The 72089-nt window shown below is 36.8% G+C and overlaps 1 protein-coding gene across 3 annotated transcripts; it reads left to right on the top strand.

Annotated features, from left to right (window-relative positions):
* The first annotated feature begins 11536 nt into the window (after nt 1–11536).
* LOC113110287 (myocyte-specific enhancer factor 2C-like) lies at nt 11537–48243 on the top strand. 3 transcript variants are annotated; one of them, XM_026274387.1, is made up of 12 exons: nt 11537–11752; nt 16005–16121; nt 29278–29475; nt 33473–33676; nt 41306–41446; nt 41619–41805; nt 43022–43069; nt 45055–45227; nt 45379–45402; nt 45707–45836; nt 46313–46436; nt 47024–48243. In XM_026274387.1, the coding sequence occupies exons 3-12, from the start codon at nt 29422–29424 to the stop codon at nt 47373–47375; spliced, it is 1437 nt and encodes a 478-aa protein (XP_026130172.1). In that variant the 5' UTR covers nt 11537–11752; nt 16005–16121; nt 29278–29421; the 3' UTR covers nt 47376–48243. The 3 variants fall into 3 exon arrangements, with proteins under 3 accessions (XP_026130172.1, XP_026130174.1, XP_026130173.1); XM_026274389.1 differs by lacking the exon at nt 45379–45402; XM_026274388.1 differs by lacking the exons at nt 11537–11752; nt 16005–16121 and adding an exon at nt 16707–17090.
* Nucleotides 48244–72089: the final 23846 nt, after the last annotated feature.

Below are 72089 nucleotides of genomic sequence, written 5' to 3'. Positions count from 1 at the left end.
ACAACTAAATGATAAATATATACAATATTGAAATTCTAATATATAATGTTTTATATATATATATATATATATATATATATATAATATATAGGAATATATCATGTTATATTTAATAAACAATTGATGTATTCTATATTTATACATACCCTCTGTTCTTTATTCATCCGTATCAATTGTATACAACAACAAATCCAGAAAGGAAAAATACAATAATAAATATTAAATATATAAATAAGCGTGGCTTCTGTCAGCTGGATGCTGCTATCCCTCATTAAATTGTGCTCTGGGAGGGAACAGGACCTCTTCCCAAATTAACCAGCGCAGTCTGGAGCTGATGGGAAAAGCCATTAAGCGACACAAACGGCAAGTTTCAATGTTCTTTGCCGCTCAGTAAAACATTACATTCCAAGAAATAATTACGCGAAATGGCTCAATTTAGAGGGATAATTACTTATTCTTTGACTTCCAATTTTAGAGTGGAACATGCAAAACAAAAGAAAATACTGTACGTCAGGCCGCGACGCCTCAAAATTAAAATGTTCCATCGCATATAAAAACCTGTCTGTGTCTGCCTCCCTTCACCCAACACATACTGTACAAACGTATTTGAATGATTCAAATCTTGCCCTTACCATGACAGAGGTTTAAATAGTTAACAGTTAAATAGAAAACAAATATTGCACGCTGATGACAAAAAACGAATTCAGGCCAAGCTTGATGACACGAGCTGATTTTGATATGGTCACGCTTGGGTCTCAAAGCAAACAAAGCCCTCACTATAGCACATTCAAATAGTCTAATATGTGACTGCATCTCTGTTGAGCTTATCTGTCTGAAGCAGTCTATTTGTTAACAATCTCAAGATGTGTCCAGGCTTTCTATCTGAATGCTCTGGCCGTCTGATGGCAAAACTTATCTATTGTAAACACTCAATAGAGATAAAGTCAATCGGAACTGTCTGCTTCGCTAACTTTCTCACACTGTCAGATATGTGACGGGTTTCCCACAGGTTTGTTAGCCTTTGCTACATTTGAGATGACTTGAATAAACTCAACTGACAACCGAAAACGTCAAAACTTTTGGTTGGGTTGCTCAGCAACTAAAGATTGTTTAGCAACACATGGAGCTGCAGACCTCGTTCTTCCATCGTTATGTTGGATTTTCCAATGCAACTTCAGGCCATGAGCATTATTTACCTCTTGAATACAGAGTACTGCAGCAGTGATGACACAGTCCAAACCAGTTCGCAAAACCCTGGTTTCCTCAACGAGAAAACAATAGGATTTTTTTCCACTGGCTTTTAGATTATTACAAAGAAGAACCTAAATTCACCTTTGTTTATGTAGCGCTTTAAACAACAGAGATTCTTTCAAAGAAGCTTCATGGTAATAAAGAGGAAAAACACTCAAATGAGTTTGGTCAGTGCAGTCAAATCCATGATAATACTGAATATTAAGTGTCTTTTAAAGCCCTTTATTGTGGTCAAGATGTTAAATGTGAATGCAGGAGGAAGTAGTGCATTGTTAATGGCTAATTGTGTGTTTACAGATTCCTGCATCCCTGTTTACTGAGCGTTGGTCCGTGTTGTCCTGGGGCAGGGTCACTTTAATGCCCTCGCTGAGGCCTGTCAGCCATTAGCCCAGCTATGTGACCATATGTGAACACTTTACCCTTTGACACGCCAGTGACTGTCGCCTGCTCTCCAAAAGATGTACGGAGCAGGTTTCACTCTCCGCTTCAAGTGTTTAAAGGCGCCAAACCATATCTGTGCGAATATCAGCTGCAATTGTTTAGAAACAGTTTGTTAAAGTTAGGGTTAAGGATTTTTCAAATAAGATTTTACTGTGTTGAAATGATTTTGACTCAGGAATTGTTAGTAAATTTTACAACTAATTACAAAGAAATGGCAAGTAACACACAATAAAAATTAAATGTAGAAAGTAGAAAAACTGAAAGAATCTTTGCTTTATTAACAGGTTAAATGTTATATATATATATATATATATATATATATATATATATATATATAACTTTAACTTATCTTACCAAGACAGCCTTTGTTGTTTTCATGTAGTTTAGCTTAAATAAGTACTTATTGAAATAATAAAAATAATATTGTATAGCAGTTTTTAATCATAACAGTAATATAATGATAATAGTTTGATTTAATTTCTACATTTAAAAATATTTTTTTATAAATAATAATTTTACAAATAATTTAATACATGTCAAATGTTGTTAGTTAATTCACAGTAAACTAACATTAATCCTTATTTTTATTATCTGACATAAAAAAAGATTAATAAATGCTTTAAAATATGTACATTAATGGCTACAAAAAAAAATCAAGACTAATAAAGTAGCAAACACGCAAAATTGGCAAAATGAAAAGTGAAATAAAATCGAATTAAAAATATTAATTAACTATAGTAGTATCTCTCTGAGATACTAAATTATGCAAAAACTAAATCTTTTTAATTCTTAAGTAACTTATTTTTTTTCCATAAAATGTAAAAAAACAAAACAAAAACAAAAAACACTATTGATCACAATGATCCGGTCCTTGGGCGGAAACCTTTCATATGGCCACCATCACATATTGTCTCAGACATGAGCACACCACCTGTTTCTGAGGTTTGTTACTACTGTACCTGTTGTTTCTGTTGACCCAGGCTGACACTTCAAAGTCCTGCTTCACATCGCTGACATGCTAGCCTGTTCTTGCAAGCATTCTTACATGACTGCACTGCAGACAGCTGAGGACAGTATAAACTTAATAACGGACTGACGTTGGAATTAGCTTAAGTCTTTCAGAGGAACTGTGAATGCAGTTTGACAAATGCTAGCTGACATAATGACAATGGAAAATGTCTGTCATATGTTGTCCTTCGCTGCATGCACGTATAAACATTTTGGCTAAATTATACGTTCTTACTCATTTCATGTATTAAATGTACATCCTTGAAAGTTTTCTAGCATATTTACTTAAACTTTTTAGGATATATCAATGGTATGACTATTTCAGATGCGGCCAAAATTACATCAGTGCTTTGATATACATATGTTTCATTGTTTGATCAAAATTATTGCTAGGAACAATATAGCAGTCGCAGTCACTGGATATTGGTACTTAATATGCCTTTGATATAAAACTGTTTTATATATTCTGTCCCACCGTGTCGCATCAATATGTATTTTTAACGGTATTGAAAGTGCTAATTTCCCAATTTTGGCTTTAATAGGATGAATCTAACGCTGGCACAGATCTCATGAAAACGTCTGTGCTGAGACATGCTGAGAACTAAAGACGAAACAGACGAGCACAGAGCCGTTAAGGAAGCCATCTGTTCTCTGTAAGAGGAAATCAAGTCGTCGGATGATAAACAGTTGGAACGTGTCAGGAGGCTTGTTCATCTACACTATCAGAGAATGAGATGGGACAAAAAACCAGCACATGTCACTCACTCTGATAGCATCTATCTCGCTGGAGAAGTGTCTGGAGCCCTGTGTGGTCTTTCTAATGGACGCCCTGCTCCTGTGTGATGCTAACCAGCCTTTCCCACGTCTGTGTGCTGTCTGTCTCTTTGCCAACAGTTGGTCTGAACTGGAAGAAGCAGAGGTTTGGTGAAAACACCAAATGACAACTGCCTTTTTCTTGGCAGATTTGAAAAGCACAACTTTCTGTGGCTCGTATAATATGTGTTATGTTGGTTTTATTTTTGTGTGCTCTGTAGAATTAAAAGCAAGGATGCATATCATATCGGTACAATATTGGTTATCAGATATTATATAATTTATTGTTTATTTTTAATGTATTTATATAAAATAGCATTGAATTTTAATATCAACTATACAGTTATTAAACAATTAACTGCTTATCAGAATTGCACAGAATTTTATATTGTTTATATTGATGTGGTATTAATCCATTCAATATAATATATTGACATTTGAAGAGGAAATGTTTTAACGATAATTATTTTAATTATTGCAAAAATAATAATTGTTTTCCTAAATGTTCCCCCTTGTTTTATTGGAAGGTATTGTAATTTTCATTTAATATTAATTGTATTAATTGTTTTATTTTTTATTATTTTTATTATTAAAAAAATTATTAATTTTTCATTTTCATTTTTGTCATGTATTTTTTTTGTGTGTTCATATAATCAGGGTTATTTTTATTATTATTGCAAAAATAATAATTGTTTTGAAATCATTCTTCTCTAACTACTTCCCTAAACACTTAACTTTTTCATATTGGTAGGTTTTTGAATTTTAGTTTGTTAATAACTAATATTAATATTAATACAAGGTGTTTGCAGATGGACCATATTTTGGTCCATACAATCAGTTTTATAACTGCAAAAAAAAAACGAAAACAAAGCAAAATAAATAAACATTTTTGTTATTCAAATGAAATAAAATTTAAATATTAGATGAAAAAATATTAACTTATTCAGCAAGGCAGCATTTCTAACTTTAATTTAGTTTGAGTTAACATGAGTTAACACTACAATTAATACATTCAAATAAAATAATTGAAATCTAAAACTGAAATAAAATAAATGAAATCTAAAAAGCAACATTTTAAATAAAAAAAGACAAAAGGCACATCATAAAACAGCCAAGATTGAAATTAAAAATTAAAATTAAATTTAAAGTTAATTAAAAATATTAATCAAAACTAAAATAGTAGCCTGAATGAATTATAAATAAATAATGAAAATAATGTTTGTTCAAAATGTCATAAGGTTTGGAACAATAAGAGGTGAGTAAAGGTAAACTATATCTTTAATACCTTTAATATTGTTTCAGTTATGAAAAACCTGCTAATGCTATCAAGACAAACACTCAGTATCCTGTGGATGGCAGAACGGGAAATGTTCTGGACAGACTTTGTCACCGTTAGATTGCATCAGTCACACAGTTGGAACATTCTGTCACTGTTTCCTTGGATGTGTGAGTCGTTTTCATGCTCTCGACTGTCACATGACGGTCATGATGGAGATAAATAAGGGAAACTGCAAACTGTAATCTAAGAAACTGTGAGAAAACCACAGTGCATTTGTCATAACCGTCTAGATTGTGACCTGTCCAGAGCGCAGACGTCTAAATATGAAAGTAGGTCAGATTGTGATGCGGCGGGGGCCGCTCAGAGTGGTCTGCGGTGGGAGTCGTTCATTAGAGAGGCTTGGCTGCTGCAAATATCCACGTCGATGACTGTAGCTGTGTGGTTTCTTTGTTTTGGATGATTCCAGTCTCAGGTGACACAGATCAGGCACTATTAAAGGATTCTTCCGACCACAGTTTTCTTTGGCGGAGGCCCTGACGTGAAGCATGAGGCTGGACATGCATCTTTTCCACACCGTGGCACGGCTCCATTCATTTGTGCGCTGCTTCTTTGGATTGTGGTGGAAAAGAATCCTTCCTCTTTTGAAACTGAGACTCATACACATGAGCGAAACAAACCATACGTACCTTGTGTGATGTGTTCCAGTATGATGTCGGGCAAATGTGGTTCCGTTTGTTCTCTACAGCAAAGAAATCAGCAGATGTTGTGGAGAAGTTCCAAAGCTTAAATATTCAGATCATTTGGACAGGATCTACAGAATTATTATTTTTAAAATGTAATTGTGGATGCATGCTGTATTAAAAATAACGCTTGCAGAAGGAGATCCATAGAAGAACCATTTTTGGTTTCATTGATAAGTTCTTAAAATAACATTTTTTCCCCTTAAACTTAAAAAAATAAAGGATCCAAAAGAGAATTTTGGCAAAAATACTCACCTTTTAGAATAAAGGTTCCAAAAGGTGATGCTATAAGGTGATGCTCCAAAAAACCTTTCAGAAAACAGATTTTTTTTAAATAAATATATCGTGAAGAACATTTTAATAATCTGCAGAATACTTTTTTAGTTTAAAGAACAGTTTGTGCAATGAAGTTCAGTGGATAGTAAAGCTTTTATTGGAACTGTAGATACCACTATAGAACCTTTATTTTTAAAAGTGAACACTATAGAGAACCACTTTGGGTTCTGCAAAGAACCTCTGAGTGAACGGTTCTTAAAAGAATAATTTTTTCTTAGTGTGAGGAACATCTAAAGAAACTTATTCCACTGTAAAGAAACTTTCGGCCAATGGAAAGTTTCCATGGATGTTAAAGGTTCTTCATGGATCCAAAGATGGCGATAAATAAAGGATCAAAAGCCATAAAATAACCATTTTAGGTTCCCCAAATAACCTTTCAGTGAATAATTCATAAAACATATTTTTTTCCAAAGGTACCGTTGATGTTGAAGGTTCTTTATGGAACCATCAAAACCAATAAAGAGTGTATGTTGAGGTTGGATGTTGTCTGGAAAATGCTGGCGAGCTGTGTTGAAGTCTCCAGGGCATCTCAGCGCAGCAGGTGAAGCCCCTCACAGCAGATAAGGAATCTCAGAAACATGCGACAGACTCCAGGCATGCGCGGCAGCTCCACAGCAGGAGATTACTTTACACTCCATCATGGCTTTCACAGTAACTCAATCCACTGAACAGCAGAGACAAGCCCCTAAGTGCAGAGATATTAGTGCCTGCCAGTTCCCATCATGCACCGTTATCACAGATTCTCAACAGAAGCTGCATGCTGAAAATTAGCACTGAAAATAGGTTTTGACAATAAACGATAAAACTGCATGCTTTAAACAGCTGTTGGATACAAAATACAGTGCTCCATGCTTGTGGTCATGTTTATCACTAAACCTCTACTATCCAGATACCTTTGGTTTCCGAATAAATTGTTAGGTGACAAATATGACTGTAATTATTGTAATTAAGTATAAAAAATATATATATATTATTGTAATCGCAAAAACCTGTTTACTGATTAAAAGTTTCCTTGCTCTAAAAGCGGCAATAGATCTAATGGGACAGTTCATTTAATTTTACAATAAAATACTGTTTAATGTACAATTTTCAGAAGTGAAATATTTGATTATGAAGTTAGTAATTTGATATAGTAGCATTATTTCAGTTAATAAAATAGTATCCTTTAATTTACTGTAAATTTAATTTTCCTGCCATATTTCTTGTTAAACTTCTGGCAACTATGGGTTATTACCATAAATTTCACTTTTAATTTAATTTAATTTAATTTAATTTTATTTTATTTTATTTTATTTTATTTTATTTTATTTATTTATTTTTACAATGTAGGGTATTTCTAAAGTGTGCAATCTTTATGGGGTCCTTCCCTTTATTTGATAATATATGTTCAGTAATTGTCTAAATAGTCTGTTTGAATAATTTAACTCATCTTAGTGATTCAATTTCTCTTTCAGAAAATCCTAGCTGCCTAATTCCATACGTATGAACTTTTAGGACACTTTCATGTCATTTTAGAGGTCATTTACTATAATTTTCATGCAAATAAGAAGTCAGAATATTCTTCCAAAATTCACCTTATGTTCTGTGGTAGAACTAAATTCAGCTTTGAAAATGGTGACAGAATTTTTATTTTCTGTGGGAACTATTCCTTTTACACTTTTGTCTGAGGTTCGTTTCTTCCCGTCAGATAATTGAACCATTAATCGGGGGCTGAAGATAAGGCCTCTAATCAGAACCACATTAGCTAGTACTTCCTGCTGTCATGTGGCCTCACGGATGGAGTCCTGCCCATCATCTAGGGGTCATCAGGGGCCGCGACCCCTAGCTGTGATCCCTCAGGCCCTGGGCAATGGCTCCACTACAGGATGGCCAGACATCACGTAGTGTCCCACACCCACCGATTCATCCGTGCAATGTCAGTGATTTCCTAAAAAGGTGACTTGTGTGCTAATTAAGGCCGATGGAAATCCATTTTCCCTGCAGTAGGTCTTAAAAACAATGTTTGAATTTGATTGAGGTTGATGCAAATTCTCCTTCATTTTAAGATTTTCTGCATGAAATGCACTGGCATCCACAAGCCGGAAAAGATAAGGCTCTGTTTGTTAACGAAAACGCGTTGTATTTGTTTTGATTACCTGGTGGATTCTCGGCGGACTTACTTTAGGCCACAGTTTACTCAGTGCCGAAGAAAGAATTGTGTGTGTTTCATATGATGAACACTGTCCAGATGTTTAAGATCCTGTCAAAAGCACTCGGTGGAAAAGTGACGGGAGCGAGGGGAATGTTTACTTTGCACTTTCTGGAGGATGCCGTTAGAAAAATTTAATTCGAATCAAATTACGATCTGGCACGTATATTCTTTCAGCACGGTTGTATTTAGAATATTAGTAGAGAGCCGCTTTTATAAATGACACATTAAATGTACCATAAAAAACCCGTGAAATCCAGGACATGTGATGCAATCGGAATACTCACAAAGTACCTCAGGAACGCACACATCCTGTTAGCAGCGGCTCCATAATTCGACCTGTGCAAACACATAGAAAGGAAAGAAAAGCACAAGTTGTCTGGGCTCTGAAAATGATGGGCCGAACTGACAGTGGATCATTTTATGCCATGAATATGAGTATTCAGCTGATGTCTCCAAATGAACTGTGAACAAAAAGCTATTGAGAACCAGGAATGAAACCCTTCTCGGTAATGGTAGACACCTATCTCAATGTTTGCGCCTTTTATTTGTTGTAGTTTATTTGTTCACCACATTGGTTGCATGACAGCAACAAGAAATAGGTCATTATGAATCAGCTTTCTTGTTTCCGCTAAATAATGTGTTGAGTTGTTCTTTTTTATTAATTAATTTTACACTGAAGACTGGAGTAATGATGCTGAAAATTCAGCTTTGCATCACAGGAACAAATGTCATTTTTAAAACCTATTAAAATAGAAAACAGTTCTTTAAAAATTGTGATAATATTTTAGAATATTACTTTACTTTTTGACGACCCTTAAAAAAAGACATAAAAAATAATATAGAATTTTTAAAAGGAAGTTTACATATAAAGTGGACAAAATATTTAATGCATTTTTTATTATTGAGTGATTGGGCACCTTTTTTGTAGAATGACCCAAATGTCAAAACCAATGGTTGGGCTGTTAATGCGAACTCTCTAGAGGCTAATATTTATGTTGAATCTGCAATGTAGTTTCTGCATTAATATCTCATTGATCTGCCCTCAGATATCATCACTTCATCCTGCGGAGGAAAGAGCTGAGAGGCCCATCCTCAGAACACTTCCCAAGAGCCTGACTTGACTAAGTGGCGGGAACATTAGCATTTTCAGCCGGGCCGCTGGGATATGCTTGGAAGAGCACCGTAGGAGAGGTGCAGAGCGAAGAAAAATAAGCTACGGCACTACCAATAAGTCGCCCTTGAAAAGAACCAGATGTGTGCGCAAAGATCTCTGAAAATATTAGCTTTGGAGGTCGAACTTCTCAGAACGCTGTTCTTCCCCCAACCCCCGCAAACGGACACTTGACAACTTGTTTTCACACAGTGTCTCCAATAGCATTTCCCTCATTTTTCAGAGGTCAAAAATGTGAGTAAGGCCCACGGTGCTCATTGTTTCTGCATCGCTCCACGGTGTCTGCTTTTAAAACACACAGGGAGACTTTGTGTGGCGGCTCAAGGCCCTGACAGGCTGTAGTTTGCTCACGCCACGGTTGTTCTCCTACACAGAGGCACCTCTATGGAAAGCCAAAAGTCAAAAAAACAAAAAAAACACACACACACACACAAACCGCAGGGCTTTTTTGAATAAAACTAGCCAGAGTCCCTTATGCAACCTTTTTTCTGTGGCGACTAGAGCAGAGACACGCATGCAAATCTGTCAGCTAACTCGTTGGGATAATAACTCGAACATGTGGGGTTTTTTCACCATTCATCCTGCCGTAACAAAACAAAAAGCCTTTGAGTGATAAGTCGGCGGATAGAAGTACAGGGGTGAAATATGGCCGCCGCCAACAACAAAAACAACAAAAGGTTTGTGTTGGGATCTGCTTCCCTATAAATGTCACAATGTTGGAGCCCCTCCTGGGTGTGCCGGACATGGTGTTCCCACAAGATCTCTCTGGCTCGGGTGCTCTGTCATTAGGCCTTGCCACCGGTGCCACACGCCACTCCTAGTGCTGAGCGGAAGGCCACCGAGACACAGGTTTGGTTGCCAGAGCGCTCGAGCCTCCCCCAAAACCGCTTCAGACGCATTTTACTGGAACTTCTGCTGTGGAGACAGATAATTGAGTTTCTCTATATTCCATGCGAGTTTGTTTAAATTGTCTGTCTGTACACACAGGTTGTGACCGGTCCAAATCCAGTCCATCCAGTGTTGGGCGACTGCATGGTGTTTGGCGTTTTCAGATCAGTGTCAATGTATCGATCAAATCGGGCTGTTCCAGTATGTTTCAGGTGAATTTGATTTACCTGTCATTTCCCAAAAGCACCGCAACAGGGTTATAGGTTTTCACCCATCCATGTTAAGACGGCCACTGCGTGGGCAAATGTTTGTTATCTTTGGTTTCAGCTGGAGGTTTGGTGTCTCTCTGAGACTGGTGGACGTGCATACCAGGACAGACCAGCAGGGCCCTCCCATTACCACATGGTGACCAGGGATATGTTCCATAGGAGTCATGTGACCGCTAGTGTCCTCTTTCCCAGTGTATCCCATTCCGAAATATTGATGTCAATGCAAACTTTACAGTCATTGTAATTATGACAGTATGTTCAAAGCAATGCTACTCTTGGAAATAATGCATGCTATTTTTAATCAGTCTACAGTACTCAATGAGTCATGCTTGGACGAATCTCTGGAAAGCTTTCATAAACCAGTCAAACCGCATCCAAAAATCAAAAGAGAATCAAATCAAATAATAAAAAATATTTCATTTAATTTTATATTCTATTTTTTTAATGTAAAATTTTTTAATAACAGTACTTTTTTTCATTGTGACATTATTTTGTATATTTTTTTGTATATTTAAGAACCTGCATTTTCTTTTTAGACAAAATTTTACCTGGGCATGTTTCTGTGGTTATTACATAAAATAAACATTAACTGAAATAAAATATAAAAACATTTTTATCTAAATAATTCATGCATAATAAATAATTTATATTTAATAATAAGTTTCGGCTAGTTGCCAACATTTCTCATTTTTAAGTGCTAAAATAACAAAAAAAAATCAAATAAAATCTAATTCAAGCCCAAACTATAACACTGAGTATGCCAAAGATACCAAAAGAACTGTGAGATTCTGTGAGATTTACCTTTTTGGCTACAGAGATGTCGCATCCCCAAGAACAGTATGTTCTTTTCCTGTCAAATACAAATTGAATTTCATCTAAATTAAATGAATCTTGATGAAAAGGTGCAATATCTTTCTGTAAGGGGCAATAATCCTGGGCACTTGTGCCAAGGCCAACAGAGGCATGCATGTCATTGATACTTTCATCTAAATATACACGAGACTGACGGCAGCAGGTGAGAGGGGCGCTGCCAGACGCTCGCGCTGAACCATCAGGAATACGCTGCTGGTCTACCCAAGTGTCTGTGTGTGCGTGTGTGTGTGTGTGTGTGTGTGTGTGTGTGTGTGTGTGTCCTTGTTGGGTGCGGTTGGGGCTAGGATGCCATCTCCCCTTCACTGTGGATCAAGATCTGATCTAAACGCAACCCAATTTTGGGTTTCTCTTCAAAGCCAGCTGGTCTGGCTTGATTTTCTTTAGCCTTTTTTGACATATTAACAATCTCTTTTTTTCTTTTTTTATTACAAAGACTGGCCCACAGCAGGTGCTGTAGGGTTGACCTTCCTGGAGAAGAACGTTATCGGACTGGTAAGTGACCAAAAAGCGTCCAAACTGAACGATTGTGAAAAAATGAGGTGTCTGTGGTCGAACACAAGTCAATAAAGTGTGTGTGCTAGCATGACACGGTGTTTCAACACGTCTCTTTGGGGAATGCAGACCTGAGAATAGAAATAGAAAGATACAAATTTAGAGAGGTGGGCTTTTTTTCGGGACATGGTTTGCCTTTGGAAATAGATATGTTTGTTTAGGAGATGAATGCGGGAGAGGATCGCCAGTGACTAATATTGAGTCAAGCTTGTTTAAGGCTCCTTTATGACAAAAAAAGCTTTGAGGTGAATGTCACAAATCGTCTGAGCACTTTATCAAGCGACTATATGTTTAAACCATATGTTGTGAAAGATTTTTTTCCTCCCAAAAATGCTAGCTGATATTATCCCATTGAACTAGAACTAACTGACAACTTAAAAAAATATATTGTTTTCAGTCTTTTTGATTGATTCTCTGTGCTTATGCATCTTAAATTAAGCAAACATTGCCAAATTTTCCCACAAATAATGTTCCAAAATAAAATGCAAAACCTGTGAAAATTGTTAGAAACCAAGCATTTTATATTATTACCAAATCTGGGATTCTTGTATCTTTTTGTCAACTTGTTTTCTTAGAAGTTTACAAGCAATTTTTAAAAGGTCATTCATTTTTTCCCCAGTAACACCAAATTAGTTAAAGGATTTTCAAGCTCAGCACAAAGGTTAAATGTAATTTTCAGTTCCTGTATTTGGTACCAGTGTACATAAAAGATCAAATCAAAAAGATAAATCGAATAAAAGAGAAATATGTGAGAATATAAGAGAAATGGCAAGTAACATTATATTAAGCTTAACATTTTTAAGTAGAAAAACTTAAATAATATTTTCCTGTAAGATGTACTCAGATAAGTTTTACTTACGACATGCAAAAAAAAAAAAAAAAAACATGATGTACATGATATTGAAACAAAAAGATGTGTTAAAATTAGGATTTAATAAGTGAGCGGACTGTGCACATCTCTCCAAGTGAATGTTCTTTACTGGTGCTAGATCCCCTTGTTTCTTTCTCTATAAAGGCCACAGCTGTAGGGTATCCATCAAGAGTGTCTGAGATAATGAAAGACACATCAAGGGCATTTGAGGTGCCCACAAAACCACCGATTCCTGCCCACAACCACTGCAACCTTCTCCTCTTACAGCTTCGGTTTCAAAACAAGACGCTGTGATAATGCTATCCTTATGCACTTGTGAGTGTTTGCGCCAGTGTTTATACAGTTTCTCTGGCTTTCCCGATGGTTGATGCTCTAAAAAAGCTGCATGTGTTAGAGGAGGAAGCGCAAACTGACCCACTTTGGATGTTGAACATCAATGCAGCTAGATTTGCATGTTCAGCTGCACCGAGCTCAGGTTTTACTGCATGAGTTTGTATTTTGACTTTGTGTAATCAGCCTGGTTATTTTAATAGAATATTATTCTATAGTAGAATATATTAAAGAGAAAATATTGTATTCGAATTACATTGCTATATTTAAAAAAAAAAAAATAATAATAATAATAATAAAAACCTTTGGATAAAAGTCAGCAAATTATATTTAATATAAAATAAAAAGGCTACATTCAGTGTAACTGCAATATGAATTGCTTAAAAAATTTTTTTTTAGATTAACAAATATTTTAGGGTAGGGTGTATTTTAATTATTTATATTCATGTATGTGTGTGTGCATAATATATAGAAAATATACACAATATACAAAATATATCAATCACATATAATGTATAAATATAATACATGAAACATGGTTTCTGTGATTAATTTGATAAATGCCAAAAATGCTCTCTTATAATGTAATTCTTACAATTTTTTTACACTGTTTAAGAAATTATACTGTGTGTGCTTATGTAATGTATTTGTATATGTGTGTGTGTATTTATGTATGTAAAATATATAATATATAAATATTTAAAAACATGGCTTTTCACATTCATTTTATATATTGTATAAATATAAAATGAAAATTGTATATAATACAATATATATATATATATATATATATATATATATATATATATATATATATATATATATATATATATATATATTTTGCTGTATTTCTGCTGATGCTGTGCTTTTGTACATAGGTTTTATGCAACATCATAAATATAATGTAACATTTTGGTTATAATGTGGTGTAATATGAGATATCTATTTTAAAAAGGCATACCTGTAAGCATAGATATCAGGTAACATACTCTTGGTTGACGTGCCTTTAGGGCAGGTCTAGAGATAGGAACTTGTCAGTTGAGCAACATAATGCAGCACGATTTGAAGTGAGTTTTGCATGCTAGGACTCTCCCAGTGAAACCAGAGTGTAAACTACAACAATAGAAAGCATGTTTTCTGTTTTCAGGCTTATGTGTTGTGGTTTACAGGTGTCTAGCCGTGAGCCGTGGCCTCAGTGACACATGCAAACAACTATAGTCTAATATGTGAATGTGTAAAACACCAATAGTGAATTTTGCAGCACTGTTACAACAAAATAGGCTAGATTGAGAAAAATTACTGGTAGCCTACTTTACAGGAAACTCAGCTTTAAATAAATAATTGTAGTAAAAATAAAAATGTGGTCAATATTTACTCACCCTCATGTTGTTCCGAGCCTGTATGAGTTCTTCCTTCATTCTGTTATTCAATTAGCACAAAAATATTCACTTTGTCCAAAAAAGTTAAAGTTAAAATATTTGTCTTTTCAATGCAAACCTGTTGTTTGCTTTAAAATAGAACATGAAGTGTGCTTCAAGACAGGCTGTTTATTTTATCTTTTGACTGGGGACTGTCTGTCTCTCAGTAGGGTCTAATGGATTTTTTTTTTTTTATGGCAGCAGGTAAAAAGTGTGCAGCATCTCTGCTGAGTTACTCATTTTCATGTTGATATGAATTTGATTGAGCATTCATGGAAATGCGTGGACCTTAGGCTACATGCACACTGTAAAGTTTCAGGAGTGACCTCACATTTAATACTGGAGTGAATCCCCTACAGTTTCTTGTGTGTACGGAACATAACTCACTCTCAAAATTGACTGACAACTCGCGCTTTTGGTAGCTGCTATTTTTGAACAAAGTAACACGTTATGTTTTTAACTAATTCCCCGTCGACATCTTATTTTATTCTTTTTGGAAGGTTTGCACTCTTTAAGTGTTGCCATGTCCACATATTATAAGCGATGCAAAGCCTACGTGTCTGTCAGCTTGTTGTTTGGTCTCCGCTCATGAAGTGATAAAATTTACATAGCCCATTCAATAAACTAGCCAGGTGCAGGTGGCGATATTTATATACCAGCAACTTACTTATTTCAAAGTTATTGCGTTTGCCATTTGGAATGAAGCTGATGTGCTCGTTCTTATTTGCTATTTTTTAGAGCAATATCTGCAACACAAACATACCTTGTTACCTGTTATTTGCACCGCAACTCTGATATGCATTTAAATAAGTCATTCACCTTGGTTCTGTACACACTGCGTGAGAGTGTAAATGTTGTTTCTGTAGGCTAAATGCGATTATAATATTTTTTTCAGGAGTTAATTTGGTTGTAGAATGCGGTGGTCACTCGTGCAAATGTACAGCGCTGCAGTGTGGCCTTAGTTAACACAAACAATTGCCAAATCCTGATAATTACCACCAAAGCTTCACAGACACTTAAGATTACGCTCAAAGTAGGCTTATTGCTAAACTTCACATGGAGGTTTTACCCTTACCCGCACTTGGCAGCTCTAGGGGAAATTGTTCAATGAAAAACATGCCCCCCTCAGAGTGCCCATGCTCCTTTGTGAGTGTCAGCATTAGAGGCCTGCCAGGAAAAGTGTTGGAAAGGTAAAGGGGTTGTCAGTGTTCTGTGTCTATTAAAACACACACATAGCTTTTCTTGGACAAGAGTGGTTAAACTGTTTCCGCTCTCTCCCTAATGCCCAGTTATCGAGACAAACTTTAAAAAACGTTAACAGACCTGGTCTCAGTTGAATGAACAAATACATAAGCCCCTCTGATCGAGCTGTTATGGTTATTGAAAGGATGTGTGGTGTCTGGATTAAAGTGCAATACTCCTACGCGCCACTAGTGAGCGCCGCGGAGTCACAGAGACGCCTGTCACTAAACTCCACTGATGTGTTTGAATTAATGTGCACTTCTAATTTCAGTGATTATTTCCCAGACTAATAACTAATTCATGCAATTTGGTGAATATTTCATTTTTCTAGGTGCCAAACGAAGGACCTGAATGCCTATAAAACTCATTTGATGGAGACACAGAAGCAGTGAGGATTCAGAGGGAAAAGATAGTGAAGTTGAAACAGAAGGATTTGAGCAAGTGATTGGTAAGAAAAATGTATTCATTTTTAAACAAATCAATATATATATATATATATATATATATATATATATATATATATATATATATATATATATATATATATATATAATATACAATTCATTTTAAATAGCCTATTTTATATTTCCTTATATAAATTGTACAGGCTAGGCTACATAACAAACGTAATAATTGCACTTTATATGTTTAATTAATGTTGCCATATAGTTGTATTTTTCAGTTTAATAATAATTTAAAAATTATACCGTAAGATTAACCAATTAACGTAATTATATGAAATTATAATATACATATATTAATATAACAATTAAAATATTGATTGCAACAATTAGGCTATTCATTAATTAATAATATTGGATTATTTCATGTGTATAGATGTAACTGTAAATGTGAAGAAAAACTAAATATAAAAGATAGTCAAAGAAATTTGCAACTAAGTACAGTATGTTTCCCTGAAAATAACTTGACATGAACTCTTGAGTTCTGTTATTGAAGACGCTTTGGTGATTAGGCGTTCTAGTAGGACGCGTCGCGTCACACGCTCGCGGGTGTGAGTTACAGTACGCGTTAGCCCCGCCCCCTTTACAAAGAGAGCGCGAGACGAAATGATTCTCTCTCCTGTGTGACGAACAGACGCTCGTGAGGATCGTGTCAGTAAACTAGAGGAGATCTCAAACACTGCTCATCCACCCAGGATAACTCTGGACGTCTTCAGTTGTTTTTTTTCTTCCTGTTATTAAAAAAAACCCCACCGCTTTCGCTTCCATCGCTGCATGTGTCAAAACAAATGAGAGACGCGGAGTTCAGCGATCATTCTCACATCACGCGCACATGAAGCGCTTTGACGCGGTTCTGGATTTGGAGAGCGCGTGAGGAGTTCTGGACCGGTTCTTGTTTGACCATTAACACCAGCGAATGCATGCTTTCTGGATCTGACACACTCATGCATCACAAAGTAAGTTGAACTGTCAAAACTCGAAGCTTTTTGGTTAATGGAATAGCATGATTTGCTACTATCGAATACCACAGTATAGTTTAACAAGCAGTTGAATAGTATATACTGAAGTAACATAGAAAAGTATACCACAGTAGTATAGAAGAGTACTGTTTTACACATAATACTACTGAAGTACCCTATAGGTAATGTTATATAGTAAAATAGAATAGCACAACTGAAGTATGGAGTAGCTTAGCTTAGTATTGTTTAACAAGCATTAGTATAATATATACTAAAGTAATATAGAAAAGAATAAGTACACAAGAATAGTAATTTACACTTGAATAGTGCACTTTAAAAAGTAATAGTATACACTAGTATAGAAAAGAATGTTTTTAAAGGTAATATAGTATAGTATAAGTAATTTTTTATATTGTATTGCTACTATAATGTAGTTAAAAAAGTAATAGAAAAACATAAAATAGAATCATTTACAAGCAATATTTGTTGAGTATAGAATAGTTTGTCATATAATATTATATACTAGAATAGTATATTTAAAAAGCCGTAGAAAATAAAATAATAGTGTATACTACTGTAGTATGGAATGGTATAACAAGTAACTGATTTTAGAAGTCTAATGTATTACTATAACTATTTTAGTAATTGTTTTTGATATTTATACATTGTTTTACATTTAAATGATGTCTGGGGTGCTTTAGGTATAGCAACTTTTCCAAAATGGTGTAATTATGTGAATAGCATGATTAGCATCTCTATTTATACCCCGCTGTGGAAATTGGAGAACTGTAAACAAGTTATTTTATATGGCAGCTCTTACCGAAACTAATTGCTTTACAGTTAACCTGGAATATCCAGGATGGGGTTCCCAGCTGGTTAGATGAGAGAAGTGCTCTGTGCTGGTGCTTGTACAATAATAATGACCAAAGGGTAAAATGTGATCCAGGAAAGCCTATTGCTCCTCCCTAAACTTAATAACATTCATTCTAGCCTTTTTGTGAGAGTTTTTATTTATTTATTTATTTTTTGTATGCACGTTGTTAGTATTGAAAGAGAGGCAAGAACACAAGCTTGTACACAAACAGGAAATGTGTGCCATGGCAATGTGTGCCTCTGCAATGTGCCTCTCAAAGTCTGGCACACACTTCAACTGTTTATTGCCATCAGGAAACTATAAACCTGACGTGTGTTTGCATTAGTTAGCGGTGAATGATGACAACTTAACGGCGACTAAATTATAAAAACAACAGCCACTGTGTTTTCATTCACACAAGCTGTGCACGGAATCACCTGATGGTGCATTGAGTTGATGAATAAATGTTGTAAGTAAAGCTACTCTCGATTTAGATGTTAAGAGAGGCCTGTTGATGATAGTTTCAGGAGCTTCGTCGGTTTGCTGTCGTAATAAGGAAATACTAGCAGTTTCATAAAGAGCTTGACGGGATGAAGCTGTAATTGTGGTGTTATCAGCTAGTAGCATATAGGCTATAGAGACGAGTGCAGTCAGAATATGAGTTGTGTAGGGTTTCCTGCTGGGTGGTCTGAGTGCTGGTCAGACCTCCATGGCTCTTTCCTTGGTTTTCTTCATTAGCCACTGAGTGAAATGCTGCGAATCAAAAAAAATATGTCACCATCATCTTTCTTAAAAAAAAAACCAAACAGACAAAAAAAAACAAAAAAAAACAAGCTGTGCCGATTATACCTGTTGAATGAAGACATTTGAAAAAAATGTCATTATAGAAAATATAGAAAAGCAAGGTTTTCTGATGCAAATGTACACATTTTATAATGACAAAGTAACAAAAGCATTATGTGTTAGTTTTTTTATATTAAAGATATTTTTTATAAATATACAATACATTATATATATATATATATATATATATATATATTGCATAAGACTTTTTAAAAATATATAAATATATATAATATATAAATATATACAAAATTATATGCATTATATGCATATGCATTATATAACAGTTTTGAATTTAAGTGTATTTATAAAATATAATATATTTATATAAATACACCTATAAAATAAAACTTATAAAATATATATTTTTTTACATATCTAATTATTATAATAGATTTTTTATAAAATATGGATTCTTATGGATTCATTGTGAATGAAGAAAACCAGTGTGTGCGTTCATTATATTTGCACTCATATATTTATAATACTCACATATCTAACCTGGTATTTAACCCTAGAAAAGCTCATAAATGAAACCTAATCTCTCCTGGTTTGTGGCTTTGCTGATCGTGCTCTCAAAGCAGTTTTTTGGCACAGCTTGATTTTGCCGAAAGAAAAAAAAACTTCAGATTTTTTCCCTGTCATGTAATCTATCTTTGTCACTGGTGTAAAATGCTCAATTCACTGCGTTACATCCTCCAGTAAGGAGGTTTCGCACAGAGAACTCTTTGTACGGTGGGCCTTGTATAGAGTTGATCAGCGAACACAAACCCCCCCACCCCCAGCTCGATGCGTGCGTCGGGGAATATTTTTAATGGATCATGTGTTCAGTTTAGTGTGAGTTTAGTTAAAGTACTTAAGATGTGACTTTTTGGCTCTGAGGTGACAGATACTGCATCCACTGTAACACGGCACTCTGTTTTTCCCATTAATGAAATAGTCAGCCATTTCACTGGGCTCATGGTTCTGTCTATCCATCTTTTGGAATGGGTTTTTATGACATCTGCACACTGACAGGTTTCAAACCAGGTGTCTCTCAAAGGACAAATGCACATTCTTGACCTCCTGAGGATTTTACAGAAGTCCAGCTCATGAAGGACGGTTACCAACAATACTTGATGGCAGGAGTCGAAGCCATTCTTTAACTGGATAATTTTGTTTCTAGATTAAAATTGGTTCATACAGCATCCTAGACAATATATATTTAACAGTTACTACAACATGCAAGTTTTAACTCTGTGGGATGTATGTAACGTAATAATGTATTCTGTGGAAGTCAATGGGGTCCAATGTTGTTCTTCAGAATATCTTCTTTTGGGTTCCTTTAAAAAGACTTGGCTGAGTATCAATGACAGAACTCTTATTTTTGGGTAAACTATCCCTTTAAGACTCTCTAGACTGTGCTTTATGGTGAAAATCACGTGCCATATTGCTTAAATATAGCGCTGACCTCAGCCAAAACCCTCAACTTTTCTCCATCCTCAAAATTACAGAGGTGCAATCCACGTCCGAAGCAAACTTGCATGTTTGTGGCGTTTTTTAGGCCTGACCATGTTGCTCGAATCATGTAAGTTAGTTCTATGATTATGTGACAGAATTTTTCCGCCAATTCCCAGAATGAGGTTTACTTTCAAAATTAGTGTTTAGAGAAGACTAGCATCTCTATTCTGCATTTGAAGACACAGAAAGCATTAAGAGCTATAAATTAAATAAAGTATGCTGCATTTCCCAAAACACCCCTGATTTGTCTCAGTTTTGATGAGACATCAATTTCAGCCACTGCTTCTGTTGTTCAGGGTAAAAAGTTCATAATTGTATTTTTGGATCTGCTGCGTTTACATGCGCTGTATATTTGGTAGAGGAAGTCTGCGAGGGGGCGTATGAGGGGGCCGTCGAGCTGAGTACCTGCCGTCATCCTGGTTTGGTTTAAAATGCTCCAGAGTTTCCACGTCACTTCCTCCCCATGAGATCGTTCCCATGCTGCTGTAAACACCCACACCCAGACCTCCAGACCACCAGTGCCAGATCAAATCCAGTTCTTTTGATGCAGAGACTGGGAGAGTTAACAGATCTAGTGAAGCCAGTCAATTTCAGGAGCCGGATTCACAAAAACCCTAAGAAAGGCGTTAAGATGTTTCGTAAGATAAATCCTAAAGAATGTTACTATGTGGAATTCTTGACAAATACTTAAAGGGATAGTTCACCCAAACATAAAAATTATCCGATTATTTACTCATCCTCAAGCCATCGTCTATATTAGTTTTTTTTTACAATCTGAGTTATATTATAAAATGTCCTGGCTTTTTCAAGCTTATAAAGGTAGTAAATAGTGGTTAAGATTTTGAAGCCCAAAAAAGTGCATCCATCCATTCATCATCAAAATGCAAAAAAAAAATGTATTTGATTTTTAAAGAATGTTTCGTGAATTTGGCCTCTGGTCTTTCTAGTCTTAATCTTTATATCTTAATCTCCCTGTGAGCTGTGGAACATAATGCATCTCAGTCCATTAGGAAATTAACTCACCGTATTGTTAACGTAAGAGTGGGCGTCCATTTGTAACTTCAGTGTGTGAGGCTTCGGGTGTCATTCACTTCCAGTTATATTTAGCTGTACAAAACAGCTTGTTTTGCTGCTTGATATTGCAAATTGGTATTGTTATTCTTATTATTAACTCAGTGGTTTGTACCGTAAATAGTTTTACCATTTTTGTACTGTTATACTTCTGTTTATTTACCTATTGTGGCCAATGAAACAAAAATCTCACACAATCACGATCAAAGAAAATAGCTTACTTCCACATTTCAAAATCTGGTGGATAGGCTAGCATCGTTGTTACTGCTGACTTTGCTTAAGGTTAAGGATGTAAACAAACCACCGAAATGAAATATGAAACTTTAGGGTGTAATTCAAGGGATCAGAGTTAGAAACGGCCACCTGCTTTCTTCAGGTCACTCACCTGCTGCGTGAGAGTGTGGTCCTGTACTCACTGCCAGCGGCTCTGAGTGCCAAGAGCAGAGAGATCAGCCTGCACCGTGAGACTCGCTCTGATGTCAGAGCCAACCAGCTGGCGAGATCTGTTCTCCACGTCGGGCAGCCTGACAAAAACACTTAAGGATATCGATCACAGGTCTATGTCTAAGCCGTGAACTGCTAACAGCAGGGCAAGTATGCATTTACTCTTGGCAAATAATATACAGACGGATTTGACATTAAAAAAAAACCCATTATACTAGACTATACTATATTATACTATACTATAAAAATACAGTAAAATCAGTAATATTGTGAAATATTATAACAATTTTTAATAACAGTTTCCGTAATAAAAAAGTAATATATTCTTGTGATAGAAAGTTGAATATTTAGAGAAATCATTCTAATATGCTGAATTAATGCTCAAGAATAATGTCTTATTATTATCAAGGTTAAAATCAATTGTACTGCTTAATATGTTTTTGGAAACCATGATGCATTTTCAGGATTCTTTGAGTATAACGTTTATTTGAATTAGATGATCATGTTTTGTAATATTATAATTTCTTTGCTGTCACTTTAGATTAAAGCTGTAGTATACTGCATTATTATCATAACATATAAACTAGCTTTCTGTAATACTTGATTCTTGAATTTATGTGTTCATCAGGGAGAATTAATGTATGCAAAAACTGTATATTGTAAAAAAAAGAAAACATTTAAAAAACAGATAAAAAGTGTAGATTTAAATGATCATATACTGAGCAGCACAGTATTGATGTCATGAATGCACTGCTTTAAAAAAAATGTAACAGAATACAGAAGTGATATCTTAGCATGTGGCTATGAATGGCCACTGAGTTTCAGTTGGCAGGGTGTATTGGTTAGCGGTGAAGCACAAACGCGGCGCACACACACTGAGAGAACACAGCTGTGTGACACACATCTCCACAGCAAAAGGAAGCCATGCAAATGAGCAAACAACTATGAGCAATGTGACAAAATGCCATGTGCTCTCGCTGTCATAGTTGAGAGTTATTCGACAGAATATTAACCGAATTGTTGCTAATAGCTCGATCGTAGCTGACAGTGATTGCAAGCTTAGCTTTTGTAATTAGGTCAATGAAAGGCCTGCAAAAAAACTAGGACATAATTTGAGATTTTCCATTGATTTGGGCATATGAGGAAGTGTAGCATACCAGGCTGAGCTAAAGTTGTTTTCAGAGAAAATGTCTTGAATAGGTTAATTTTCCTTTATTTTTACCCCATTAGCTTTTTTTCCCCATGTGTTAAAGTGTAAATGTAATATAATTCTGTGAAGTTTATGCGATAATAGGTTTAAGCGTAATTAAAAGTGATTTTTTTTTTACATTTAGTTGCACGGATATACAGTTTTGCCATTATTTAGAATTTTTCTCTTTTTCCCCTGTAATTTGATTTATTTTATAATAATGCATTATTAATGTAATTTATTAATTTTATTAAAATGTAATTTTATTTATTAAATGCCATTTTAGTATTTTTTTATTATGTCTATATAGGTTTTATTAATTTTTCATTTATTAGTTTAAGTTTATTCCTTTTTATTTATTTTGATACTCCAAATTAAATGTAAACAAAAATGAGAAATGTTGCATTGGCAATTAGCTGAAATTATCTTTTTTTTTGTGGTCATTTTAACTATAATAACTAATTCACATTAAAGGAATACTCCAATTGTGTCATGTCGTTTCAAACCCGTGAAAGCTTCGTTCTTCTTCATAACACAATTTAAGATATTTTGGATAAAAACTGGTAAGCCTGTGAATGTCCCATAGACTGCCAAGTAAGTTCCACTGTCAAACTCCAGAAAAGTATGAAAGACATTGTTAGAATAGTCCATCTGCCATCAGTGGTCAAACCGTAACGTTATGAAATGACGAGATACTTTTGTCTAAAAGGATGTGCTGTTTCTACATGTATTTAGCTTTGATTTGAAAGAAAACTGCACGTCCTTGTAGTGTGGCTGATACAGAAGAGCATACGCAGCATATAGTGATACGTAGAGACTCAGAAGAGACTGTTGACAAAGGAATTGTTGAATAAAGTCATTATTTTTGTTTTCTTCGCTCACAAAAAGTATTCTCGTCGCTTCATAACATTAAGGTTTAACCACTGATGGCAGATGGACTATTCTTACGATGTCTTTCATACTTTTCTGGAGCTTGACAGTGGAACTTATTTTCCAGTCTATGGGACAGTCACAAGCCTCTCGGTTTGTCTTAAATTGTGTTCCGAAGACGAACAAAGCTTTTACGTGTTTGGAACCACATGGGGGTTAATGACATAATTTTCCTTTTTTTTAATGGAGTAACCCTTTAAATTTAATCTTTCTAATTTCAAGGGTGTGTGTGTGTGTGTGTGTGTTTTACTGAATATGATTATCAGAATAATTTTTTTGTCGTCTGAGCCAAAGTCAGATCTTTCTAATCTCATGCTGAGCATACAGCATCAACCTGGACTCACATGGCCCACGGCTGTTCACGCACAGCACTCCACCAGGAGCCGTAGGTTCAGGATATGGGAATGTAGCGGGGCGTCTGGGAGCTGGTCTCGTTCCGTGTTACGACTAACCTCCACAGCTCGAGTGCTGTCATTGAGAAAGACAAACGCTGTCTCCTCTTTGTCCTTGGGAAGTTTAGAGGTGAGCCGTAAGGGTGGGGCGGAGAGTGACTCGTCCCCATTCCGGCACTGATTGATACAGTCTCTTGACGGCCGCTGCTCTGAGCCGTAGCACACTCCCTTGATAGACAGCAAAGAGATGTAGAAGTCCTCTCCGTGAGATACAGCTGGGGGGAAAGCTGGCAGATTTCCAGTATGTATTTGAAGGCCGCTGGTTCATTGAGGTTGATTTAGCAGTGTTTGCTTAGGTTCTATTAATGCTGCTTATACCTGGATAAACCCCTAAACTCAACTATTAAACACTGTTCTGTGCTGCATTCATGAATTAAACCATGAGTCTACCATTACGTTTATAAGTTGTTAGGTGGTAAATATTCTAAACTTATCGTGGCCATTTCATAAAAATGCACTAGCGACCACAGAATACAACATAGCAATGTAATAAAGCATTCAGAACATCTTAGCAACTGCACAGAAATGTTCCAGCAACAAAACCACTCAGAATGCCTTAGGAACTACACACTGTTGCGCTGTGCTTTAGATCACTCGAAACACCTTAGCAACCTCATAACAACACCCTAGCAACCACATAATCTAGCACTGTGCTAAAAAACACTCAGAACACCCTGGCGACCGGCTTGCTATCAGACCCTATCTGAGGAAAGCTCATTAGGCCCTACACAATGATGAGATTTGCCAGTACTTCCCGTTTTCGGTGTTGTGAGGTGGATTATGGGAAGAGGCATCTTTTATTGTTTCTACTCAGTGAGGTCACTTCCTTATGAGGCCGTCTGCGCCGATTTCCTGTCATTATGTCCATTTGTGCGAGCTGATGGGTGTTGTTTGCAGAGAGAGTCAGCTGTCTGACACCTCCGTGGTCTGCCAAGAGCTCTGGGGATCTGCTCCGGCGTGCTTCGACAAGTTCTTCTGCTGCCTGGCATGTCTTCAGCATTTCAGATGCCCTGAAAGATGGTGATTATGAAGTTGTACAGGCTCCAATCTCAATTGTGTTAACTGACTTTAGCCAAGTAATGCCAAAAGCTGTCTTGAAATACTTTTAGATGGGTTTTTGTTTATTTCTGCCCTTTTGAAGTCTTTATTAGCACTATGAGATCCCCTAACCTTAAAGGGATAGTTCACCCCAAAATGAAAAAGTGCATAATTGGCTCACTTTCAAGGTTTTATTTTGTTTAAAAAAAATATATTGCCAATATTAGCTTTTTAAAATTGTTGTTTAATTATTGGCATTGGTCTGATATTGGAAGACTGTATTCTATTTTATTTTGTTTTAATTTAGTTCAATTTAAGTCTCTATGTTTCCAAATTGCGTATTTAATTCAATGCATCGTTTCCCAATTCTTTGTAATTCTTTATGAAATTTACAAGCATTTTCTGAGCCATGAAAGAAAGGCCTTGCCGAAATGTTTCCAACGACACCTGGATCATTTTTATACACGTTATGTAGGAATAAGAATATCATGAAAATGTTACAAACAAAAAAAATACAATATTCTTCTGAATACAAGTTGCTTTTTTAATAATATGAAACATGCTGGGACTCAAGCACGCAAAACATTTGTGCCAAATGAGATATGTGAGGCTGTGTTTATTTGTCTAGTGCATTTCCCACATGCCGGCAGTTTCAGTTTCACTTATAGAAATTGTTTAGGCTTGGTGTTGTTCATATGTTATTTATAATTAATTCCTGTTCTGAATACTTCTAAATTTAAAGGCTCTGTTTTGGCAATTATTTACCTAAAATGCTCTAGAAACCATTAAGCATCATGCTAAAAAGACATTAGCATTGTGGCAGTTGCCAGGCACTTTTTCTTCAGAAAATGATAAAATCATGATGATGGGTGTTATCGATAAAGGACATGGCATGGTTGTTCTGAAATGAATGTAAAACGGGTTTGAATTTACACTAACAGTGAGGTATGTGGTATTGAGGTATTGTGTTAAGCATTTGCGCTAACTGCTAATCTACTGCTCTGAGGCATTTTTTAAATACATATTCATTGACTGCACAGTCAGACACAGGATTTGTTTAAAATTGACTTATGTGGGCATGAATGACACATTCCCCTTCAGCTTGCACTTTTACCACAGCTAATTTGCAAAGCACTAGCTGCTAGCTAGGAGGTCTTTCTGCCCTTCTCTGGAAGTTATCCTGGGTCTAATGGCCCCTCAGGAGACTGTCTCAGTCATATCTAGGTGTTATCTCAGCGCTGTTTTATTTCGGTGGCACCATGCCGCTCTTCACAGGACGAGGAGATATCTGTCCTCTCCTGCTGCCCTCGGGAGAAGCAGAGAGGCAGATTAACAAAGTGACTTAATGTTGCACATTACTCTCTGGAGATCCCTGCTCCTGGTTTCTTGGCACCGGGCCGTCCTCCCTCCTACTCAAGTAACACAGCGACTCCTCCCACGCCTGTCTCTCTCCGTCTTTATCTTTCCGTCACATGGGTAAACACACCGGCATCTCTGACCTCTAAGCCATTTTGCCCCGGCATGTCCAGATCCTGTGGGGTTTTTGAAGAGAGCTTATTCACAATTTCAGTACATTTACCTGGCAGTTCACTCTTTTTTCCAGTGCTTTGGTTCAATGTTGGCAGCAGGATGTTAGGACCACTGTTTTTTTATTATTATTTTTTTATTTAAATTTCGATATATATATATATATATATATATATATATATATATATATATATATATATATATATATATATATATTGTATATATATCTTTATTTATTTATTTATTTGTTTTATTTTCAGAAAAAATATTACTATCTAAAATAAAATAAATATTGATATGCATATGATTAATTATTGCCGTTATGTAATTTTTTTTATTAAATCGCCATTATTACATATATAATACTTATATAATTAATAATAATATGCTTATTTTATATTATAATTAATCAAATAAAATAATTGTTATTTTTTTATGTAAGAAAATTATTGCATTTAAAAAAGCATTTATTTTTATATTCCTAAATGGTTAGCATCTTGTCAATTGCACATTTATCATATTTTGTATAACTTTTCTTGTGGTTTACAAATCTGGTTATTGGCCATAACATAAAAATATTTTGGATACTTAATTGTGATTCTGTGCTCAAAAATAGCTGCTGAACTGCATAAGTTACTATCATTAAACAAGACAACAATGTACCCCACAGCATGTACAAGATGTCACTGAATAACTTCTGCTTGAATGCAAATCCTGAAATGAAACTGCTACACATAACCAGACTGATCAGTTAGTTGGAGATGAGTGAACTGGACATCATCGGCCAAGTGGCTAAAGGGAAGTCTGGGTTTAATGGATTACATGTCCTGAACAGCTTAAAGTTACGTAAGGTCTGCCGTCCATAACACTGTAAGCTAAGTTGGATAAGGTAGATGTAGTATCTTGAGTACATATAATAGGATCAATAAAAGTCAATAAGAAATATTGTTTTGTGGGACTTTGAATGCAGATTTTACGCATACCAAAAGACACTCAGCATTTGATCTCCACTGTCTTGAATTTACTGTAAGTTTCCATTTTTATTGGCATACTCTCTTATCCGCGCTGAGCTTGCCAAGGCTTTTATCATTTGGTATGCTTTTAAAATTCAAATGAAAAGCTGTCACAACATTCCTGTAACTTCCTCTTCTGATGTATCATCTGCTTTTTCCATCCCTCCTGCATAAATTCTTCACATCTCTCTGGCTTTTATCAGTCGGCTTGAAGCATAATCAAAAGGTCACATGTATTGCCGAGTTGTTGACCATGTCTAAGTGAAGTGAAGCACTTGCCCCCTGAAGATCTGTGCTATTGGTTTTCCGGTTTCTGTACAGGCCGCGTGTTTTCCCTGTCTCTCATTTTAAGCGAGCATTTGACCTCTACTCCCCAAAGCTCTCTGCTTTCTCTTATTTGCATTGTGGGTTGCCCTTGAGTTTTATTTCCTCTTGTGCTGGCTTCTCTGGTCTCCAGCTGGGTACTTGTGCTCTCTGAGGACCGCTGACGACCACAGCCATCTGTGTGAACTTGTAGGGTTAATGCAAACCCTGTAGCACTAATGAAAACCTATTTATAATAGACGTGTGTAAGTCATAATGTTCCTAAAATATGACTATTGACTTAGACTTTATTGATCTCCTAGGGGAAATTAAGGAAATTAAAGTTTACAAATATAATTTGTACATTAAATGTATATTTAAGCATAAAAATAGCAACAAATTTTTTTTATGATAATTATGTAAAAAAACAAAACTTAGTTCAAGATATTTTATCTGAAACACATTTTTTATTTCTCAAGTACATTTCTGGTTCAAATGTAATAATTGCATTAATATAGATTCTTTTTTTTTCACATTTTATTTTTGTTTAAATATGGCAGAAAGTTTTCCAAAAAAGTCCCATATATACACACACACACACACACACACACACACACACACACACATATATATATATATATATATATATACACTTGATTTATTTAAACTTGCTGCCATTTCCATATTTAAATAATAAAATGTAAAAATGTAAACAATAAAATCAGAATCAGTATAAAATCTGAAAAATTCAATTAAATTCAAAATGTATATATGTATTTTTTTGTTTTTAAATATTATAAATGTCCTCTTTTAATAAATAAATATATAAACATTAATAATATTTTAAAGTTATTTTTTTGCTATGTTAAATGTTTTATTAATCAGTTGTGTTTTCCAAAAAGTCTTGAATTTGTATGCTGTTTACCAAGACGCTCCTTGTTTTCTCACATTCAAGCATATGAGCGATATCACACATCCGTCTGATAAAATCTGTGTCTCTTTCTCTGTTTTGTCTGTTCAGGAACGAATGCCGGAGTCTTTGAAATAAGAGGAACGAGCAAAGAGGAAAGACTGCGCTGAGGATCGGAGCGAGAGCGAGAGCGAGAGAGGAAGGAAGACAAGTGTACAGTACTTTTGGAATAGGAAGGAATACCAGACCGAAATAATGGGGAGGAAAAAGATTCAGATTGCGAGGATAATGGACGAACGCAACAGACAGGTAAAAGAGATGTTATCTTAATGGAAACAATGGAGATATGGCGCTCACTTCACAACTATGCAATAAATCTTAAGCACATACTCTCTCTCTCACACACACACACACACACATACACACAAACAGAATGCATCACTTAAGGAAGTGCCAGCAGCTTCTGACGCCAGCGTCACAAGACACTCACAAGCTGGATTCTCACTTTGGCCTGGCTGCTTTCGTTTTTGCATGTGCGTTGCGTGTTTGTGTGAATGTGAAATATAATTGTCCTAAATCACCATAATTGCTGTTTTTAATACTTCTTTAATTGCTGTATTTAATGCATTGCCTCTGCATTAGAGGATATGATGTGGAGAGTCTGAATAATTGAGGTTTGTAACGGAGTAGAGGAAACCGTGCCTTTACCAGCGGGTGTGTCATTCACCACAGCTAGCGCTTTCCAAACTATTAATCTCCCGGGCTATTAGACGAGCAGGATCTGGACACTTACCATCCTGATCAAACCAGCTTTTCCCTCTCATGCCTGATGTTGTGATTTGTGGCATGGGTCTACATGGTTTATTTCGTAAATTAGGTTTCTGCAGCTTTTTTTTTATATTTATATTTACCGTTTATAAATCTGGGTATGTGTTGTGCAGGAACACTAGCGCAGGGCCCAAATCATGATTTGGAGCAGGATCTTTTTGATTTCATGGCTAACGCTGATAGCTGCAGCCATCAAGTATCCATGAGAATTGAACTCACCGTCTTCAGGTTTCAGCCAGGATGAACTCAGTTAAACTCTTGTTGGAATTTAAACTGGAGTGACGGGAAGGTGAATTTACTGACTTGCAGTTCAAAGAAATTTAACTTGTGATAAATTCTGGGAAATGAAGTTTTTGAGTTTTTGATCTTTGTACTTTTAACAAAACTTGCCTTTACAAATTTACAAGTATGTACATTTCCTTGAATTTCAGTTTTAATTCTACTGACATTCAAATTTTAATTCTGCCTTCTGTTTGGTACCTTAATTCAATATATTTAATTCAACGTATTTTACGAGGTGGCTTATTCGTACGAATTTGTACGAATTTGTACTCGTATGATTTTATACGATTTGTCTAAACCCCAGTAATGGTTACGAATTGTGAAACTCGTAAAATACGTACGATTTGGCAACAATCGTATGTATTTGTATGAGTGTGGTCGTACGAATTTGTACGAATAAGCCACCTTATGAAAAATGTACGAATTGCCGTGAGATCGGCTTGGTAAAAGCAGTAATATTGTGAAATAATCGTTTTCTATCGTTATATATTTTTAAATGTAATTTGTTCCTGTGATGCGGAACTGAATTTTCAGCATCATTACTCCTTTCTTCAGCGTCACATGATCTTTCAGAAATCATTCTAATATGCTAGCTTGACCTCAAGAAACATTTCTTATTATCAGTGTTGTAAATTGTGGAATATTTTTGCAGAAACGTGATATATTTTTTTAGGATTCTTTGGTGAATAGAAAATTAAAACGGGCATTTATTTCCAAAATAGTAATCTTTTGTAACATTATAAATGTCTTTATTGTCCCGAATGGTCAGTTTAATGCTTCTTTGCTAAATAAAAGTATCCATTCTTAAAAAACAAAGTTTGATTGGAAGTGTATAAACAAGCCCAAAACCAAAAAAGATCATCTGAAGGACCTATAATTGTAACATCAAGATCATTAGTCAACTCATGAATAGCTATAAAAAATTACAATTAAGAGCCTCCATTCAAGAACCTTTTAAATAAGTGTACAGGTTTCCCACTTGAGAAGAAAGGTTAAGTGTTCAGCCTGTTGCTTTACATGTTGTTCTTTGCTCCAGAACAATGCTATAGTGTTCAAGTGGACAGCAGCTCATGGTGCAGGATAAATGGTTGCCTGTCATCTATGTTTCCTCCCCCCACCTGTCTCCACCCCCCCCCCCCACTTCAATGACCAACATAGGGCCGGAAGCCGAGGCAAAGCCATTGTGGAGGGAAAGCCATTGGACCCTTCCTGTTATGACAGGAAATGCGCTCAAATGTGCTTCCTGACCCCCAGTGCAGTGGCACGATTAACCCCCTCTCAGCGCCCACCCTTTCCCGTGTTGTGGTGGTGAAGTTCTCCATGTTTGAGATGTCTTAACTCAAGTCAAATAAACTTTCATGCATCTTTACGGGGAAGCACGGTCGTGTAAATTTAGCTGCAGCCTCAAAGTGCAGTTTAGCATCAGAAAGCATCTAGGAAAATGTAAAATAAAATTGTCTTTGTGACTCAGACTTCTAAGGTAAATCAAGACAGGCTGAACATGGCAGTAAACGCACGCCGTGCGCTAAAGGCGAACGCTTTTTTGTCTGTATGTGTGTGGGGGCGTCTCAGTGAGCATGTGTAAGACATCTGTCGCTCCCGGTGCATGTGTGTGTGAGTGTGAGCATAATCTAAATCATGTGGAGGTGAGAGCATCAGCATGCTGAGCGGTAGGAGTGAGAAGATCACCCTGCTGGAGTTTGTTTGTGACAGAGAGCATGACGTCCGAACTCACGCACAGGGATCAGCGACACACAAACACCACCAACACCATGTAGATTAGATCTTCGCATTCATGTGTATTGCACATTGACATGCATGCATGAAGTATACACTGTTGAAAGAGAGAAAGTGCTCTTGAATATGTCATTTATTTCTCTTAGAAATTAGATTAAATGGAGGACATTCTGCTTTGCAAAACTGTTAAAAAAAGAGTGTCTATTTGGTATTTTATTTCTCCTGAGGAATTTTAAGAAAAAACTTTTTTTTTTTTAGACAAATAGCTCTGGCTTAAACTGCAAAGCATAGTGCTGGCTACGCCAGAGTCATGGGTTCAGTTCCCAGGAATTGCTAAATTCTGAGACATAATTGAAAACTTGAGATATGAAAGAGCAACCTCTGAGCAATTAACTTTTACTGTATTTGAGGATTTGTCTTTTCAGTTGTTTCAGTTCATTCATTCTTCCCCTGGAGAAATATCTGCTGCTTTATTGAGACCTATCTCAGAACTCCATTAAGTCTCCAAAGCTAAAAGCCAACTCTTAGCATTAACATTTCCTTTCTATCTCATTTTGATGCCAGAATTTAATAATCCAGAGTTTAAATATTTCAGGCAGATGCCCAAGAGAGTTCTTCGGGTTTGTGCGGCTGTTTCTCACTCAGTTTCATTGCCATCTCATCACAGATGGAGAGTTTGTTCTGTGAGGGTTTAAATGCTGTCTTTGGGCAATTGTCCTTTCCAAATGGAACTTGCGCTACGCTGCCGGCGTTCCTAGGTGATGCTGGGTCATCATTAGCCAAAGCAATCCTATGAACCCTGCCATCCAGGGGCTGTCAATTTGTGAAGCGTGCTGGGCAGAATTTCACCTTGAACTCCCCAGTCTAAATTTAGCATGGCACGCAGAGCTCTGATAGCTCTCTAACCAGAATACCCTGTCAAACTATTTGGTTTTGGACGGATGGGGCCATGTACACTCTAGCTATAAGTTTAAATCTAATGGGGCATGCAATTGCCAATGAAAAGAATTGCAAATGCATTTGAAGAGCAAGTCAATAAAGCTAATATTCTATTTTATCAGTTCACAAGAAAATGTAGCTAAATTAGAGCCACTGAGTTTTGGGTAGTAGCTATGTATTTATGTTACGAGCATTTCTTGGGTAGAACTTCCTTTAGAACTTCCTTTAGCTCATGCAGAAGACCATTGTTTTCAATGGAAAGGTCATGGGTTTGATTCCCTAAGAATGCATGAACCGATAAACTGTATACCATGCAGTGGAAGTCGCTATGAACAAAAGCATCTGCACAATGCCAAAAATTAAAAGTAAATAAGATAGTTAAGAATCCTGGTGAGGACTCAAAATGCTGGTGATCAAGGTTGACAACAAACAACGCTGTCCAACAATTAATACATTTTGTTTGTCATTGTCATCAAATCTAATCCCAATTTAACCCTCCCTTTGTTCTTTGGTTCATCAGGTTACGTTTACAAAGAGGAAGTTTGGACTAATGAAGAAGGCCTATGAGCTGAGCGTTCTGTGTGACTGTGAGATCGCCCTCATCATCTTCAACAGCACTAATAAACTGTTCCAGTACGCCAGCACCGACATGGACAAAGTTCTGCTTAAATACACTGAGTACAATGAGCCCCATGAGAGTCGGACTAATTCGGACATCGTGGAGGTGAGTTCCCTTTGACAATAAGCACAATGTTTTTGACAAATACATTCAGGGAATTTGAATCAGATGCCTCACCGTGAGATCAGGTAGGGTTCATTTCTGGTGGTGATTTGTTAGGGAACATGGTCCTTGCAAAACACGTTTGGCACATGCCTTTGTGCTCTATAAGAAGGGATCAGGCTAAAGGACAGGGACAAGGACTGTACCGTATCTCGTCAGGACCAAGTTATGCAACTGGTTTAAGAGGACATGGCAGATGCTACTGTCCAAGCCAGGTGGTCTGCACAGAGACTTAAGATCATGTTTGCTCATCACTGACACCTTTTGTGACATGTGAGCTCCTGAAAAGGTCACGAGGCAAGCGTGGGTAGCTTTAGATAAGGGTTTCCTCGTCCTCTAATCTAAGACTTCAGCATCTTCTGCTGAAATCGCCACCGAAAGACCAAAGAGCAACTGCAAAACTGCTCTCAGCTCTTCCAAACCACCTGTCAAGACTGACTTTGGGAAGAGAGAACTTGAAGGTTCCCACCCCACATGCATGAAAGGCCATGGCGCTCCCATTGGGAGCAGTGGGAAAATATTTCCCCTGGAAAAGTCCCTTTTCCAGTAAAAACACCCGATTGATTTGCGTAGAGGCCTTGTGGTGCCACACATACAAACGCTCTCCTCTTACTAAGTAAGTAAGGGATATAGAGAAACACACAATAAGGATGAGGAATAACAGGTTGGATGCTGAAAGGGGCGTATTTAAGCACTCAGTTATGGTGAGGGATCTCTTTATCTTTGTGCGTTCGAGCAGGAGCTGGTTATTGTTTGGCAACTCACTTCACTTGCACATAACAAGATGCGAATCCATACTCTATTATTATACTATGACTGTTCAGTCTAGTGTTACATCGTTCGACATGCCATTTGCAACATTGACACATGCATCACAAGCAAAGCCCTGAGGTCAGATTTAGTTGGGTTTTTTATGAGCCTGAGAGGGAAACAGCATGGCTTGCCTCATGAGAGGAGAAACATTAAGTCTGCACGAGGCAAATCTCACGGACACCCTGCCAAGCCAGTAAGGAGCCGGGATAATCCCATTTCCCCGATTAGTGTAATCTGAAAATGCTCCTTTTAATCCTAAAAACTGACAGCGTGCACTGTAACCCCATGTCATCACCCTGAAATGCACGCTTTCCAGACCCCACACCTTTAGATTTCCTCTCTACTGAGAATTGTCATCGAGACCGTTAGCGCAAAGGAAGGAAAATGTTAATTATTTCCAAAGGTCGCGTTGTTAATGACTACATGGCCAGCTAATGAGATTGAGCAAAGCTCTGCGTATGGTAGTTGACCTCTTGTGCTTGGTCTTGTGCTGGAAGGCATTGGAGGTGACAACCTTCCCCTCCTCCAATTTCACCCACACAAACCTCTGAGAAAACATGCCTCCAGCGCTTGGCACATCGATCTGATTTCAAAAGTAACGAAGAAAACATCGTCAACCTACTTTTATTAACTGGCTCCATTTCAGGCACATTTGCCTCAAACGTTTTTCTACTCTCCTAATTTAGATAATTTGTCTTCATGTAGTTGCATGCCAATGCATTCTTAAGCACTTCATTTTGTTTCCCATTCCCAGTTCACTCACAGTTCTCCATGTGAGAAGGTTTGCCTTAAAGTCATTGCTTCACATTCCATTGTGCAGTTTGTTACATCTTTGGCTAAATTTATGTTTAGAAGTGTTTTGATGGGATTGTTTGCTGCGGCAACGGTTGCCTTGTGTATTCGGGTGATGCTGGTTGCATGCACGCATGATGGCTCTTGATCTTCCATTGAACCTTGATGACGATTGACAGATTAAATCCGTGAATCAGATTTGCAGGGCTTATACCTCTCTGTTAACACTGTCACATTGCAGTCACAACATCAAGATGATGCCAGGAACTAGACCTTTTTGCTGTTACGGACAGCTTTTGATCTGATCCGACTTTGATATTTATGTTTATATAAGTATTTTGCTCTGCATTTGATATATATATGTTTATATAAGTATTCAAATACATTTTTTGTATTTTTGTCCCCCGAAAGAAATCAGTGCCACTCTCATCCCTTCAGGAATTTCACCAAAAGAGAGACGTCTTTGTTTTGCATTCCTTCACCCTGCCTTTTTCACAAACGGGTTAACATGAGTTAACTGCTCCACTTAGTAACAGCGTGTTGTATTTTGCGCTTTTGGCCTGAGACTCGTGGTTATTTATAAGATGGAGTTCTTTCACATTCTTTACCCCTCTGCCTATTTCCGTCCTCTGTCCTGGGCAGAGAGCAGCTGAAGTTCTCATAGCGTTAGAAAATAAGGAGCAGACGCCCAACTTGTGTGCCAGACCTCCTCCCCGTTCCAACCCTTTGTGTTTTTTGTGGTCCTTCCCCATTAAATGCCTGAAAACCGGTAGTTTTCTAAAAATAGAAAGCAGCACAGCTAAAAATAGCACCGGCCCGGCAGTCGTGCCAAGGAAAATGGAGAAGAATAGGCGTGGAGTGCTGGAGAGAGAGAGAGAGAGAGAGGACAGCCAGGCTTGTCCCACACCCCCCACTCCATTTTCCGAGAAAAACTGACCACAGACGGTGGCGTACTTCAATAAAGCTTAAATCAAACTTGTTAAGATGCCATTTTCACACTTTTAAGAGAGGGAAAGGAGAGTTCTTTTGATAACGTGACTTCTCGTGGCATGCTGACTGTTTCTCGTGTCTGTTTCTGTCGGCTCATATCTGCCATCTGTTCAGCTATGTAAACTTGAAAACATGGTGTGAAATTTGGGCGTGCAGTGACCTCAGCCCACATTTGGGTCATTGTTCTGATCCGCTCATGCTTAGAGTTTGAAACGCAGTATTTACTGCCCTGTTTTCTTCAACCTCGATTGAACGACATCAGAGGGCGGTTTTACATTCCACGATTAATCTGAACCTTGTTGCGTGAGTCAGGTTTTCCAAGACCCGACAGCAAGCCAGCGCAGCACAAAATGCCTCGCTTTTACCAAGACTCTATTCTTTCTGAGAGTGCTAATTGTTCGCTGGTAACAATAACGCTTTTGAAGCCCATTTCCAGATAGGCTACCCTTGATAAGAAGTTCCAGAGACAAAAGCTGTTAATTGACGGCGAGGGGGCAATGCTGTATTTCTCACTGCTGTTGCAGCTGATCGTAGAGCGTAAGGTCGGCCGTTATTGTGGCACGCAACGTGTCAAATACAGTTCAGTCTGGTGACTGTGAATGATTGGTGCCCACAAGAGCCCTTTATTGGGCTACAGTGAGAGGCTTTGTGTTAAAAAGGACTTGATCAGTAATAATTTAACATGAATAAGCTCTATAGATGCTGTAATGGAAAAACAAGTCTTCTGAGAGGTCACATGACAACAAATGTAAAGAGATGGCATGCTTGTGTGTGATAATGTGCGATTATTAACAGGAAGGTCCGAGAGGGTATTCATTCAAATTCATAAATGTGGACCTGCTTAACCCCGGGAATGATTTTTGTGAGGAATTCTTGCCTCACGTCAGCTGCAAAGAAGTCGGGAGGTGTCGTTTTCCGAGAACTGACAATCAAACCACCCAAGAACACCAGGGAGCACAGAACGTTCACTTTTTTTTGAGCCCAACTTGGTTTCGGGACACTCTTCCGTTTCCCCGCGGTCGGATTGGATATGCACTGTGCCGGTTACTATCGTAATTACACTCTCAAGTGCGTTTAATACCAAACACGCGGCGCTCAACTGGTGGGAGTAAAAGAGAGGGCCTTTGATTCGTTATTATAGGGTACTGGGAGCATCAAAGGAGGTAAATTACCCAGAGGTCCCCAGTGTGGCATTTTCCAAACATTGCCCAGCTGCTGTGGTCAGAGCAGCTGGTGGAAAGAGCCCTGGAGGAGGGCCAGACAGTGCCACGCATTGACCAAGCGACCTGCCGCAGGAACGGGGGCGTCCCCGCCGGCTCACCCGAATGGCTCTAATAGGATTCTGCCTCTTTGACGGCTTTCGTTTTTCCACCCCAATCCATCTGCTTTTGATAAACTGAGCTTGATATACCAGTGTTTAGGCAGCACGAATCGAGTCTTATTTGTGCTTTTTCTGTGAACTGATTATGTGCCTTTTCCTTTTCTTCAACATGCGTTTCTGTTACGATAGCTGCCGCACTTGTCTGTGCACATGGTATCGTGCTGCCAGTTTTTGTGACTCACTGCATAAATCAACAAGTTTCCACACAGGCAAACATGACACACGCACACATGCATGTCTGAAGAGGTGGAAGAAGTTCTAAGTCTAATATCTCTACTGACACGTGAGACAATAAGGCGACATTTCCTTCAACCGAGCCGCCTTTTTGTGGTCACATGCGCTTAGTTTGATTGCTTTTTTGGGTGGCTTGGATGTGGTCGTGTTTGCTGCTGAATGGTGAAATGCATTGCCACCTTGGCGTATATGTGCATGTTCCTTAAAGGAAAAACATGAGATATCTTTACTGTTTCGATTTGTTAGACAGCGGTGGCGCTAGAGACTTTTTACATGTTTCCTGCATCTCATATTGTTCAGCTCTATGCTCTTAACATTTCTATGTTCCTCTAGAAAAACATCTGATATTTAAATACATAAGATCTATGAAAGAACACCTTTTATGCAATACACTCTACAATCTCAGTTGTTTATAAAATTATTTTATTTCTATTTAGGCATTTAGGAGAAACGTCTTATTCTTAAATGAGATCTAAATGAATCTCTTAAGCAATGAAAAAGCAACGTATGAGTAATATGTTCTTACTGCATGCTAACAGTTAACTAATTTCTTTCAAATTTTCTTTTCATAAGGCATTTGAGAATACTTCGGCAACAAAAGTTGAGGTGTAAAGGAAATCTGAATGAGAACTCCGTGAGGTCTCCCGAGCGATGATTGAGCAACCTATGAGTAATATAATCTTCCTCTGGGTTGGTGTGTGTGCCGTTTGAATGCAGTTTCTCAGACTTTGTCCTTGTTTAAATGTCTCCTGACACAGTGGACTGTAATGAGCCTGGTTTGAGGTGAGGCCGAGACCACCCATGAGGACCTCAGAGGAGGGTACAAGGTGACGTGACGCCCTCAGTCGTTCACTCAGTCAGTCAGTCAGCTGCTGGCCAGCAAACGGCATCAGTCAGCTGTCTCCACACGTTACCACCTGCTAATGCACATCCAACATCATCTCTCCGCTGAAGGTTACTGGCTAGCACGCAATATAGGACGCCATGTCTACATGTGGACAGACTGGGGCTGTCTTTGTCATGTGGGAGAGCGATGCAGCGCTGGTTTAATTAGGAGCAAGTCTCCGTAGAGTTGACAAGACTAGGAGCAGAAGGAGGCGCTGATGGCTGTGTCTCTCCTCTCTTCTCCTCTCTCCTCTCCACCCTCACTTCAACTTTAGTCATAGCTGAATGCATTTTTTTGTAAAGTTGTTGCAAAGTAATGCCAGAAACTTTTTATTGGTAGCCAATGTATTGTAAAAAGTGCTCAGAGGTTGCTCTCTCACAGCAAAGGAGAGTTTTCAGAAGTTTTATTTAAGGCCAGAATATTTGCATTCGCATATTCACATTTTTGGTCTAATAATCAATCGGCTCTCCTATGGTTTTCTTTCAAGTCCTTTGGAGGACATTGAAATTAGACATTTATACGACAGCTGGCAATGGAACGCAATGAAATGCAACTGGAATCTAACTGAAAAAAAAAAACATATGCAATTTTTGTTTACATACTCGTGTAGACTGTCTTGGATCTAAGAATGAACTTTGTCTGGGATGTTTGTCCTAAGCTAAGTTAAAATATGCATACATGAATCAAGAGTTGGCATACAGTATGAATTTGGAGCTATAAAATGAATCTCGATAGCATATGCCAGAAAATGTGGTCTTGGTTGAAATGGGGAGTTCATAATGAGATCTTGAATTTGTTTTTAAAAATTTGTGCATATTTTGAGACATTGTGTGGAGATCGCATGAACTCCTTTTCCAAGGTGAAAAATCGGACAAAAAAAAAATGAATTAATCATTTATTTACCCTGTCATTTCAAACCTGTTTTTGGAGAGTACCCAAGAATGTATTGGTCGTAATCAGTGTTTACATTTGGGGGGAAATCACGCACATGAACGTAATCTGTGTAATAAACGTTGTTTATGCTTAAGGGAAAGCAGGCATACGCATTGTATTACTTTCTAAAATGGCAGAAGATGTAACTCGGGGGAGAAGAATGGTTGAGTAAATTATGTTATTTTAGCAAAACTGAAGTTGACTGTTTTACCATTGTACTTACTACATTTATGGACTTGAGAATATAACAGTTGCGTTGCTGTCTATAGAGGATCAGATAGCCCTCAGATTTCATGAAAAAAATATCTTAATTTGTGTTCCGAAGCTCTTACGGGTTTGGAACGACATGAGGGCGAGTAATTAATGACATAATTTTCATTATGGGGTGAACTAACCTTTTAATCTAACTGTCATCTTAAAGTAGAGTCAGGCTCTGGTCGTTGTCCTGTCTTTGGTGTGTGTTGAACTGAAGAGGAATGCTCGGCTGAGCACGACCCTCCCCTGTTGGTCTGGAGCGGTCCGTGCCGGTCTGAATGTTTAGTCTGCTGATGTCAGGTTTTGGGATCCAGCCGTGTTGCTAAAAGCACCGAGCCGGGTCGGACTGTGAGCTGGCGGTGTGATTGGGGGGGGATGGCTGGTGTAGGGTTGCTGGGTGGCACTGGGGCAAAAAATAGCCTTCTACGGACATCCCTGGGGTTCGAGGCTGTGATTGGCTGTGGCCCCAGCTCCGCCCTTTCCCCTTGAGCCGAGCAGATTTGTTGGACAGGTGCAAGGGCCCTGACAGGTGGAGATGTCTTGAATGAGTGGAATTGCTGTGGTCCAGCGATGTGGCTGCTTGCCGACGAGTGAAACGCTGAGATCAGGCAGAAAGAGAAACCCAGCTGCATTGCTGTATTTGACTTTAGATCAGCTTTATACCTTGAATTTAACTCTCAAAAACATGGACAGTTCACAAAAAAAAGTGTATTATTCTGACATGGCCATTAAAAACCTAAGATCAAACTTTTAGCTTTTTGTATGAATAATAGTAATAATGTTGTTTTGCATATAGTAGCTCCGCTAATGAGAGCAGAGTGAATAATGTACATTTTTATTCCGTTTTAAGTCAACGTTTGCTCAAACTGGACTCGGGCTTCAGATGAAAGGATCAGGCTCTTCTGAGGAGTCAAAGGCTTGCTTTTCTCAAGCAGGAAGAGCTTTATTTGTTTTCAAATATAGCCCTCGTGTGGTCAAAAGAGGAAATTGCTCCAGTCCTAAAGGGATATTTGTACAGCATTTATTTAACAGCATCTGTGGCTTGTCGTCTGTTACTATGGAAAATTATTTTGTTTTTAATGCTTTATTTTTTATGCTTAATTCTTTTTTTTATTAATTTATTTTTATTGCATTTTTGTACTATTGTATCTCATTTAAACCCAGATAATGCCTTTTCCTTTTTCATCTGTGAACAAGTTTCTGTCTCGATCCGTCTTGGGTATAATCATCTAGAAATATATATATATTTTTTTTACAATATTTTACTGTTTTTGTGTATTTGTTTCAGACTCTGAGGAAGAAGGGTCTAAACGGCTGTGACAGTCCTGATATCGATGCTGAAGATTCAGGCCACAGTCCAGAATCTGGGGACAAATATTGTAAAATCAATGAGGACATTGACCTGATGATCAGCAGGCAGAGACTGTGTGTAAGTGTCACAAACCGAGCTGGAATCTCAAAACAGTCAATTATTAGCAGATTCGTTGACCTGGCTGATAATACACTACATTCAAGATTTTTTTATTTTCCATTTACATACTACATTTATATATTTTTCAATAATTTAATGTTGATTGATTTCCATGCATTTTGATTTATAGGCCATCCCCCAGTCTAATTATGACATGCCCATCTCAATCCCTGTGAGCAACCCCAACAGCCTGATTTACAGCCACCCGGGAGTGTCCCTGGGCAACCCCAACATGCTGCCGCTGGCCCACCCCTCCCTCCAGAGGAACAGCATGTCCCCTGGAGTGACCCACCGGCCCCCGAGTGCAGGAAACACAGGTACTGACCCGCACCGGGCTCTCCACTTTGCCAGGGACTCCTGGTATGATCAAATAATGTTCATTTCCACGCTTTATTGACATCATTAGAGAGGACCACCAACAGCTCCACAGAGGCTATGAAAACACGCCTTGCATGTATTCAAACACCGCATCCAGATCATTACATGTGCTCAAATATTTCTTTCAGCCATATTCAACTGTGCCGGGCCGGGCCTATAATATAAACACTGTGTGCTCGGCAGAACTCCTGAGGCTGTCCCAGAGACGAAAAAAAGTGTCTGTCTCGATGGGAGTTTTGGCTGCTTGTAAAGGAACTCCTGGTTTTCAGCGGGCAAATAAAAATTGAAAGGTCTATGTTTGTGGTCTCGGCTTCATTGAGAGGAAGTTTGGTCAGCTCAGGATTTATCCAAACACATTATCCGTACTCTGAGCACATGCATTTTTTTTTTTTCAAACATTTGTGTAGTTCTCTACCTAAAAAAAACATGGAAGTATAAATAATATGATTTCAATTAAATAAGAAGAAGAAAAAAGTTGTTTTTTTCCAAACACATTTGGAAATGACATTTTCTTCAGGGATTACAATAAAATAAAATAAAACTGTATTCTCTTGTGATGCATGTATGCACCTTTGGATCTTGTAGACAAGTGTGACAGTGTGAAAAGTCTTAGCAGTGTCCACAGGGGCCAAAAGAAAGCTCCAGATATGTGTGTTTAGAATGTATATAGAAAGAGAAAGTGGAAGCAACGGGAAGAAAAATGAACAAACTGGTAGAAAAAGACAGTCTGTGGTGACATATGTGTGGGAAGCGTAATCCGTCTGTGGGCTTGTTATTATTGTCTAAAAGATCTATTTTGTGCTCTGGTCGGAGTCCTTCTGACCGCAGTGTCTGTCCTGTCATTATCCCTGGCCCTCCTGGAACAATTTGCTTCGTATTACAGGAGCAAAACTAAATATGAGTCTTGGCAGGGACCGCGACGTCTGAAACCGCGCAGGCTTTTCAAAGGTTTTTCTTGGACGGTGGCATCTTCTCCATAGGGCCGAACGGGGTTTGTGGGTTCGGGTAGACTTACAGATGGGGTTTTTTTCACACTGGCTCTCGTACATATATTTCGAGCGGCCCGTCTGGCTGCAGGAAGGAGGCGTCAGTCAGGCGTGGCGTACGTGTTTTGAGTGTTAGTCTTGTTTAATGTCTTCTCTGTCCTATCCTCAGGTGGCCTTATGGGTCCAGACCTCAGCAGCGGAGTGGGCACCAGCGCTGGTAAGAGTCATGTGTATTTACCATACGTGTGTGTTTGCTGTCCTTACAGACAGACGGAGCCACTCGGTTTGATTCAAAGCTTCCTTTTGCTTGGCTAGTTCCCCCCCGGATATTTACCCAGTGCGGCGCTTTAGGATGTCGCAGCGAGGGTATATTTAAAGAAGCGTTTCATAAAAAACTTCCTACGGTGAATTCTAATATGATGAAGCCGTCAACACCTTCGAAACATATAACGCAACGTATTCATAGCACGCCGAGATTCGAGGCTCTGATTGCACCACAAAAAGGTCCAAATATCTCAAAGGTGTACCGTTTGTTAGTGAACATAGTTCATTGATGAAAAGGATTAAAAGCCGCTAACATTCGAGCCAACGCATGCATGAAAGAGTTTTAGTGAAGCTCACAGAAAATGGACTTTGCACATTGTACTACTCGCTGGCTTTCAACACCAGCACCCGTTTGGTGCAGAAGACCCAAACGGACCATAATGAAAAGCAAATGTTGAAAACTAGAAGTCTAAATTGACTTAGCAACTTTTTTTCCTCCCATTTGCAAGTCTCTGGATATATCGAAACATCTAAAAGTGATTCTTTGTTAGCTGTTGTTAACATCTGAGAAAATGTTCAAGTGAAAGTGCTGTTGAACGTTTTTGTTTTTTTCCCCAATCGTTACTCGTAAGTCAGTTCTGTGGTGTTACTGTGACAGATGGCAACAATTTAGTGACAGCGTCTTGAAAAAGACCACAGAGCTAATATTGCAGCAGACTTCTTAGAAAGCATGTGGTAACGTAAAATATGAAAAGATATAATATCTTGAAAGCAACCACAGATCCAATAACATGTGACATTATTTTTCCTGCGTTTTAGACAGATTTATCAAAAACTGTGACAGCTGTCGGATCCACCAAGTCATTTTAAGGTTCAAGGGACATTTTTTATGACCTCTTCAAACAAGGAATAGTTCAAAAGATCTTTCTGAATATTTTTAAAGATGTGCTTCATAACACCACAGAAGTGGAACCTTCTAAAGGTCAATTTTAATATATATACATACATATATATATATATATATATATATATATATATATATATATATATATATATATATATATATATATATTGTTATTAGCTTTATTATTATACAGAAACTTTTTTATCTATTCTTCTTCTTTATATTATTTTTATTATTATTATTATTCTAAAATGATAATAATGTAGATAAGTAGTAGTAGTAGTTGTGGTCTATTATTATTAAGTCATTATTATTACTATTATAATTTTTTTGGTTATAAATAACGTTTATTTGGATTTTTTTGCATTATAAATATATTTACTGTCACTTTTTATGCTTCCTTACTAATTAAATCTAAATTATCTAGTTTTCTATCTATCTTATTAGCACGCATATTAATAACATATTGGCTGTTTAGTAGCATTTATAAAGCACAGATTCTGCATGACCATATTCTACATCCCTAATCCTACACAATACATAAACTTAATAACCACCTTACTAATTATTAATAAGCAGCAAATAAGGAGTTTAAGGCAAAGGTTGTAGTAAATGGTTTGTTAATAGTGAGAATTGGATCACAAAATAAAGATGATTTTAATTAACAAATTAATTTCTTTGAAAATATACATTGTATATATTATGCATATTTATTTACCAAATTAGTAGGAAATGCAAAAAAATAAAAAAGGTGTTTGTAATCTGTTACTTCCACCAAACATATTGTCTGAAGATGACATTTATGTGGTTAAATTGTCAATTATGCAAATGTAGGGACATGATTTTTATGACACCTAAAGCTTTATGTTTATTTGTTTTTATTTTCCCTACTTCATAATTTATAAAAAAGAAATCAAATACATTTCCATAAATCTCCATTCATGTTTTGATGTAAGTTCTATATTGTATTTATGAAATGTGTTCTGTATGGTCACTAGTGTTCGACTTACGCGTCCTCTCTGACTGTCCCACAGGAAACGGGTATGGAAACCACCGCAACTCCCCTGGTCTGCTGGTCTCTCCGGGGAGCATGAGCAAGAACATGCAGACCAAATCTCCTCCGCCCATGACCATGAGCATGAGCAACCGCAAGCCCGACCTGCGAGTCCTCATCCCTCCCGGCTCAAAAAACACCATGCCCTCCATCGTGAGTTCACACAACCATTACAAGTTCAGCTGCAGTTAGTTTGATGACCAGCATTGCCAATATGAAACCAATTCAGACCATCGGGTATATGTCATAAAGTAGGATTTTATTAGGACTAATTAGAATTGTATTCTTTTCCACTGCTCACCAGTCGGAGGATGTTGACATGTTGCTGGTAAGTAGTATCAAAATCGCAGTGAAACACGATTAACCATCAAACAAAGACAAACTAGTTCTTATGTCAAATGCACACAAAACTCATTCCTCTGTTGCCAAGGGGACTGCTTTAGAGGTTCCCATAGCAACAGTGGAACTCTGGCTGGATGTTGGATGAGTGCGGGGTGGAGGGTAGTTACCCGTTATTGGTCACATGATCTATTAAGCAGTTAGATGGGGCAGATGTGACACCACCTGCACATTTACTCAGACCAATTCAATTTTGTTGCTGTTGTTTTAAATATCGCATTTGTTTCCCACAGAACCAGAGAATAAACAACTCCCAGTCGGCCCAGTCTCTGAGCACACCGGTGGTGTCTGTAGCCACGCCCACTCTGCCAGGACAGGGAATGGGCGGCTACCCATCAGCCCTCTCTACCTCATACGGTACAGGTAAGAGTCTGATAATACAACACAACACATTACTCCAGTCTTCAGTGTCACATGATCCTTCAGAAATCATTTTAATATGTTGATTTGCTATTATCATCAGTGTTAAAAACAGTTTTGGTGCTGGTTGCGAGATACAGAATCAGAATTTGTAAATAGAAGTATTTTGTAACATTATTAATGTCACTTTTGAAGAAAAAAAAATTCTTCCCCCAAAGTTTTGAATACTATTGTATTTAAAATTGTATTGTTTATTTTAATTTTATATTTTATTGTGCACATTTTACTATTGTCATTCTTTTTTTTGCATTAACTGTTTATATATTGCTCAGTTCATCTGAACAATATGAAAAGTCTTGAATACACCACCAGGTGGCGCCATTGACTTATTGTTCTTTGAGCATCTTCCTCTTGCTGTCTCCTAGAAGATTGAAAGCAGTCTTTACAGAGATCTTTCTCCCTTTCCTCTCTCCTTCTAGAATATTCTCTCAGCAGTGCAGACCTGTCCTCTCTGACTGGTTTTAACAGCTCGGCTTCTCTTCATCTGGGTTCGATGACCGGCTGGCCGCAAAACATGCAGCATTCTGGTCTTGTACATCTAGGGTGAGCAGAATCCCCCTGACCCAAGCACCCGAAACACACTGGATATCAGCTGAAACGCTCACTATAACCCCAGAAAAATCACTGTAATCACATCATAATGTCATTTATTCAAATTCAAAATGTGTTATTCATTATAATAATTTATTAAAATTCAATGATGTCAAACTAAAAATAAGAATCGTAAATTCATGTTAATATTTTCAGTTCAACTTTTCACTAAAATTGTTTTCCTGCGAATATGGGATTTTATTTTTATTACAATGCAACATTTTGAATTAAAAAATGTGAAACTAATATAATACAATACAAAACAATCTCAAATTAATTTCAGTCTTTTATATCAAAATTATTATTGAAGTTGAACTTTCTACTTCAATAAATTTGCTGGTCATGCAATTTCTCATAAAAATATATGTATTAAATCCAAAAAATGTAGCTCTCTAAACTTTACTGTTTGAAAAGTGTGGAAGGTGCATTAGAAAATAAATAGTTCGGATTAATTTCTAAGAAATAGTGTGAATTCATCAATCTTTGCAGTTGCATTATTTTCCTCTGCGTCTAACGGTGTCTTTTCCCTCCGGCCGCAGGAACTGCACCAGCACGCAGTTATGTCAGAGCTCCACCCTCTCGCTGCCATCCAATCAGAGCCTGCACATCAAGTCTGAACCCGTGTCTCCTCCCCGAGACCGGGCCGGAGGCACCCCGGGGGGCTACGCCCAGCCTCCGCCCCAGCAGCAGCAGCAGGGTCAGCTGCGGCAGGACGCGGGCCGCTCTCCGGTCGACAGCCTGAGCAGCTGCGGCAGCTCGTATGAGGGCAGCGACCGCGAGGAGCACCGCGTCGACTTCCACTCGCCCATGGGACTGATGAGACCCTCTCCGGACGAGCGGCAGAGCCCGTCTGTCAAGCGCATGCGTCTGTCCGAGGGCTGGGCCTCCTGATCGCGGACGGCTTTTCTATGCAAAGATTTCACTTTAGTATTATTCTATATGTTTCTGCGAAGTGTGAGTGCTACATCAAGTATTACAATTGATATATATATGATAAACGGGGCGGGTGGGTGGGTGGGTGTGTTTGTGATTTGGGGTCGGGGTACATGGGACATGCATCGCTTGTGCCACGTGTGGGGAAAACTACAAAAGACAAAAAAATGATACATGCAATTTATGCAGTGTATACAAGCATACAGGATTAAAAAGAGAAGTCTGGTACTCTTGTTTGGTAAAGCTATGTTTTAGTTTCAGTAATATATTACGCATAATTAAACTATTAATAGAGGCATTGACGTGTCTCAGGGCTCGTACAAGTAATATTTCCGTACAGACCGGGGCCTTTACGCTCACCGTCAATGCTCACTTGCAAATGTATGTTATCACAGACGTTGTTGTGTTGCAGGTTCAACGTATTTATGTAAATAGATAACAATTAGGCTTTTGGGTAAATGAGCCTGCCAGGATTTGCAGGTTTCTTTACGATTAACAGAGTGAGAGAGAAAGCCATCACGCATCATTTGAAGACTAACACGGGGCCCGGGGCTGAGGAGTTTCCAAATACACAAATTCTCTTGTAGATGTTGTTGATATTTCAGAGCCGGGTTAACAACGTTAAAGTTCTCCGGGCCATGTACTGCCTATCCCCGGTGGAAGAGATGTACAATACATTTTGCTTATATTTTCATAAAAATGCAGAGCATTTGTTGCTACCTGTTGACCACATGAGTCAGAATGTGATTTCAAGCTTTGCCGATGTTGAACAGAAAGGTAAAGCAGTGTGAGCTCCAAAAATAAAGCCATATAAACAATTTCACATTTTTCTGATCTCCTGTTTTGTTTTAATTCATCAGGTTATGGACGTTGCGTATGCCTCACCAAGGCTTCAAATATTTGATCAAACATACAGTAATATTGTTAAATATTTTTACAAGTTATAATAACTGGTTTCTATGTGAATATATCGAAAAATGTCATTTATTCCTGTGATGCAAAGCTGAATTTTTTGCATTATTAGTGTCACATGATCCTTCAGAAATCATTCTAATGTACTTAGTTGCTGTTTAAACTCTTCTTATTATTATCGATGTTGAAAACTTTTTTTTTTTTCTTTTGGTTGTTTCATCAGGTTATGGACTTTACACGTAGACTGTAAACGTTTTAAAAGAGAACATTTAATTTTGACATTTTTGCAAACATTATGGGAATGTTACATTTGGATTTTCCCCACTATATTAACGTTGGGCTACTTTAAGAGAACATTGACAGAACATTGGCCAAATTCTGAAAACGATTCCTGATAGCAAGGTTGGTGCAGAATACTACCAGTCTAGCTCCCTCAGTGTGTAGTTTTTGTAGTGTTTTTTTAACAGTCTTTAAAACACACTTATCAAACTACTGTGGTAAAACGTGCAGCTTCAGTCAAAACTAAGAGGCATAAATCCTTATTTTACACCATCATGACATATTCAGCTTTTGAGCTCACTCTCATTTCACAGCCTAAACTGAGATCTTCAACTTCATATTTAAAACATAAGTCTACAGTAAACTTTTTATGAAATTTTTAAATTTATGGAATATGAAATTGCTATGTTCTGCTATGGTTTGATGGACTCATTCCTATACCTTTATTTTTTCCTTTAATATCCAGATACATCAAATGCTCTTTTAAAATCATTTTGCAAGGACAAACACATTGTCGAAAACATTTATGGTTCTGTTACACATATTTATTGCTGGAAGAATTCAAATTACATTTAACACCTTTATTGACTTAATGTGACGTGATATACAATTAATAATGAAGGCAGGAAGTAAAAGGAACGGACAGAATTTCTGCTTCTATATTAAAATAAAGCTAGACTTTTTGGTTCGAAATACAACCGTTTCATAAAGAGAATATGTTTATAAAAGCGCGTTTTTTGTTTTTATTTTTTAATTATTAGCCTATTAGAATGGCTGTCGAATCATTCTTATTTTATTATTATTATTATTATTATTTTACAATAATACAAATATCAAGTCGGGTTTGGTAATATAGCGATGTCTCGAGATACACTCAGACAAATCTTCCGTGAAATTAAAATCGTCGAAATTAGTTATCATACACAATGTAAAGCTGAAATTAAACAAGAAAACCTACTCCAGTCGACAGCACGAGGAAATGTGAATTAAGTAAATGCACGTTAATGCGTTTTAATATACCATAATATAGATCTTTGTTTATGCCATTAAAATTACCATCAAAAACGACAAACCAAATAAAAATTATTTTTCACAATCACAATAAAACATATTTCAGATCACGACCAACAGCAGTAATTACTTCTATAATGATATTTATTTATTTATTTTTATTTTTTATTTTTTGAGAATAGTCAAATACATATAAAGTACGAACACATCAATAATGTTTAAAGCTTTGCATATATTTAGATATAATCTCTGATAGATAGATAGATAGATAGATAGATAGATAGATAGATAGATAGATAGATAGATAGATAGATAGATATTAAATTTATGAAGAAGTGCAGCTCAAAATATCCTATCAGACTGCTATTTAATCTGCTGTGAAAAATAAGCCTTTGACTGTCTGAAAACTGTGATAAATGAAAATTGCATTACAGTATTTCAACGACAACGATCGTCGATTTTTTTAGCTTCGTGATGGAAAAGCTCCTGTTGGACTGAAGCTGCCGCCAGGTGTCGCTGTAACTCAATAACAGACAGATCTCTCACACACACACACACACACACACACACACACACGACTGGTCAGCTATCCTTGTAGAGACTCTCTATAGGCGTAATGGTTCCTGTCAGAATGAACAACTGTCGAAATATGAAGCTCGAGTAATGCATAACATGTTCTAAAATAAAATACATGAACTGATAAGAAATGCATTTTAAATAAAATGGTCAATAAAATAAGATTAAATGTCTAGGCTAAACACACAGATTTCGCTTCCAAAATTCTGAGATGGCGAGATGTAGGCTATTTATTTTCTCGGATTTATCAATGTCTATAAAAGTCTCTTACCAAATAGCGGATATCTCACATTCTAACATATATTTAATATATATGGTATTTAATTAATATGGTAGTTCTAGGTACTAAATAGGCAACATATTTTAATTGTTTTATTTTAAGACATTCTTATAAACATTATTTGCGTTCAGACACAAATAATCATTTTATTTTTATCAATGTTATTAATAATTATAATTTTACATTATGGGAAACATGAAAGATGTTTGCGATTTGCTCTTGTGTCCCCGTGATGGACAGACTGAGACATCCACAATCAGCATGAACTCGAGACAGGAGCTGCCGGAGTCACTTCCACCCGGACCAGTGCCTTTTCATGTCAAATCTAGCTTTAGGAATATTGTTGGCTTATTTAGAATACATCATATATATCTTAGTTTATACCATTCCCTTTAGTGTTGATTCATAAATCTACTCGCAAATTAGGGTGCAAAAATCTGGTTGCAATGAAAATTGTCTGACGTTGTAGCATATAATATGCATGTGTTTCTCCTAAAACTAAACTGTTTAATCAAGACAATATTCCTTTTGATTTCCGTGAGAAATAAACCAGAATTAAAAACAAAGAAAAAATAATATTCCAACAAACCATTCTAGACAAATCAAAATACTCACCTGCTGATGAAAGAAAAAGAAAAAAAAGTTTGAGGTGCTTTGAAATTCTCAAAGAATAAGCTCCAGATGAGCTCCTGACGCAAATGAAGCCGCTGTTCTGCCTGGTGACAAACACAAAGACACATCAAGCAGCTGATTATTACACGCGTTAATTTCTAACATGCTCTGATTTCCTTCCAACGTCATTAACATCCAGAATAAAAAATAAACTCATAGACCAACATACTCCCTAGAAAATTATTATTATTATTATTATTATTATTATGCACGAGACATTGTTTCGTCTGAATGTCGTAGTCATTATGGCTTAATTTGCATATTGAGCATCACTAATTTCCTCTGAGTATCTAAATATGGCTGCACGTAACAAACACGATGACGTCACTGAACGTGACCCCCTCCAGTCCTGCATCAAACGAGTCTAAAACCCATAGAGATTAATAGTAATAGAAAGTGAATTGGTAAAGTAATTAGAAGAAAAACGCTACTCTTCGTGAGTGGGAAATGTATAATTGTACCCAAATTGTAGAAAATGTGAGTAGATAGGCTACGCATGAAAAACAACACTTGCATGTGCAGACATGCTGGACACACAGATCCTTTTCAGGTGAGTCACACCTGGTCACATTTCATTTGGACATTTTGAAGACCTTCGCGCAACAAGAACTCAACAGCAAGTTGAATTAAATATTAATATCATCGCGCGTATAATGCAGAGGTAGAAGGGGTGGATCATAAATTCACCCCCCCCCCCACCACCCCAAACCTCCCCAAACTTGCAGGGTTCACGCCGCACTTTCCATTCGCTCTCAGCCCTGTGATGAAGTTCTGCTCTTCCCTCACACCTTCTCATCCTGTGGATGGAATAAGATGCTTTCAAACGACGATGCCCCGTGCATCTCCAGCAAACAAGTGGTGGAAGGATTTCGTGGATGTGATTTCTAATCGAGGATGCTCGTTTATCCGTTTCACATCCAGATGAGCGGTTTTTCAATGCCATGAGGAGTCCAAGGAGAATGTAAGTAGCCTGTGCTTCTAATTTTGCAAACATCGGCCATGTGAAATCTGTAGCTTTCATATCGTGGATTTTCATGAAAGGAAGAATAATAATTTGTGAAATATTTGGCCTGTGTTTGCTCGGGTGTCCCTGTCAAAAAAAAGAAAAGAAAGAAAACTTATTGATAAATCAAGCTATTTAAAATGTTGTATTATTTTCAAAAATAATGTTTTGCTGATTAAATAATAGGCTTATTTTATGTAATTTTTTAAAACACTCCTGTCTAACTGAAAGTCGTTATACTTTATTAACACATGCTTCGTTGACCTGCGAGTCACTGGGTGTTCAGCAAAGACGATAACAGATAAATAAGTGTTAATTGTCCTCTGTGTGACGTCACGCAGAACACTAAGTGGTTAATTGCTTCAGGGTGGGTAAATTAAGAGCTGCTGAAAGATAACAGATAAAATGGTATTATGCTTTAAAATTATGTGCTAAATGTTTTATTTCTTTTAAGAACGTGAATTTAAGTCGTTCTGAAGCCTGTAAAATCAAACTAAACCTTTGTTCTACTGTAAAAAAAAAAAAAAAAAAAAAAAAAATATATATATATATATATATATATATATATATATATATATATATATATATATATATATATATATATATATATATATCATTCAGATGTTTAAGGAAATCTTTCTCATAGGTGTATATATTTTCTAGTAGAGTATATGAAAAACATTTAGTCTATATATGTGTGTTTGTATTTGTCGATTGTATGTGGACTAAGGTTAAATATGTAAGAGAAAATTTATTTAGATGCATTTACATACAGATGTTGCTTTAATTAGTTATGAAATACTGGTTAGGCCATTTTGTGCATCTTTCTCGTGACAATATTTTATTTAGCGTTTTTTAATGCTTGTATTACTGTTGACGAGTGAACTGGAATCAGCTGCTGACGAATCTGGTAAGGCAAACTAAAGAACAAAAATGCTTATAATATTCAGTAATATTGAATCGTTTACAGGCTTGTTTACATTGCAATAGATCAGTGAAGTATTTCTGAAATCTAAGAGACGCGTAATGATTAATTCATTTCAATTCATAATTACAAAAGCAATGCCGTGAAAACTTTGTTGTGCAAAAGAAGTTTAAGTTTCACTCTTGTGCCTAATACTAACCAACTGCACGGAAAAGATGAACTCCATAACAGTATCATAAATTACTGAGCAATATTTTCCATCTGAAGTTGATTTTCATGGCATTTATGTCCTTTGTGTATAAATATTTATCTTTTACAAAAAAAGAGTAGTTTAGAATATCCTATAAAATGTTGGAAAAGCAGAAGAATTGACATTTTTAAATATGTGGGGTCATTTCATGCAGGCTGGCATTTTATTCCTTCAAGCCCTGGTTAATTTGTGATCCTGGGCTGTATTCATAATTGCACACAGCAGAAAAGGGGCAAGTCGGTGCGCGTCGCCGCGTGCGTCTCCAAATGGACATTTAAATCCGGCGCGACCTCGAAACCTCTGACCTCACGAGGTTTGTGCGCATTTTGGGCACTAGAGATGGAGCCCATTGAGTGCGTCAGTCCTGTCATCCGTGAGCACGTCATCCGTGTGCCATAAGGACGTCATGATGTTACCCGAGCAAGAAGAGCGAAAATGCCTCCGGATCAAACCTGCGCGCATTTTACGCATCATGCGAGAGTGATATTTGAAGCCCATACCCAAGCGAGCATGTGTTTACTCTCCAGCTCTCGCTCTGTGCCCGATGCTGTATTTATGCCTTGCGTTTTTTGCTGCGTGCCCGTTTATTCTCTTGCCTGGATACGCAGGATTTCATGCGCACCGCACTGTAAATCCAGCCAAGCCGAGCTCCGACTGGAATAAAAGCATCCTCGCTGCTATGGATGGATGTAGCAGGCTCGCGTCTTGTAGGGTTGCCTTAATCCTTCGAGCCAATAATTAAGAAGTTCAACAATTACGCGCGCGAGCCCAGTTGCACGGGATCTGCCTCATTTGGATGAACTTTCTGGGTTTTTTATTTATTTCATTTTTTTTTTTGCGTGCAACTAATTACTCGCATCTGCCCACTTGGAGTAATTTGTGCTTTGACACATCACGTTGGAGGCGTGTTGTTATCTTTGGTTATCTAGCTGTATGAGTGTGCTGGTCGTCATAAAGCTAGATAACCGAAAGTAAGAACCGCTTCTATCAGCATCTCAACGTGGAGCATTAAATATATCAGCGTTTGATGTATTGTTGCACATGTAAACGCTTCAGGATGGTTTGTTTGTTATATTATATTAAAGCTTTTGGATGAAAAGATGCATGCAAAGCACATGGGAGACAAAAGGCGTAAGTTTGTTGTAGTTGTCAGCTCATTGGAACCCACGTGCGTCCGAGGATCGTTGACTCTGGACTTATTCAAGCTCCTCAAATGAAATAATTGGGACATAATGGGATGGAGGAAGGAATCGGCATAGAAACTCATCCTTAATTAATGCGGTCGAGCGCACGTGGGGGAGATGATGTGAACGCCCGTGGACCCCCATTCCCACGCTCGAGGGCAAGTGGGCAATGTCTTGTCTGGGGCAGAATATGACAGACAGCCCTGTGAGGGGGGCCCAAGTGCGCCCTGCTCATCTGCATCTCTGTGGAGGGTGGAACAGCGGAGATGGGGTGAATGGAGGATGCTGGAGAGCCTGTGTGTGACGGGAATGTGGAACGGGATGCTGTACTTACACATCCACACACGACTCGTAAACTATCCACGACTAGGCCGATGTAGAGGCCAAAGAGCTGACAACTGATTTTAGAGGCTCTCTCATACACCTCATTAAGCATCTGGCTGTACATTAGGAATATCATTGACAAAAAGTTGTTACCATGTTTTCTTTCACATTCAGTTGACTTTTTATCTTCTATTTTTCTTCTTCTTCTTACAGAAAAAAAGAAATGTATAAATATAAGGTATAAATTACCTCATAGTATTTGGATTTTTTTTGTTTGTAAGTAGTAGTATGAATTACCTTATATTTTTTGTAGAAAATGTAAATGAAATGTACTTTTATGTTTTAGAATTTAAAAAGAATGAATCATTTTATAACTCATTAATGCAGAATGGGGAATTCCCAGCGCAAACCATCACTTTTTGTTTGGATTTTATTTAAAAAGTAATTTTTTATTTGTGTTATCATAGTGTTTTGTGCTACAATTCAATAAATAAAATAAATGTGCCAATGCAACCCTTCTGATAGAACAACATCATGAGGGTTTCTGGGTGCTGCTCAATGATATTGACATTGTTTCACATCATTTTTGTTGCTGTGTTGTGTATTTTGGCACATGGAATCAGTTGTGATGGTCAGCTTGAACTTGAATTTGAACTTGACCATGAAGCACATGCTGAACTCTGAACTTTGATTCCTTTGGGACAGAGGACATCAGAGGTCAGATGGGTCACCACTTGATGTCACAAAAGGACTCGTGCCAAAAAAAAGAGGATAGAACTTGAGAGAAAGAAAAAAAACAAACATTAATATTTATTTGTGTTGAGGGATGTTTACACCCGTTTGCTTCACAAGGAAAGAAAACAGAAATGGGCCACTTGGGTTAATCAGAATATTTGATAAATGTAAAATTTTAAAGAAGTGATCTGAAACATATCATCCAAATCATTCATTAGATCACACAGATTGCATTATTTATTTATTTATTTATTTTAAATTAATTCATTCGTTGTTTTGGGGTTGGGAGGACATTAAATGACTTTGGTTAAATTATATTACGATAACAAAAATGTAATATTATCACTGATAATTCTACCGCTTCCTATTTCAACACCTGAACTAAATAAAGAAACTGTAAATGATTTAGTAGTGAAAGAGAGAGAGCACAAGAATATCTGTTAATCAATCTGCAGTTATGATGTGTCCTCCCACTTTTGGCAAATCTGTCATGTGCGATGAGCTCTTGAGCTGATTGGGGTTTCCATGGAGATGATGAGGCGAGCTGACTCTATATGAGCCGGAGGTGCCAGTGTGTCTATAGCTGCAATAAGTGTAATGAGAATCACCTCATGTAACTGTGCTTTAGTCACAGATATATTACTATCTTAGATCTTCTGAGAGCTATTTATAATGAGAACATAATCTGTCATCAACACTGAAGGATATTAAAACTGAACCATATCAGCCTTATAATAAAGATCAGCTGCATTTCCCAGCTAAAACAAGCTGATATTCTTGAATGAATGAATGGGCTACGAATATACGGAGATCAAATCCTGATATCCTCTAATTGTGTTTCCATCTCAGATTTAGAACAACTCTTTTAATATTTTCAACAACAGCTGATAGCGCAATCTGCAAATGACTTTGTACTTCATAAACGTTGAGCCAGCTCATTAATACAACGAGACTGCTAATTTACTAAGAGACTCTGGGATTTTGATGGAGAGACACAAGGAGCCGCTTTTCCTTCAGTTGAGGGCAAACACACAGATGCATGGATATCAAGACTGAATACAACAGAATTAACATGGAATTGTTGCAAGCATGAAATCTTGACTGTAATATTTTTTTTTTGCTTTGTTGTAAAAATCAATGTATTTTTGTATTCCGACAAAACCAAGGTTAATTTAACAATCAAATATAAAAATAAAGCTTTTTTGACTGCAGGGAAAGCAATAAAAGCACTGATCTGTGTGACGTTGAAAAGACGTAATCTGAAAATGATAATCTGTACAGTAAGACCCTTTTAATTAACCGTCAGCGGTTCATGGGCATCTCCAAACACGTCATTGTCCACCGTGGAAGCGATGCCTCCTGTTTGCCACCATCTTATGGCTTTGGCAGTGGAGACTGAGAGGGCAATCCCAAAATGTCTGCTGGCACACACACTCACACACACACCTCGCGCGCTTTGCATATGTGACAGCACAACGGCTGCCTGTTACCATGAATACCAATTTTCTAATTAGCACCATTTTCATTGGTTTAGCACCCTGAGCTCCGGCGTATGATTGGTGGTAATCACACTGCCTGGAGATTCTCAGGAGAGCCACTTTTGATGAACATTTGGCATCTTGTGTTTTGATTCGGCGTCACATGTACAGTATAAAGAGCATATAGATGAAGACATTGTAGTTCTGCGTTTCTTTAGCGAAAACAAAGATGTGTTTAATGACTGCTTTAGCTTACACGCTACTTAACAGTGCACACATTTTAAATATGCTCAACATTTCATTGTACAGTGACAGGAAAGAGAGGAATTTTGATTACTTTTGAAGTCACATCACTGGCATTCATGAAATATGAACAGAATTAGTACAGATAGATAGCAGATATGAGAAACGCTGTTAAATAATTCTATCAGATTAAAGATATTCACGCAGTAATAGGTGTCGTTGATAGTTAAGTACTTGTGAAAAAAATCTTAAGCATGAACGTATTTAGATTGTGGCCTTTATTCTTTCTTTTAGACTACAATCAAATAACGTCCATTAAAACTGCCTGGTATGTTGTAAATAAAAGGGAGCTCAACCAGTAGGTCATGGGTTTGTTTCCCCAGGAATCCAATGTATCGTTTTGAATCCAATTTAAGTTGCTTTGGATAAAAATGTATGGTAAATGTAACCTGTAAATTAGATATTATATGTACCATATGAGATATTGAGCTCACCATTACGTACAGCATTGTTGCATAGATAAACCACTTAAACCACATGGATGAAGAAATAGTTTTTGCTTTTATACAATGAAAACAAATGTGTTTTATAGTTCACACACTCATTTCATATTTCACCCTAATCCATTTATATCAGAACATTGCACACATTTTAAACATGCTCAACATTTCATAGTTTGGTGATACCGAGAGAGGAATTTTGCTTACTTTTCAAATCACATCAGTGGCATAAATGAAATATGACCAAAATGAGTACAGATAGATGGCTGACATGAGAAACGCTGTTAATAATTTACACATTTAAGATGTACATGCAATAATAGTTGCCACTTATACTCATGCACTATAAAAACAATAGAAACATTCCATAGTACAGCGATACCAGAGAGGAATTGTGATCATTTTAGAGTCACATCAGTGGCTTGAGCATAACTTTTTTTCATTTCAACTACAATCAAATACGGTCTAGTAAAATTTATTGCATAAAATGGCATTAAAAATAGTCTGTATCGTGTAATTAAAATGTAGCTCAAACAGCAGGTCATGGGTTTGATTCCCCAGAAATGCATGAACTGATCAAATGTTTTCTTAAGTTGCTTTGGATAAACATGTACAGCAAATGTAATTCATGAATTATAAATATGAGATACTGAGCTCCATTATGTAGTAAAGCTAACAGAATAGTATATGCCTTTATTGTTGTGGGTATAATATGAAATCTCTGTGTTTCTCTGTGTGTGTTTGAGGCAGCTGGAGCTCGGAGTCGCCCGCAGGAGGAAGCGGAGGCAGCGCTGCCTCATGAGGCTGATGCAACATGAGGTGAGTGGAGAGCCAGAGGCCAGAAAAAGGGATGTGAACATCCTCTGCAGACCATTCATAGACACATACACATGTGCGTGTTTGCTCAAGATGCTCGTAGCCCATCTGAGATTTGTTTTCCTACTGCATGCATACAAAACCAAAAGCAAAAAGATATGCATTCAAATGACCAAAAACATGAGTGGAAAAAAATTAGATGGATGGCTGTTAATAATATTGTAATGCTAAGTTGCATTGTTAATGCCAAAGACGTGTTCGAAAAAAGACTTTGCTGCACTATAAGAATTACTTTGGTCAAAGAAAATGTTTATTGAGCCAGAAGACTCAACAATCACGATGTGTGTGTGTGTGTGTGTGTGTGTGTGTGTGTGTGTGTGTGTGTGTGTGTGTGCGTGTCTGAATCAGGGTTCTAAACCAGGCCAAAGGCAACATTAAACCCCTGACCTATTTCTTCAAATCAAGTCAGTCGAATTGGACTGTTACATTAGACTCCCATTGAAGTTCTCTGTGATAGCAGACGCTAATGATGTGAATGACGAAACGGTGGGTCTGCATGAAGCTGAAAGCATTGTGTGTGTGTGTGTGTGTTTGCACAGAAATAGGATAAATAATAGAATAAAACAGCATGCAAATATCAATAAGCAACAACAAAACAACCCACAAAGAACTATCCATATTTTATCAGCAGCTAATTTGTTGATTGTTGCTAAACATGTACCGCTGTGTAAATATTAGCAGCCCAGCTTTCATCAAAATCTTCCTATCCAACTGCAAATGTGTATTTTTGTGTGTGAGGTGGATTTACATGGGCTCTTTTTTTTTTTTCATGGTTCCCACCCAGGGAACAAAAGGCATGTGCATAATAAAATCATGCAAATGCATGCAAATTGCAAAGCCAAAATAGGGGTATGGACTTGGTGCTTTTCTTTGTGATGCAATCACCCCCCTCACTGTGTACTTAAAGTGCTGGGTTAAGCAGGAGACAAAATGCTTTGAATGGACTAGAAAGTAGAACAAAAATGAAAAAACAGGTGTCCTTTCCTGTGCGCTAATGTTTTTACGTAAAAAAAAGAAAAGGGAAGAAAAAGGAAGAAACATTAAATTATCCTCCTATGTGAAAAAAAAATATTGCTAATTCAAAGAAAGAAATTGCACACACACGTTGTATAAGAAAATGTTTTTCAACTCATTTTAATTCTGTTATAAAAAAAAAAAAACGGATTCAAAATATTAATAAAAACTATAATAGTATCTCTTATTAAAATCATTCTGATTTATATTTGTTTTTCATTTATATTTGAATACATTTAATTTACATTCAATAAATATTACATTCTTAGACCAGAGTTTTGTTTTAAAATCATAGTCACAAAATGCTTCATATTTAGGCCATATTCTATACGTTTATTGGTACGTCTGTCCTTTGGTACATTAAAGTGGGCTTTCTTACTCCAGACTAGAGGGCTTCTCTCTCAGACACAATATGGCGAGATGTGCACAGCCCCAGCATGCAGACAGACGCCTCACAAGCCTCTTATAATGCGTGTCGACATTAACATTCTTGCATGTCTAATGCCGGGCTCGCAGCAGACACACAGTGTCCAGAGAGCGTGTGAATGAGGCCGTTATAGACAGCACCGTCTTAATGATTTATTAATCTGCACGGGTCTCATCTGAATACTGGAGCCTGGATACTGAGCAGCTCTGCTGGGCAGATGGGCCGACTGCAGACATTCAGTGGAGTGTGTGTGTGTGTGTGTGTGTGTGTGTGTGTGTGTGCATGCATGTCGCAGTGCTGACGGCCATAGAAGCACACACTGCAGAGCTGCACGTTATTTCAAAAGGCAACAGACCAGGCTCTAAAAATTCTGAAATGCGATTCATGTAGTGTGTTTCCAATGTTATTCGTTAATCAGTTGACACATTACTGAATTACAGTGAGTAGATTGATATGCTGATGTCATGCAATATGCATGCGAAATTAAATTGAAAGGGAAAAGCTTGGATGCAAAGAATTCAACTTAATTGACTGTTTCAGCCCACCAGATTTTGTTAAATGCATTTTGCACAAAATTTGTGGGCCATTCCATACAGTATGTGCATTGATGGTGTGAAGAGGCACTGTAAAACTGGACTTGAAATTTACAAGCTTTATAAAACCAGGATCACTTTAAACCCATTTTACACAGGGATTTACATCTGAAATATGTTGTGTGAAAGTTTGAATCCAAATCATTGATAAACATGGATGTATGAATGTATAAGTATAAGCAAACAAAACATTGTTTGTGTAAGTTTTGGTATAGTATAGCGGTTGCAATTTATTTTACAGTACGTGTACTTCCATGTACTTATAGTGCACTTACAGTGTATTTATCTAAGAAAGTTCTGGTAATACAAGGTAACTACATGGGTTAGGGTTAGGTTCAGGGTTAGTACCTAGTTATTACATAGTTATTGCAATTACTATAATAAGTACATGGTACATGGGGAACAGGACTGTAAAATAAAGTGCTACCAGTATAGCTATAACATAACTTAGATTTGATGATATAAACTTCAACAGCAGTTTATGTTGCTGAAATTTAGTATAGTATTTAGAGAATTTGAAGTGAAGTGACATACAGCCAAGTATGGTGACCCATACTCAGAATTCGTGCTCTGCATTTAACCCATCCAAAGTGCACACACACAGCAGTGAACACACACACACCGTGAACACACACCCGGAGTATTTGAATACTGTTCAAAAGTATTGGGTTAAGTAATTAATATTAAATTGCAACAATGCATTTAATTGATCAAAAGTGACAGTAAAGAAATGTATACATGTTTTTTTTTTTTCAAATAAATGTTGTTCTTTTGAACTGTCTATAGAATTGTGAAAAGAAACAAAAAGTAAAGCAGAATAACTCTTTCAACACTTTTTCATCAAAAATGCAGCAAATCAGCATCTTAAAATTATTTCTAAAGGATCATATGACAAATTTTTTCTTTTTATATTTTGGTTGAATAAACTGCATTTAAACACTCTGCAAAACGTATATAAGATTAAGAATCATTTTCACTTTATATTCTCGGAAAACCTTTTATGTGCAGAGGATATACCAAAACCATGCTTTAAGGCGCAAAGGCCTTATTTTAGGGATGCTAGATAATTTTGCATGCTTTTTTTACAATACTGAAGTTCAAGTCCATACTTGTCTTTTTCCAGACAGTTTTCATTCCTCTGTTAATGTCTCTTTGGTGAAGTGAGTGGTGATTAAGCAGCAATATTTCAGCCCTATGAGAGACTCTGCTATCTCTCGGGTCTCATGATTGAGTTCTGTGTTAAGAGTGGCGATGGAGAGAAAAAGTGAAGGAGGGGAGGACAAATTGGAGGGGGCTTACGATGGCCCAGTCAAAGGGTCCATTGTGCTGGGGTGAGGAGCAGAGTTAATCAGGAGACCCAACAGTAATCAACGGTAGAGTTTGGGTCGGACAACTGCTTGGGTAAACATCCATTGTTCTTGGGCTGAGGAACCAAACAATGCCAGCATTGTCCCCGGGTCTCTCATTAGGGTGTGCTGGGGGTTACGAGCTCTCGGCTCGGGCTGTTAAGAGCTTCGGAAGCGGATGGGAACCAGAGGGGTAAAGCCGAGAGGAGGGGGAGAGGAACATGCTTCTCACAGTCCCTCCGCCACAAAATCTTTTGGCCATTGGTCGCACAAGCCGCAGGAAAGAGAGAAAGGCCAAGCTTGTCATGACATCTTCACGTCAAATTCTCACGGAAGGTTCTTGTTGGAGAGGGGGCGGGGGGGCCCCTTCACAACAGGAGAGAATGACATGAAAATCCATTAGAAAGGGAGTTTTGGTCATCTATAACCAATATCAATAAAATACAGATGCTATCTACACAAAAAAAGATCCTTTATTTCATTTTGTGTCTGGTGAAAATATGCTTTTAAAGCAATAAACCATTTGGGGCTCTTAACTTAAAAAGAATACGATAATGCATCAATAATAAAACTGCAATAAACTGCTAAACTTGGTTAGAAAAGAACAAATGTCATTAATGTGGGAGTACACTTAAAGATTTGCAGGCATGTAATTTCTTAACCAATGTTTCTCCGCAAGTAATTTGCAATTTTATAGTTCAACCGCGAGAGGGCCATGTGCAGAGACTGATAGTGGGTAATATATAACGTTACATGAATGTGCATATGAGCAAAGACTGTAGAATACCCTAGACGTGTCACTCGTATTAGTTTTGAATGGGGAAAAATGCAACAATCAATATGGCCGATCTATTGATGGAAGCCCCGCCTTCTGAGTGAAAGAGCCAATCCCGAATCGGTTAAGTCGGCGTGTCACTGCAGCTGCCGTTAGAAGTCCTGGTTGCTATAGAAACAGTCAGCGTTCTTAGACGTGCACTCAGGAACATTTATGAGACAGTTGTTGTCAGATTTCATTGGTGATTTAAAAAATGAAATTAAATCATAAGCTTGGTAAACAGTTTCTGAGAATTTAATCTTTCCCCTTGCCCGAGAGGCGTTTTGAAGATGGTCTAGCTTGTTTCTTATGAATTACGGTAATATGAAACATTAATTAGTAATGCAAATATTCAAGTTAAAGATCCATATGACAAAGCGATAATTATTAATAGCAAATTAAAAGCTTAAATTGTGTGGAAATATCACAGCATATCATATATTTGGCTATCATTTTTTCCCTCTTTGGTTCTTTATTCTTATTTACACGAGGTTTTTAATGGTGTTTCCTGTGTGTATGACACCTCCGGATTCAGAGAATTATGGATTCATCTAAATCCTCGGCACATATGCAGTCGTTCCTATTCTGCAGCACTCAACAGAGAGAGAGAGAGAAAGGTTCATGTAACACTCTCCCATGAAGAAAGCATGTTACTGTAATTAGACAGCGGATGAGTTTGGCGCAAGGATAATTTCCCCCAAACCCTTTCATCTTCCTGTTCTCTCCACCACCTAATTTTACATAATAGTAAGACACGGCAGGCATAAAATCTCTCCTTAAGACATGGCATCTATATGTGTGTTTAATAAGTATGTATGTGCTGAAAATGGGGGTCTTTTGTTCATTTTAGAATCTGGGAAATTTCTAAGCAATGCAAACCATTTATCTACTATTTTGTGTGTGCGAAAATGGACCATTGCTTCCGCTGGTATATCTCTGTTGTCACAGAAAGCACACTGGCCCGAAAACTCATGGCTCTTGTTGGGGTAAAATTCGGCTGGTGTGTGAAATGGGAAAAGAGGAACTAGCGTTTGCCACCCCGAGCCATTAGACCAGGACCGGGCTCGGAGAAAGAGAACTTGGCACTCTGCTTTTGTGATTAGCTCAGATAATGTTCTCAGATAATGCTCCCTAATGAGTTCACACGAGCTTTGTTGAACCTTGCGTACAGCCAGAGGTTATAGGGTCTCACAAAATCCAGCATAATACAGTGTAAAATACTACATAAGTCTGTGTCAGGGATACAAGACATCGCATTTGATTGGATTGTGAAAAAAGCCTGTGATATTATTGGTTAATTTGATTTACTTCACCTTGGTTGCAACAGAAGAAAGGTGTCAGACAGAAAAAAAGATATTACATTTTGCTAAAAAATGATATGATGTTACAATAACATGCATGCAATGTTGAATCAATATAGTTTTTAAATCATTTTTTTTAGTTTATGACAAACACTTCATGCGCTTTTGAAGAATTGGCAAAAAAAAAAAAATATATATATATATATTATAAAATCACCATATGATTTACCATATAAAGTCAAATTTAAACATTGTTTTAAAAAAACAAATAAAACTTTTTCTCTTATATATTACATGTGTACTTCAAGATCAGAAACACATTTAGTGATTTGATTAAGAATAATGTAAATTAAACTGTCCACATAAGTTACACACACACACACACACACACACACACATATATACAAAAACATACATACATATACATGTATACACATAAATATATAAACAAATATATATTTATATATTAAATATATATATATACAATTATTTTTTGTAAGTGTTTATATTACATTTTTAAAGAATTATTTATTCTTTAGAATAATGTGCACTAATAAATAATAAGACCAACAACATTGTAAATAACTGCATAAGTCTGGCCATCAATTTTCCTAAACAAACATAAAATATATTTTATATAAAAATATAACTTTTTTTGTTTTTTTTAATAAAAAAAATGATTTTTATTATTATTATTTTATGACATTTATATTTATTTGTTTAAATATACATTATGTATAATTATATATTCTTGCTGCTTCATTTGTTAAATATTTAATCTAAAATATTAGAGAGTTTTATGGCAACACTTCCTGTTGTTGTGACCTCATGGCTCAACATAATTATGACATTTTCTCTAGCTGCCACCGTTTTGACTGCTGTATGGAGGATTCAGACTTGAGAAAATGGCACATGCTAGCAAAGCACAATGAAAAGAAAGGGATGTGTGTGTGTCTCGTGGTGTGTGTGAGTGTGTGTGTCGTGGGAGGGGGTGGTGGTGTTACACTACACCAGTGTTGTATGCGATATGCTGGATTAGAGTGGACAAAAGTATGCAAATATTGTTGCTCTGTTCTTCCAGGCTTTGTGAGACAGTTTGACAGAGAGTAAAAGGAGACGAGATGCATGTGAGGTTTTATCGCCATCTGTGATGCTAACCTTGGGAAACTGTACCCTAATTAGCATAAGAATAATTGATACATTAAATTAGTCTTACAATGTCAGGGCTGTGTGGGAGAGAAGAACAGAGAAGAATTACAGAGAAATAAATCAGAATTTTATGTATGATCAATTAAATACAAACATCAAAAAGACTATAAAACATTAAGAGAATAAAACAACCAATGAAACTAACCAATGACTAAAAACAATCCAAAACTATTTTTTAATTTAAAGAAGAAATCATAAAGAATGTTATGTATAATTATGTTTATACTTTTTGTTCATTTTCAGGGTTATAACGAAAACTAAATCTGAAACCTTTTCCCTACTTCAAATAAAATACCTGTTAACTGCAATATATATATATATATATTAAAAACTTTCAATTTCAAAATTTTTATTTTAATTTAGTTAAAAAAATCTAATTAAAAAAGGCAAAACCACAGCGAAAATATTAAACGTGCAATGAAAATCAAAATGGAAATTATAAAAATAAAAAATTATTTTATATATAAAGGGAACATTTATATGATAATTTATTTCACAAATTATATAATCTCATTGTAACTATACAATTCATTTTCTGACTTTTCTAAAAATGTTCATTACTCTTTCTAAATTAAGAATTATAGATTACTAGGAATAAGCATAGCAGAAGGTTTACCTCTAAAAAGATAACATAAATGTTTTTGTCAAGTTATCCATCAGACAAGTATGCAATGATCTGAGAAAAAATCAAGAGGCAAAAAGCACTTCATATTCATAACGTTTAAGAGATATTTGTGACTCAACTGCATCAAGTAGATTTGTGCATTTTTGTTCACACACACATCTCACTCCCTGAAAGGATGGCGGTGGTTAGGTGTGAAATCACGATGTGTTAACAAGACTGACTCCTCCTGTGAGCACACACACTCTCAGATTCATAACCCTTAAAATAGCATTTGTACCTGTAAAAGCTTCTCAGGTTGGCTTCGGCTAAGCAATATATTTCTCTGTCGTAGTCCAGAGGCGCTTCACACACCTGACACAACATAGGATCCACAGAACTAAAAAAGCATGATACATTGATACATTTATATCCTGACCGTAATTAAAGGAGTAAAGCCATTGCTTTCCCTCATCATGATCAATGTTGGTTTAATTTCCCTCAGAAATGAATATTTCCGAATCTCATTCCCACGTCTAATGCAATGAGTGAATTAACATAGCAAGTTCACCATAGCCAAAGGCCAAATGGACACGATTTTTCACAATAGGATTTTTTTTTTAATAATAATCAGACAAATGCAAAGGAACGGTACTAGAAAATGAGTTTCCACTGATCCATCAAGCTTGTATTTGTCTTTTGTGGAAGTGGATAGCAGTGCATCAGGAATTCAGTTTCCTGTTTCAAATGTCCTCCTGAACTAATCACGGCGTTTTTATTAATTACACGGCGCTCAGTGGATTAGAACATTACTAGAGCCACCACATGTAGACAAACGTCAGCAAAAATCAAATAGCATGCTTGTACTTTGAGTGTGAAACTGTTTTTACGTTACATTTATAGCTCGTTATTTTTGTCTTTTTAGGGATGGAAGACAAATGAAGGATGCTACAGGAATCATGGGAGAGATGAGATCTAGATTCTTTCAGATCACTTTAGTGATGGTGAAAACATCAATCAGAGAAGAAGATGCTTCAATCAAATGATAAAAAATATCATCTAAATAAAAAAATGTTTTTATGTCATATGTATAAAATGAAAAAAAAAATATTTGATCCAAATTAATTAATATATATATATATATATATATATATAGATATAGATATAGATATAGATATATATCTATATATATATATCTATCTATATATCTATATATATATCTATATATAGCCTATATATTTATCAATATTTTAGAAATTTTACAAATGTAAGGTTTGAAAACATTGGAAACATATTTATAACACAATGCATATTGTTTTTTTTTAAATATGTATATACATTTATATTTTCATGATGATATATAAAGATTTACACATTTTTAAATAAACAATTATATTTGATCAAAATATGTCAAGTTTCTTTCTTCATGCCACTGTCTCAATCTATCAACTCAATGCTCCAAATATCACAGATCATAAAAGCATGTCAGTTTGCATGAATGAGTGATATGAGTGTAGCCCTCATAACTCCATACACACAATATGTAACAAAACCCATTGAAGCAAAAGGCTTTAGTTTCCATGATTAGTGGGTAAAATTGTGCTTTGCTACTTTGTTTTGCTAATCATATTCAGGTTATTTAGCGGGAGTGGCATTCTTATTCTAGAGAGTGTTTGATTGGTCAAAAATGTGCATATATTTATTCCATTCACCCCCCCCCCCACACACACACACAGAAGATAACAGTTTTAAATGCATGTATCTGGTAAATGTATTGTAACTCTTTAAGCTTTAAATAAAAATGTATTACAAATTGTGCAGCAAATAATATAATCGTTTACATAAACTTTTAGAAACATGACTGTGTTGTGGTAGACTATTCAAATTATTGTCATTAAAATGAAAAGGGATACCTAGATAATTAACACGGCGTTATAAATGATTAGTCAGTATCAGCATCATTAAGTTGAGGGCTCTAGTGTCCGGTCAGTCCTCATGTTAACAGCCTCCTCTCATCTTCTCAGGAGGCCCTTGTTAGACGAGGTGCTGCTAAAATGAATTAACGTGATTCACAATCTACTCCACAGCCTGCAGGTGAAGAGAACCATCATGTCTCTTCATAAAGACTCTGTCTGTCCAATCAGTGTTTCTGAATGCAGTCTTATATTTGCTCTCATTACAAGCCGATAATGATCAAATAACCGGCAGAAGTTAACAACGCTCTTCCAGTAATTAGCTTACTTCTCTTATAAATGGAGAAGCCAGCGGTGAGCAGCACATTAGCCGTCTCTGGAGCAATGTGTGCATGTTTTGTCTTTGTGTATTACTGAAATAATTATGTTTTTGAATCTGTTTATCTGCCTAAATGTTCTAAAGTGGAACATATTCGTTGTATTTCAGGAAAAGTCCAAACGTAATAGCTTATTTCAGCTTGGTGTAAAATCTGACTATGAACTGTACAAATGTTAGCCATTAATATTTATGCTAATATGTGGGCTATTTAATGCATCATGAAACCCCCTCTATATTGATACTGAACAATCACGCCTCAGGTTTAGAAAAGGGCTCAGTACATTTTTCCAAATTATCATTTTCATGCCCTACCCATTACCCAGCATGCTTTGCAAAGTTGGGGGCATGTTTACAGATAAATCTTACATGTTTGTATGAGTGTTGTGTCTTACAATTTCGCCATGTTTTGTAATTATGCCACATTAATGGGTGACTGACAGCAATAATTTTTGTCATATATTATGTTATTATATTATTATATCTTGAATGATCAACATATAGTCAATATAGGTTTAAAAATATCAATAAAAATGTGATAATGTCAATTATCAATTCCGTGTTTTTGTGCTGCTAAGCATGCTGGGTGGGGCTAAAATGTATTTAAAATTATATTTTTATCTATCTATCTATCTAAATACACACACACATATATATACAAAGGTGATTTATAAATTTTGTTTCTAAAATCCTACCTAACATGAATCACAGTGTTTTATGATGTTTATATATATATATATATATATATATATATATATATATATATATATATATATACATACATACATACATACAGTAAATATGCATGTCAGGTTTACTTAAGTACACTAGAATATATATTGCCATAAAATAGGCTTGTACTAAACTGTAATTTTGATTTCACAGGTTCTTAAAAAGATTTCAATAAACACATTCGCTGTAAAACTACATAAAAGAGAGTTTGGACATGAAAGTGCATATTAACTTTTTGAAAGAGGATTAAAAAGGCATATGATTTCTATGCTAAATTTGCTAAAGCTTTAAATTTGATAAAGTGTTTATCATTTATCTAAACAAAAACGACAACACCTTTCATATTTTCCCATGAGCTACGGGGGAAGCTTAACCATGGCTTAACATATCCAGAGAGCATTAAAGCTGGACATCTCAATGGACAGAGGGTGGGACGGGCTGTCTGCTTGTGTGCAGAGCATTTCGGAGACAGACTATTGTCCCGCCACGGTCTCAAACCCCCCCCCCCCCACCCCCGATTCTTAGAGTCAGACAAGGCTAAGAGGTTTCCACATTCAGGTCCACCTCAACTCGCTCCCCACTTCACCGCAGCAATGCATGATACCAGCTCACTTCAGCCCGCAGAGCAGGCCAGACTGCAGCTGCCCGTCTGAGGGGCTGCGTGAAAGAACGGGGTGTTTTTCGGTTGGGGCGGAGAGGGAAGCTGTGAATGCCCTCCCAAAGAGAGATGAGGCATATTGAAAACTATATTAAATTACCCTGATTAACAATTTAGCCACGAACAGGAGAGACTGGGAGGGGTTCTATTGGCAGAACCAAAGCCTATTCACCACCAGAGCGGCGGGGTCGAAAGGTCCCCCAAGTTCACAGGCTCTGCGGCTTTGTTATGCTAACACACAATCTCAAATCAGCAGCCAAGTGGAGTGTGAAATAGAAATGATTCCTTGAGAACTTTCAGCGAGTTTGTCGTCCACACCACCTCCTCCACCAATACCAGGGGTCTGCCGTCTGCTCCTGCCACGTTAAAAACGACTACCTCCATCCCTGGGATGGAAAACGACTTTGAGGGTCAACTACAAGATGTCAGAACTTCTTCATTAGATTGAATTCAAATTACAAATTTTTTTTTTGCATACTTTTGAATATAGAAGCTTGTTTTCACAAGGTAAAAAAAGGTAAATGTGACTTTTAATCTCACAATTCTTATTGTTTTCTCACAACTATAAGTTCATATCTCACAATTTTTGAGTTTATATCTCACGAGTGGTAATTCTGAGTCAGAATTGTGAGATATAAAGACAGTATTGCAAGATATACAGTATGTTCAGAATTGCTAGACACAAACTCGCGATTCTTACCCTGTTCTCAAAAATGTGAAATTCTGTGGCATCACAGCAACAAAAGAACATCATTTTGAAATGTAAAAAGAACATATGTTTGTTTCAGAAAATCCATCATAAATTTTTTTTAAATGTTTAATAATCTTTACTAAGAGTGAAATCATCATAAATAATTTCCATATTTTTTGATTGTGTATGTAAATTACAACAAATGATGAGCTCTCAAGTGTGAAATGGATCCAATCACTGTCAACAGTTTTACTGCTCATAAAGTTTTTTCAAAAGTAAACAACGTCGGTGAACAGCATTAAAATCAAGGTAAATATCACTTGTCGTGTTGTATTCAAGCTGCTGTTTCGTCAAATTATGCAAAAATCATGAACACCTTGTTTAATCGTATGTATATAGCATGCACAAAATGCAAGCCATGAAATTAGCCTTGGCAAGAAAAACGTGTTTCTTTTTATTTCATTTCTACCACAAAATGCTATTAAAAACAAAACATGGAAATATCGCAAAAATGTTTAAGACAAAATTACAAAAATGAAAAATGCTCCTGCGGTGCATGTATAGCCTAGCTGGACATAGCTAGTAGGCAAAATCAACTATGAAGAGTATGAATATTGTGTTTTAAAGGAGTTTATTTTAAGGTCCAGAGTGTGCATAGTTAGAGACACATCCTCAAAGTATGGTTATGGTTCGTTTTAAGTAATAGATGTCATTTTAATGTTAAATGTCCACTGGGAGCTGGTTTGTGTCCTTGGGGAGCCATAGAGCATCTCCACACTACAAGTAACTGATGGGTCAACCATTGTTTAAATCCAGGTCAACATGGCTTGCCCTCACAGGTCACATTCAGTGAAAATCAATGGCCCTCTATGATGTGCAGTGGATTATGTCTCTCTTGGGTCTCATTTGTGAAACATTAATTGATAGCAGAAGGTGGGTGTCAGTGTCAGCTATCAAGTCAAGGAGATGCACATCCGCTATATGTGACCCTGGAGCATAAAACCAGTCCGGGGTATATTTACCACCATATATACCAATGGGTTTTTTTAAAAGCAATAGCCAAAAATACATTGTATGGGTCAAAATTATACATTTTTCTTTTACACCAAAAATCATTAGGACATTAAGTAAAGATCATGTTCCATTAAGATATTTTATCAATTTACTACCACAAATATATCAGAACTAAATTTTTGATTAGAAAAATATGCTTTGCTAAGAACTTCATTTGGACAACTTTAAAGGCGTTTTTCCCAGTATTTAGATTTTTTTTGCACCCTCAGATTCCAGATTTTCAAATAGTTGTATCTCGGATAAAAATGTTCATATCATAACAAACCATACATCAATGGAAAGCGTATAAATCTCAATGTAAAAAAATATTGACACTTTATGACTTGTTTTGTGGTCCAGGGTCACATATGATAAACAATTCAGTCTGAAAATTGAACCATTTTTAGAATAGGTCTATACCTTGTAAGTGCTATTTTAGAATAGTGCGACAACTTAATCACATCAATAAAGGAATAGCTCAACTAATTATGAAAGTATGCTGAACATTTACTCACTATCAGGTTGTCCACTGTCAGGTTGTCTTCATCAGAACAGATTTGGAGAAATTTAGCACTTTTTAGCTCACCAATGGATCCTCTGCAGTGAATGGGTGCCATCAGAATGAGAGTCCAAACAGCTGATAAAAACATCACAATAATCCACAAGTGATACACACAACTCCAGTCCATCAGTTTA

This window comes from Carassius auratus, chromosome 10 (genome assembly GCF_003368295.1).
Source record: "Carassius auratus strain Wakin chromosome 10, ASM336829v1, whole genome shotgun sequence".
Classification (NCBI taxonomy): Eukaryota; Metazoa; Chordata; class Actinopteri; order Cypriniformes; family Cyprinidae; genus Carassius; species Carassius auratus.
This window is presented reverse-complemented; position numbering and strand designations above follow the sequence as displayed.

Coding starts and splice junctions, on each gene's coding strand:
- LOC113110287 (XM_026274387.1), top strand. CDS start 29,422: ATGGGGAGGAAAAAGATTCAGATTGCGAGGATAATGGACGAACGCAAC. Junction 41,447..41,618: donor TCAGCAGGCAGAGACTGTGT/GTAAGTGTCACA, acceptor TTTGATTTATAG/GCCATCCCCCAGTCTAATTA. Junction 41,806..43,021: donor CCCGAGTGCAGGAAACACAG/GTACTGACCCGC, acceptor TCCTATCCTCAG/GTGGCCTTATGGGTCCAGAC.